The sequence below is a fragment of the Barbatula barbatula genome, assembly GCF_947034865.1.
Source record: "Barbatula barbatula genome assembly, chromosome: 12".
Classification (NCBI taxonomy): domain Eukaryota; kingdom Metazoa; phylum Chordata; class Actinopteri; order Cypriniformes; family Nemacheilidae; genus Barbatula; species Barbatula barbatula.
Window position 1 is genome coordinate 11914586 of NC_136775.1, and position 64640 is coordinate 11979225.

Consider the following 64640-nt stretch of genomic DNA (forward strand, 5'->3'; position numbering starts at 1 on the left):
TGACACATTTCAATAGAAAGGACTGTGAACAGTCAATAGACCCTAGAGCTGGCAACAAAACTCTCACCCAATTTGAAACACACACCAGACTGGTCCAATCTAAAGCTTATCCAGCTCATCATACAGATTAAAAGCACTTATGTGGAACATTGGGAAATTAATACCAAAACACAAAGCAAATTCAAATGCTAACATACGCTAAAAAGAGAATTCTAATAGTCAGCATATCTCGTTGCTGTTAAGAGGTTTTGCCAGCAACAAATCTGGAAAACTAAAGTTAACTAAAAAAAACAGATCTTTTTCTGAAACTTTATCCAGATGATCCAGATAACATATAAACATTTTCAAAAATGGGCACACATACATCTCAGTCTTTTGTGCATAATCATAGACCATACACTATATTTAATTACTACATTTCTTGTCAATCAATTGCTGTGTATGCACTATTTTCAATCATATTTAAATTTTCTCCAGGCCTACTCTCTGGAACTTGTATTAATTACATCAAACACTTGTATAAGCAAGTATTTTATGGCAATCCATCAAAGTCATGACAATAAAGCTTTATTGTCTCTGAGAGAGAGAAAAAGTGTTTGTGTATGAGAGAAAGAGAGTGTAAAAGAAGATCTGCTCCAGGTGGGACGAAGTCAGTCGGGTTATTTTTAAGAGAGCAATGGGAGAGATGGAAAGAGAGGGATAAAACAAGAGAGAAGAGGGAGGAGAAGATGAATGTAGTTAATTAAGATGAGCAGCCAGTGAAGGCAGTGCAGAATTACACAAACACTAATTAGAGTCTTCGTTAGGGGGCACAAAATGAGAGCAGCACATCCATCATCTCCTTCTGCTCCCTCCCTCTCTATATCTCTATTTTTCCTCCCTCATTCTAGTCTTCTTTTTCCTCTGTCTTTCTGTGTATATCTCTCTTTCCTTCCTCAAGTCTCTCTCTTCTTTTCGTTTTAATCTAGCGACTAGCTGCTTCTCCTTTTTTATGTTGGTATCTGGTACTGCAGCAATAATTATAACAATAATAAATCTTAATCAGTTTTTTATTTCCATGTTCTATGTAAGTTTGCACTTGAAGTAAATGTATCTTGTCTTGTTACTGATAAAGAAAATGATTTTATTGCTGTGTTGTCTGTGTTTCTTATTTGTGACCAGCAGTACCCCAGTCATCATCCCGTTTTTAAAAGATATTTTATTGACTATCTCCTCTCTCTCTTTTATTATAGATTTGAAGAATGTGTGTGAGGGCAATCCATGTATTTGTTCGGTGTCAGCACAATTTTTATTGTTTCACTCATTCTCTTTAGTCTATATCAATGTGCCGTGTCCCTCTATATCTGCTCCCTCTCTCTCTCTCTCTCTCTCTCTCTCTCTCTCTATATATATATATATATATATATCTTGCTCTCTCAATCACCCTCACACAGTTGTTGTTTTCAACTCAACATGTTCATACCTCTTTCAAACGGCATTTCTACTGTGTGCTTCTCTCATATTTACAGTATTACAGTGTAGCCTTCCGCATTTTATTTGGTCCGTGTGTTAGGGGAGTGTGAAATAATGGTTTAACTACAACAATTTAGCTATTAAATAGAAAGGTTTTATAAAGTCAAAAAAATACAGTCTATCTTTTCTAGAGTTGTCTAATGTATCTCACCATGAGACAAATGGATATAAACAAGCAAAGCAAAGAAAAAGGGGAATGTTATGACACGAGTCAATGAGCTACATCTGAAACTATAGATCTTATTTACGGCTGATGACGGATATATGGAACAAATGAGAGATATTATAGCTGCACAACCTACAGCATTCACAAGCTGATCAGCACCAGCTGGGTGACAGAATTTACAAATCAAATCTGACTGGCTGCACAGGCTGTCTGAAGAGAGAAATCCAGACAAAAATGTTGTAACCGCATAAGTGGAGTTTTTGCATATCCCTAGAATGTAGAACAGATCATTCAGGTCCTATGGTATATGTTTACTGTAAAAATCTTAACAATTGAATATTTATGTTCACACATGTAATACGGTCTGTCTGGCATAAAATAATTTGATGTATTTGCAGATGTAAAAATAACTAGATGAATAACTTGACGCAAGTTAAACTTCACTGCACATGCATGTAACCAATTCATTCCCATTAGCATAATGGCCATTCTATGTCTGCTCAATTTCCATATTTAATTTTCTTTAATTACAGTATCAGATTTTGCTAATATGTAATTAGAGAAGTGGCTCTTTTGCAGTTGTTGCCATGGTTTTGAGTTTCTCTTCTGCTGGGTCATTAGATGGTTTAATAGTATTCTTCCTGAAATAGAGAAAACCTTTCTCCCCTCTGAGACATTACGCTCAATATGTAATGTCACATCTCTCTTATGACATTGTAGTCTTAATGTTATGCCTGGACACTGTAGGCTTCTCTCTAGGCGCTGCATCCAGAAATGATGGAAAGGTTGATGTAGTCACATTGCAGGTTTCAGAATTTGCCTGTAGTCTATGGCTCTTTTTTTTCCTTCTGTTTCAGCACCAGGAGGCTCTCTGATTTCACAGGTGAGAACACAGGCGATATTTGCAAACGTGGTAGTTTGTGGAAGATGGCGCTCGCTGCGTGGTGGATTGCATGCGTGTGTAGATGTGCAATTGCAGGGAGCGTGAGGTTAAATCGCTTTCATCTGTGCAGTGGAAGCAGAGATAGAATCTTTGCCCGTGTGTGGCACAGAGGTTTTTTAACCTGGGAATGTGTTTTTCTATTGGTAGCTACAGGCAGCTAAATTGAAGCAAAAACAGTATGACAGAAATTGACAGAAATACTGATGGTCAAATAACTAGGAGCTGAAGGGAGGTTTTTGATGGAGATAGATAGGTATGGTGAAAAGACGGAGAGAGACCACGAAAAGGATAACATGGAAAATGGAAGAGGGATAGTTATGGGTAAGAGAAAAAGAGAAATTTTGATAGAAAGTTTATTTACAGTGAGAATTTATTTTAGCATCTTCAAGACACTCGGATTAAAACATATATAAACATACACTGTCCCTGCTGAAAAGACAATAGAAAATGGAATGGATTTAATGGTTATAATGGAAATTGAATTGGTTTTAATGTGAAGTTTAATGGCATTAACTGGTATGTGGTGGATTCTGTCATCGGTCATGACAGTCAAACGTGTTTTGTGTGGAGAGAAACACATTATTGTCAGTCACGTTCTGGTCTCATCTTTGGCCCCGCCCCTCTCGTTACCCTGTTAAGCTTCCCTTCAGTGTAAAGTCTCATTCCAGACAGCTGTCCCTTGTTAATTATCCTTTTTTAGTCTCCCTATTTAATGCCCTTGTGTCTGCTGTCCTGTGCTGGTTCATTTTGTCAGTGCCCCGTGTGCGTCGTTTTGTCAGTGCCCCGTGTGCGTCGTTTTGTCAGTGCCCCGTGTGCGTCGTTTTGTCAGTGCCCCGTGTGCGTCGTTTTGTCAGTGCCCCGTGTGCGTCGTTTTGTCAGTGCCCCGTGTGCGTCGTTTTGTCAGTGCCCCGTGTGCGTCGTTTTGTCAGTGCCCCGTGTGCGTCGTTTTGTCAGTGCCCCGTGTGCGTCGTTTTGTCAGTGCCCCGTGTGCGTCGTTTTGTCAGTGCCCCGTGTGCGTCGTTTTGTCAGTGCCCCGTGTGCGTCGTTTTGTCAGTGCCCCGTGTGCGTCGTTTTGTCAGTGCCCCGTGTGCGTCGTTTTGTCAGTGCCCCGTGTGCGTCGTTTTGTCAGTGCCCCGTGTGCGTCGTTTTGTCAGTGCCCCGTGTGCGTCGTTTTGTCAGTGCCCCGTGTGCGTCGTTTTGTCAGTGCCCCGTGTGCGTCGTTTTGTCAGTGCCCCGTGTGCGTCGTTTTGTCAGTTCCGCTCTGTGGATTATCCGGTCAAGTAAAGTCTCACTACGTGTATAGTTAATGTTAAGTGCGTTCTAGTTTAGTCCAGTCTCAGTTAGTCTATGTTCTGTTGAATTTGAGTTTTTATTGTCCCGTTTTCTGGGGTCTTTGTTTTTGAGTTAAATAAATCTTGTTTTTGTTAATTAACCGCTGCCTGCATTTGGGTTCTCTTGTCCTCACCTCCCACGCCCTGACAGGATTCTATTAGTGGGGTGTTATGGCAGATTAACCTATTGAAACAATGCCCATTATAGAATGGTAACATTAGAATTTCTGTTTCCGGAGTTTCCATTTGTTTTTTTTCTTGAGCGGGGCAGTGGAATCCAAATGTCATAGACCATCTAAAATCTTGCCTTTTAACAGAAGATTTTTGGATTTCTTAACGTTTTGACGTAAAACAAAGGAGCCTACTGTTAAGATTTTTGGCTGACTATGTCAAGTTTTTCTGCTTTGATTAAACCACACAACATGCTCTTTGGAAGACACTCATTTCATGCTGAGATAACATGGATCATCATGCCATCCACACCAGCTTACAAGAAAATCTCATGAAAACAAAAGGAGCATTACTTTACACAAATTATTATGATGAAAATATAATTTATAAGGAAATGTGCATTAAAAAAGATAAATTGATCAAACAGAAGCATTAGACCTTAAGACCTCAGACACTTCAGGATGCTGACTTGGATGTGTCCGTCTGAGTCCACTAGTTTATTTTACAGTGACAAAATTAAACAATATGTGCATGAATATAAACAATTGTGTTCATGATTAACATATGTCAAATATTCTGTTGAGATTAAAATATACACCCATATGTGAACTTAATAACTAACCAGCACAGAATTACACAGCATTTCTGTGGATTCAGAGACATATTAAACTTCAATTGAGTCTTTGACAATGTTGATACCTACAGTCTCTTTTCTCTTTCGCCAATCTATCCATACTCTAAAACCTTCTGCTCCCATCTCTTCCTCATCCTCTCTCTCTCCCAGGATCTTTAGGTTGATTTATTGCTTCTTGTTGGAAAGGTTGGCGTTTTAATAACTCAAGTCCTCCACACCAGAACAAGGGGGAAAAGGGGAAAAAAAACTTCCGTAAGCACAAAATAAAACACATGTAAAACTGGTTCTGTTTTCACTTTTTCCTGTATTTCTTATTTATACCGTACTGTATATTTTTATAACTGTATACTGTATATCTGTGTCCTTGTATGTCTTTTTGTGGACAGTATAACTTCGTTACTGTGCATTTGTGTGTGTACACGTGCGCGCCCGACCATATGTCATGACAATGCATTTTAAGTTGGAGTCATATGGGTGTACAAAAACTGTAAAAAATATGAGTAAATAATGCTAAAATAATAACATAATAGTGACTTTGCTTATTGTATTTTTTACGTTTAGCAAGTTTTAAAAACTTATTAGATACATACATTTACACATTTGACAGACACTTTGATCCAAAGCAACTTAAAATTAAATTGAACCCGTGTGCCAGTAACGCAATGCCCTATCATCTGATCTACAGGAACAGATGCTTTTCTATCACATTATACTCTGAAGTCTAACCAACCAGCAGAGCACGTGAGTTGAATTTCAGGCCATAAAATTATTTTTGTTTTTTGTCACAAGTGTTTATGAGGTTTATAGTATAGGACAACAGGCACTTCTCAACAATTTTACACCATGTAAATAAAGAAACACTTTAATAAAACTCTTTTAAGCGCTTTGAGTTCAATTCAGGTAAGACATCTACCTAAAATAATGACCTAAATGAATAAATGTTTTAAACAAAGATCTAATTTTACTGTGTTGCGAACTTGCTTGTTTTTATTTAATGTTCCTGTAAATCCTCATTCACTATTACACAGCGTGAAAGGCTATGAAGTAAAGAACCATCTTAATAAAAGGCTAATGTATAAAAGGAGAAAATAATGAAAGGACGGAATGGGAGAAAGCGAGAGTGATTTCCAACACTAAAGGAAGCCTTTATATAGAGTCTGATTATTCACACTGATCATTAGAGAGAGATATCAATTTCACTCATTTACTGAAAAGAGCGAGAGAGTGGGGGAGAGAAAAAAAGGTAATCATTAGAATCATATCACTTTCCCTCCGTCTCTAATGAGCAGCAGAGAGAGAGAGAGAGAGAGAGAGAGAGAGAGAGAACGCAATAGGATAAATAAAAAGAAAAACAGGCTGATGGATAGATAGATGGATGCACAACCATTTACATACTAAACTACTGGCTTTGTTTAGTCCATTTGAGTTGATGGATATATATGATTTACATCTTGACAATTTAAACAAATAAGTTGAGTCATATTATTATGTATCAACCCATTATACCAATCAACCGCCTTTATGACAGCATAATAATATCCTGTCTGCCCACACACCTCTGTGTGTTAACCAAATGCAATTGGCTTCCGCACACCCAAACACACATACACATACACACACACACACACACACACACAAATACAGACACAATCAAACGCTGTGATTATGCATTTAAGCCTAAATCAATCCAACTGCCTTCTACAGTTGCATATTTACATATGCGTGAGCAATTAACAAAGCTTGAGGAGACAGACTTAATTACGAAACATAAATTGGGATTAACAGAAACACAGTGCATCACAGTTTAATTAAACAAACGCAGGAAAAAGATGAAATTAAGGACACGAGAGGAGCAAATCTGGAGAAAGATGAAATGAGGGAAGGAGAAATCTGCACCATCATCTCCAACTTATATCTCATCCTCCGGCTCTGCATGTGCCCTCCGGGAACAATTAACTTTTACTTCCCATCAGCATGCGCCGCCCATTCTCCCTCAAACCCTCTTCAATACGCCCGGTCGCGCCCACAAAAGATCTCACTTTAACCATCTAAAATTATAAATATGTCCCTTATTTAAAGCTCACAAGATCGAAAAGTCTGGTCTTTATAATACCGCTTCTAATGTCCCCCCTAAACCCCGCCCCTAATGAACCCCAAAGGACCGCTCCAATTCAGAGAAGACAGAACAAGATGAAAGACTCTAAATTAATTGCCTGAACACTACACTGGACTATGTGCTGACAATGCTTCCCAGCACTGCATGAACAGGATAGGGGCGAGAAAGACATTGAGTAGTTACTTTGTAGGAATCAGACTCGTAGCTAATAAACATTATGCCAGGCCTCTATATAGTCAGGAAGTTAGACTACGACAAAGATGCACAACTAAAGGGCTTTTTAGATATTCTACACTCATGGACCACAAGCACACAAACACACACAGTCTCTCTCTGGTCCTGTACAGTATGCCCAAGCTGCTATGATAGTATATTTGTATTGTCTAAGCACTGTAATATCTGAACAGTCTTGGCAGAAGTCAATCTCTGCCTTAAGTAAATGCCCAAAGAGGGAGCAAGACGGAGGGGAGATGGGATAGATCACCAAGACAGCAAAGAGAAAAAAAAGGAAATGGCCATTGTATACACTGGGTACCACTAATAGGTTGCCAAGAACAAGCGTGTGGGAAAGTGTAACCAAGAAAGATAAAGAGAGAAAGGGAGAGTTGAACAAAACAAGATGTGTTTTAGTAATGGCAAGGTCATGGGTACAATTCCCAGGGAAAGTGTGCATCAAATGTTCATCTTACATCTTACATTGTAAGAAGATTTGGATAGAATAAACATGTACTTTTTTCATCAAGCTTTGAAGGAAACATTTTAGGAACAATGGGCTCCATACGTCTGCCTGTTTAAAATAATGCATGTATAAATACATTATATACAAAAATATACAGCTGCGGAATTAGAAGACCATTTCAAAGACCACTTTCAGTTTTTCTGAATTTATTCTTTGTGTTTTGCAGAAAATGAAAACTGGAGAAACAGGTCAAAATAACATAAAAGTTTATTTTTTAAGTGATAACCTGGATTTTCATTGCTTCATCTTTTCATGCTGTCAGTGTTAAACATTGCTGTTAAACGACTTTGTCACTCCTGAGGTTTGATTTTGTTAAAATTCAACAGACACTCTACTTGAATGGTCACAAATGTCTTGAAATGCTGATTGAAAGGAAAATTTGGAATGGTATCTTATTTTTTTCCGTGGCTGTATGTGGCATGTCACACCAAAAGACACTATTGACTATATTTAACAATTTGATTTGATGTCAATTCCGCAAACAAATAAATGTAACTGTACTAGTCTAAATGAATGTTTTTCATTTTATTTCCCTTCATCTTTATAAAAAAAAACATTCATAATTGACATCAAAAGCAGACAGCTGTTCAATATCACACACAATCGCATTTTCATTTAATCCACGTTTTGTGTGTACGGGGAAAGAGACAGCCGGCAAGAAGCAAAGAAAGAAATAAACGACAAAGATAAAGGCAACAGTCAGTACATAAGAAGACACACTGAGTTTCAAACAGGATAGAGAGAGCAGCAGAAAATTGAAGGGAAAGGGGGCGAGCGAAAGCCGAGGGGGAGGTATGAAAAAGGCAAAAAACACATTTTGTAAACAGGTCTCTATAGTAACCAGTGCATAATTTGTTTGGTGGGAGCGAAAGAGGAAAAGAGAAGCGTTTACCGTCTCGGCTTGAGCCCACCGCTGTAATTACCCCTGAGAGAGAGAGAGAGAGAGAGAGAGAGAAAGAGAGAGAGAGAGAGAGAGAGAGAGAGAGAGAGAGAGAGAGAGAGAGAGAGAGAGAGAGAGAGAGAGAGAGAGAGAAAAGCATAAAAGCTTGTCGCCTGCTTTTATTTGCATGTACGTGCATTTTGTGCGCATGGGGCAGGTCGTTGGCTGTAAAATAAATAAAGGGACAGTCCTGTCCTCGCTTGCCACCCTCGCTTGTCATTTAAATGAACAAAAGCTTAAACACTCTCACCTTCCCACACAAACACACCCTGAGTCAGCACACGTACAAAGACGTAGCTCTCACGCACGTAAATAGGTGCTTTCAGTCACATTGTGTTTGCCGGTTAAGTGCCAACTTGACATACTATTGTACAGGAGGCCAAAAATGAAGCCATGGACCAATCACAGGTTTCTTTTGTCCTTGCTGTCACACTTTGAAAATAACAGGGGAGGTTAAGAGACAAAAAAAGCTTAAAAAAACAGTCTCTCTGAGTTTTCATGTGGGCAGCCTAATGAATTGTGCAGTGCTCGGTTCTGTGTGTGTGTGTGTGTGTGTGTGTGTGTGTGTGTTACATGCTGCTTGAGAGGAAAGTTAATTACAGAGGGGAGAGTGGTGTACAGCCTGCTTGATTACAGTACAGTGCAATGGGAAAATGTGTGTTTGTGTACGTGTGTGTGTAAGGCTGTCAGTCTGTGCCTGTACAGATAACAGGATTAACTTTCCCCTGACAGTTTGAGTACAACCGAGACCAAGAGAGAGAAACAAGAGAGAAATGAGGAGGACATAAGTGACATTGATAGGTTTGAGGGATTTATGGAGAGAGAGAGTAACTCTCGTCGTTTCGGAGAACACTTGTGTGCTGTCCTTGTGTTGGTCTGTCCCCTTTTGCTCTGCTTGCCAACACCGAAAACACAGGAACAGGGTGAGGTGGGTACAACAGCTGATTAGCTACCGAAGCAGGAAACACACTTCCGAGAGGCTCCTGGAGGAGCACAAGGTGACTGTTCTTCATTTAGCCCCGATTCGTAATTACCGCAGCAGTGCTGAGACTAACACACAATAGCCCAGACCTGCTCCGCGTGGACCATCGGCGCCCAGCTCTTCATTTATAAAAATCAGAGCTCCGCTGCGCAGCAGATATGACCTCCACAAGGGCTCAGCTCCGGTACACCACTACAAAAACCTGGATATATCCATTGTAATTTCGAGAGGGGACAAATGTGGTCAAGAGATGACACAGACATATGATTGCACAGCCAAGCTCTGTTATCACACTGTTTTATTCATTAGACAATACCACGTTGGCCAATTTAGGCCTTGGTGGGTGAGACCTTATGTGTAATTACCCCATGTTCTCCAGGGAACCAGGGACTAAGAATCCTCCAGAGTCACGAGTCACACAGGGGAAGACTGCACTGCACAAAAGTATGTGATATTAATGAGCAGAGGACAGGTGAATTAATAGGTAATGCCATAGCCTTGCAAGCGAAGGGAAGACTTGGAAGAATTAACGTAACCAAATATACCCACCGCCGCGTTTCCCTACGTCATTGGCGAACACTCTCCACATGCCGGTAAGAGTGATGGGCCTGCCGCACCGACGGTCTCGGTCGTGCATTGCTCGTCATGCATTGAACCGGTAATTTAACACGCGCAGATAATAACGATGGACCACCGGCTGCTTGCGCACACGGTGGCCGCGGTGATTACTGCCTGAGCACGCGTTCTCCTAGGAATAACATCGTCAGCAAGGTGAATTTATTTCACCTTTCCCTTACCTGTCAACACGATCACACGAACAATACACACGAGAAAACAAAACATGTTAACTCCCACTGAGACCAGCAGGACACCCAAAACTGTTCACACTGTTCACTTGGGAAATGTGAGGAATCGTCCTTGTGCTTTCTAAAAAGAAAGTAAGTGTTAACAAAGTAATTAAACATACAATTCTGAATAATTGTGCAGAGACAAAACTGATAAGGAGTCTGCTGCGGGTGCACACCAAACGTACGCATTCCAGGGCACAAGGATCATCTTTTCGTGAATAACCAGTTTCAGAGGACAATTGCCGTGTAGCGTAATAACCGTGAAGGTTTCTCTGCCAAACGTGTTCTCAGTGATGTTTAAATTAATCTGCGTAAATAACGTGACTGTATTTTAGTTAATCAAACATCATTTGATGATTAAAATTAATTATAAGAATCGAAAGGCAATAAACATTGATATCATTGTCTTGTTTTTTTATTATAATTCACATTATTTCATGCGCCAACGATGCAATGTGATATGCAATAAAATAGCGTTATAAACATATACGCAACACTATTTATTTACGTAGTTTAGATGCTGAGACGCCGCATGGTAGTCCAAAACGCTGCTACATTCAGTACGAAAGTAATTTCCGTGGCTCATAACGATTGACGTCATGTGGATCGGTGTCCAAGAAACTTATTTACGTTATAAACGGCAATCGCACGCCAAAACGCGTCTTCTGCCCTGAAAAGTAACTTAAGTAACTTTACACCACGTTAACTTGTTCTCAGATTAGGGAAAACTTTGTTTTTTTTATTACTACCTTTATTATGTATGATTTAAACGGCTATACTTATTAAAACAGCCAGACCTTCACTTCAAAGGATCTGCCCTTCGTAGGGCACATGAACGCGATTGGTGTTCACACTAAGATGCGATAATAGCCGTATATGTGATATATAATAGCATTTTCTTGCACAGACCAGTTGATTCTTTTTATAATGCGCCAGTTTAACGTCAACGGGCAGGGATAACGTTTGTGCTGAATGTAGGCCTATCGTTTTTGACTTTTATTAATTTGACTTTCATTAATTCAACCATCTTCATAAATATCTTCTTGAAAAAACAACGTCACATCTTGGATGTAGGCTACTGGGGGTTGAGTAAGTTAAATTAACAGCAATTTTATTTTTTGGTAAACTAACGCATTGAGGAATATAAGATACACTTGAAAAGACAATATCCCTTTTAAGTAAATATCATGAAAAGGCACAAATACTGGATAAATAACAATAAATAAATAACACAAATACAAAATACAAAAAACTGGCCCGCATCCTATTTATACTTTTAGGAATCTGTCCCATAAAGAAAAGTAGTTGAAGCTACACAGACTCCCATATTCAACCAACGTATCTGTCAGGGCACCAGCCATCACACCTTTTAAAACTATGGAATGTGGTTTCAGCCCCCGTTGTTCGCTGATTGGTTTAAAGTTTCCTCAGCCACGCCCTTGCGTTCTGCGCCCTACCCAGCAGCGCGCTCAAGTCACTCTTAATCATGTCAACTTTCAACGGACGTGATTGAGAGCGTCCTGCGACCACAAACAAAATCTTTCATTCCCATTGTTAAAAAGGACTGGAGGATTGTCATCGTCGTTTCTCATGAATCAATGTTGGATTTGTATTTCAAGAAGGAGATGCTTTTCTCTGGAGGATCGTAAAGTGGAATACTTTGCTTTACAAGGAAATACTAAACGTCGCCTCAGCGCGTCTCTGGAATTCAAGGAATCGCAAGAATTTTACACGATTAAGAACTTTGATCTTATACTTCTACACATGTGATGTAACTTTACATAAACTATAACATGCAACATCTTCCAACTTGTTGCATTTTGCAGCTAGAAGAACATGTTTCAGTTCTTTATTAAAAACGGCGAAAGCCCCAACGCTTTTCCCACAAGTCCATGAAAGTTTTGCTGTTGTATTTTACTCCGCTTTTTAAACTCTGAGGGCGGCCCATAAGGGCTTGGTCCACTTCAATCATGAACATGCCAAGATGCTCTGGACTGTGCGCTATGAGACTTCTAGCGCTGTTTATGCAACTTTTATCAACTACAGCAAAGAGACACGTTATATACTGGAACTCTACTAATACGAGGTAAGATCGAGATGACAGACAGTCGTGTTTCCACTTGACCTCATTTCGCCCCAACGCTGTTGCGTTCTTGTGCGTAATTCAGCGCTTCGGTGGACACGGCAGGAGCTCATCCCAGTGCTGACATGTTAAATGTGTGTGACTAAGACCAAAAGAGCTCTCACAATTCTGCCTCTTCTTGTCTTGAAACACACCTGTACTCACTTTAGTGACTTGCATTCAACCTATACATTGTTTTTTTTATCAGCGTTTGGGTTCACAAGGGCTTGATCAATGCACCACAAACTGAGACACATGTACACATGTATTCCTATAACATAGGCTTACATACGTTTTGTTTTTTACTGCACACTTAAACTTTAATGTATTTTCCCTTCAGTTGAACCCTAAGATGTACCATTGTTTATACAAATAGCTTGATCTCTGCAGAGCATAAACAAACAAACAACCAGTTTGTAATCTGGTTAATTTAATTAATTGGCAAGTGCTAGATTAAGGGCTTTTATCTGATCAAGGGGGAATTAAGTACATTTTGTACAAATCCTGTGGCCTCCTGAACTGTACAGTCTTTCCAGGTTGAACAGGTTCTCCAGGTTTGATCAGTTAATGTCGAGTCGAGGAATAAATCACTGTTAATGGTGTGTGCCTATCAGCTGTCTTCCTGTAGTGCAACAGAGATCTCCTCTGACTTGCTGTTTTATATTAGTTTTAATTGGTGTCATTTGTAAGACTGATGGTTCGCTCACCTGCCAGCCACTCCAGGTGTTGTTTGAGTCTGGCTTGTCTGTCTGAGTTTAAGCGAGCCTTCAGGGCCAGCTGTGCTCTGCCCCTCCCGGTACAACCCGTACTCACAAGTATGCTACCCTTGTGGTCTTGTGTGTTTAAGAAGCATGCTTTTTTTAGGGATCAAAAATCAGAAATACAAATTCTTTCAGCATTTACTCACTCTCTTCTTTTCTCAAATCTATTCTTTAAGTGTATTTATTTATCCTGTGCATAAACAAATAGTTAAGAATGCAGAAAACTATTTTTTCATTAATTTCTCCTGGGAACGCTAGTGTTTAAATTAAATAATAGATCTTTCTATATATTGTATGTTTTATTGTTTGCTTGCTTTATTTATTAAATATGGTATATTAGTTTTGGTGCACATGCATAAAAGCAACTCTTAAAGTAAAAGTTGCATGATCGTGTTTGGTCATCATGGTAATGTATTAAAACGATTTACGCTGATGCACCCATGCAGGTAAAGACGTCTGCACACTTAACGTCATCTTTTCCAAACACAAACTCGTAGTTTGGTAGTCCTGCAGTGCAACCCTGCAAACAATCAGCACATTACACAAACATCGATTTGCTGTTCACACAAAGTACTGCAATATAACCAGATTAATGAGGCGCAGCCCCGGACACATGAACGCTGCGGGGCTGTCATGTTTAGCTCCCTGTGGTTTATTGCATCAATTCTTTGTAAACCGTAGGGGGAAAGCTCTCCGAATAATGCAAGGTGTATCTCCCAAAGTGTCTTGCGTGTGAATGCGATATGTCATATTTACTCTTTAATCTAGCCTCCTGCCTTTTCAGTTGCAATTGAACTGTGAGCAGCTATGTTACTTTTCATTTATCAGTTGGCGTTTCAGATGGTCTGCCAGGTGGATCAAGCACATAAAATGTTCCTCTTATCTGGCGCGCTTGCTCTCTCGTCTCGCCCCTTTATGTTTCTCACACTCTACCAATATGTTTTAAACTTGATGCAATAGCTGTGTGGACATACAGGAGAGCTTTCAGTTTGACCTGACTGACACAACATGTTTAAAAGGCAGTGAGTTGAACTTTTATATCTCTGTGTAATGTGTGGTTCTCTTTGTGTGACTCACTTAACAAGTTCGGACACATTTCTGATACTGTGGAAATACCACAAGCTTCTTTTTCAACAACTCCCTCTATGCTTTCAGAAGAACAGAGGGTTTTTATTGCTCATTTGGAGATCAAATTAATAAAATGTATTATAATATACACAATTGTGATAGATCACGCATAGAGCATATCACATCCCCACCCGTTAACTCACCCCAAATACGATGTTGTGTTTTCTCCTTGTTTCTTGTTTCATGGGCGGGAACTGACCCCAGCTTGAGGGGGTGAGGGGAGTGGGGCAGACGCACCCATACGCTTGCAGATTTAAATAATAAAGGCTTGACGATCAACTGTAATTTTACTCAATCAGGGCTGCAGTGATTGTACTTGTAAGCATGTCTTCTTCTTCGTGAGGACTTCCATATTTCTCAAATAATCTCCCCACTACTTCTATAAATCATTATCTTCGAGAACCTGTAAACTGTAATCAACAAACCTACTCAGAAATAATCACATTCTGGCTTGTGTTTCGAAGGACGTAAGAAGCGAACTCCCTGCTGCTCTCTGTCTCGCACGCCGGTTATTATGTGGTTGACTGTATGGCTTAATGCATCATACTGGATTGTATAATTATCCATATAAATGGAACTATATTTATGTTGTTTTCGTCCGCCCCTCGCATAGTCTGCCTTTAACGTTTAGAAATCTGCTGTACATTGTCATGAACAGACATTTTCAGATAATGTAGATGACCTAAGAAATAGTTACATAAAGGAAAAGTGTTGCGAAAACAGGAAATATTCCTCAACCTTGTACTCACCAGTTCCCAGCTATGCCTTTATCGCATTTTTTTCCTTCTTGGAAATTATCCAACATGTTCCCAGAAACGTTTTATTAAAACACCTACAGCGAGATCGTGGTTTGACTTTCTAATGGCCCTCTTCTTAAAGGGGCAGTTCACTCTAAAACACAAATTCTGTCATCATTTACTCATCCTTTATATGTTCTCTATACATTTATTTTGTTCTGACAAACACAGAGAAAGATATTTGTAAGGACGCTTGAAACAGTTCTTGGCCACCATTGACTACTATAGTTGAAAAAATTACAATGGTTGTCAAAAGTGCCCAGAATTGTTTGCAGACCTACATTCTTCAAAATCTAAAAAGCAAAATTTCCCACTATGGTAGTCAATGCTGGCCAAGAACTGTTTGGTTTCAAGCGTCCTTACAAATATCTTTCTCTGTGTTTGTCACGAGCATTCTTCTGTGTTCAGCAACACAATGACATTTATACAGATTTGGAACTTAAGGGTGAGTAAATGACGACCAAAATGACTAATAAAAAGTACATTTTCATTTTGGGGTGAACTGTTCCTTTAAATAGTACACATGGAGGTTCTTTTGATAGCATGTTTACGTTTGTGTGTGTCACCATATTCGTCTTGTCTTTTACGTATGTGATTTAAAATGCACCGAAATGAAATTGCTCAATTCATAAGTCTGCATCTCTCCCGAGTCGTTCCTTTGCTCAGTGAGTCTCCTATCAACGTATACTGTAAAGGCCACCTGGCCCACTGGGCACGAAGAGATTTTGGAGGCTCATAGAGGGACTTTACTGAGAGACTGTCGCATGGCTGCTTCCCAAATCGCAGAGACCCAATCAACTCCCACAGTTGATGGGCAAAGCTGATGGATTGAGCATAAAACGGATGTAATCTTCTAAACCGGGTCTTGAGCGCTGGAATTCGGCCGTACCTGGCAGGGGTAACCTTTCAATCCACCTTGGTGAAAGTCGTATTCTGTCACCTGTTTAATATTGTAATTTAGTGATTATGTGAGGTTCAGATTTGTCTGTGTGATTGCCCAGGCGCGGCTTTCCAACTGCGCTGCTTCTCACGGCGAAAAGAGACTTTCTATATTTTCACCTTGCCTGGATATTTTGCTAATATCCCCCGTACAGATGTTATCAGCATGTACACTCTATTATCTCATACCTACACATTGGCCAATAGCCCTTCTCTCAGCGTGACCACATCAATATCACTCGCCAGTTTCCTGTCCTTTGCATGGCTGCTTGTGTGGATGTGTGTGTGTGTGCATGCATGAACTGTTGCATTATTTCAGACCGAGTTTGGGGCTGTTCTGAAAGTGTCTGCTGGTTGAAAACAAAGTTTGTAATTTCTTTGTGTTGAAATACTAGCTTTGCCCAGTTTGAGGCACTAAGAAACTATATGCCAACATAGCAAGATTAGGTCAGCTGTGTGGATTTGGGGAGGGGCTATTTTACCAGTTGCGGGTTTGACTGACCAATAGCAGAAATCTTTTAAAAATGTATTATTTAAAATAATAATTTATCTGTCATGTTTGTATTTATATTAACTCATAAAGACAGACCGTCTGGTAATTTCAAGTCAAGTTTGTGTAGCTGTATTTGAAGGGGTTCGTTCACACCAGGGAGTATTTGATGAGGAAAGCAGCAGTTTAGGTTCGCAAGGAACATGTGACCACGGTTAAAGATTCTTAGTTGAAAATAATGTTTTCTATTAGTTTTTTTGCTGAACCTAACCTCAGGGTGCCCTCCTGAAAACACCTCCAACTCAGTACTAGGTGTCAACTCTTCAATGGTAAAACCGAATTATTGAGGGATATGGGGGTATTACTGTGTTTGTGAAATCATATTAGCCTGGCTGGGAGATATTGCATTTCTAGCACTGCCTGTTACGAGGGATCAAATGCAGACCGGAAATCTTATTGTTTTGGCTTTCAATATTACACATGCACAATTGTGTTTAAAGAAAAAGCTGCTTTCTCTAGGGAAATGCACATGCACACAAATATGTATTGATGTGCACACACACTTAGCTTTCTTTCCTGGTGCAGGATCTCTCTCTCTCTCGCTCTCTCTGTGTCTCTCTCTCTCTCTCTCTCTCTCTCTCTCTCTCTCTCTCTCTCTCTCTCTCTCTCTCTCTCTCTCTCTCTCTCTCTCTCTCTCTCTCTCTCTCTCTCTCTCTCTCTCTCTCTCTGACTTTGATCTCGATTGGTGTCCTGCTTATGCTGCTAATGGCCATGTATTATCTACGAGACAGAGAGAGTAGAAGTATTAAGGCCTTATACATTGTTTCATTTTGGCCTTATATATAGAACTGTGCCTGTCTGTGAAATTCCTACACACTCTTCCTTATCTTCCTGCCCAGGATTCATTAGTATCAGTTACTCATTGCCCTTTCCTGTTTTTTACCTTCATTGTTCTAATGTCTAAGTGGAGCATTTTTATCTGTATCGTTGTATGTTTTGTTTTTGTAATCAGCATTATTCTTTATAAATATGTGTATATCTGGTTTCTTACTGTGTCTGCAGATATTCAATAACAGAATGAAACAGAAGGAACTGTTCACCCAAAAATAAGAATTCTTTGTTCTGATGGACACAGATAAATATATTTGGATTTATTTTGAAGAATGTACAGCAAACAGTTTTGGGGGCATTTTTGACTACCATTCATATTTTTCCTATGGTAGTCAATGGGGTCCAAGAACTGTTTGGTTACAAGCATCCGTCCAAATATCTTTGTGTGTTCAACCAAACAAAGAAATTGATACACATTTGGAACAACTATGACAGAATTAAAAATGTTGGTTGAACCATCCCTTTAATATGACAAACCTACAACACAATAGTTTATTTCCCACATTTATCAAAGTTTTAAAGGTAAAACTGAAAGGGTTGATAATATTGCACTTCTGTGAAATAGTCTGTTAATCTCCAAGCAGATAAAAGTTAATCATATACCGACTACTTCGAATTAGCCTACAGTACCTGGTAGTTACATATTTACCAAAGACCATATCATTGCTTCATTAGCTCCTATTGTTCCAAAAACATTTGTATCTGTAAAGCGGTGAGGAACTGGTATTGAAATGAACTAATGTGTGTGATCTTTGACCTTCCCACAGCATCTCTGTGTACTGTATGTCTTGGTGTCTTACGTTTTTTTGGTTGGCATACACATTGTGTGTGTGTGTGTGTGTGTGTCTAGTGGGCGTGTGTTGATTTGTGGTTCTGTCTTTTATCTTCCTGTCAGACCACTTTGTATTCTTATCTGCAGTGACTGATTTTCACCTCAGTTTATCTTGCAGCTTTGAAAGTAGCCATTTGCTTCTCTGATTCCTGTATCACCCCTTTAAACATTTATTGAAAGGCATTATGGGAACTAAATATTTACAGCAGCTCCATGATATTGCCAGCAAAATGAAATAAGCAACGTCGTGAATATTGCGACTTTAAATCATGATAGTTCAAAACTACAATTTTAAATGTATTTTCCATCTCTAAGCGCTGTACCAACAAATCAGTTTTGTGTCCGCACCTTGACCCGTGACTCACGAGTATGAGAGCATTAAAAGATAGTGTCTGATTTCCACTTCAGCGGCAATAACATTAGAAATGTACGTTTTGATCATTCTTAAGCTTGAGAGGAAGCATTATTTATTTTTAAACAGAAATTGCATCAATCTTAAGAAATACATTGTCAAAATGCCGGACAATATCAAGTTACGATTTTTAAAGCAACATCACCCAGACCAGTACAGATTCAAGTCATGTTTCGTTCTGTAATTCATCCTTCCTTCTTTCCAACTCTCCTGAGAAGGAAAATACATTATGCCCATTCTGAATGGGCAGAAAGAAGGAAAGCACATTATGAAGGGATGGCAGGAAAAGAATCAACAGTGCGCAGCTTCTGAATTGGCAGGGGAGCCCCTCTGGGGAAGAAGGGGTGAGGTGAGAGGAGGAGAGGGAGAGACAGAGGCAGGGAGCAAGAGATGTCAGCGGGTATTACTATCACTGTCACTGTGCAGTAGTGGAGAGAAACACCCTCGTCATGCTTACTTAGCCTAAAGGGAGGACATTTGGGGAATAGTGTGTATCATAAAATTACCATATTGTGAAGTTTGTGTGTTTATATTTTGAGAATGTCGTTTTCTGTAGCAAGCGGGAAGAAGGGTTCAGACAGGGCCTATGGTGTCTTTAATGGAAAATGTCAATTTGTCATTGTTTTTACTTTTTAAATGAATGCTTGTTAGTTTTTTTAGTTCATTTAAATGCACAGTAGTGCATACATGAATTTTTCTAAAAAAGGATTCATGTAGTTACTCAATTAATATGCACTCAAAAAAGCTACGTGCATTATAATTGTGAAATTGCATTATAAAAGTTTCAGCTTGCAGCACATTACACCGCAGGACATGTCAGCTTCCCAAGTTTTTTATGCCAAGTACCCATAAGCGTGTGTGGGTTAGAGTTGAATGCATAGTGAACGCATCTGTGTATGTATATGTGACCTGTTTTAGTTTCGCATTCATTTTTTACAGCATATAGGTGTTTAGATTATTCACATTTTGTGGGAGGTTGAGTGTGCGTGCTTTCTCTGTCTCCGGGTGCTGCTGGGGTTCAACAGATAAGGGTCTTGATCGAAACGCTTTGGTATGATATTAGAATTTTGTACATGACTTGAATACTCAACGTGGCAAGTCCGTTTGTGTGCGTAGGATGCAACTTGTGTGACCGTACAGGTATGGGTGTGTTTGATAAACACCAAACAATAAGCGTTTTAGTTGCTTAAACCGGCAGCTCACGATTCTCTGGTTATTAAACTGATTTGTCCTGCCTGAGTGAAAACAGGGCACAATCAAAACATGCAAGGCTGATGATGACTGGGTCTCATTCATCGAGCAGGTTGGGCGGTTAGTATCTAGAACACACAGAACAGATTTCTCGCAGAGCGTCCTGTATCGTTTCTCATCTGAAAAGCAGACTTGTCATCATTACTGTGGAGACTGCGGAAACAAAATGTATTCTAAAAATAATGAAATTATAATACAGACATCTGTCTGAGACCGAGCAGAAACGTATATCTTCCCAATGTTGTACTATACATTTATTTAGATTCATATGAGCAGGACGTCGTTTTTGCCATCATTTTGATGAATCATTCTGATTCATTTTTTAAACATGTACATTGCCTTTCCAAAGTTTAGGATAATTTGATCAAAATGTTTCCCACAATCTTAAAAACCTCAAGGTTTATGTTTCAATATTTGAAATGACTTAAGGAGACAATAATATTATTGTGCCAACATATTCATTTCTTTAATTTTTATTACAAAAAGTTACCACGAATTTTGATAATTACAAATATTGAATTAAAAGCATCCAGCATAGATTGAAATTCCTTACATACTGTTTAAAAAGCTTCGCAGGTTGTGACCTCGAGAAGCTGGATGATAAAATGCCAAGTTAACGATATTGCAAAGGCTGACTATTTTAAAAATGCTCAAATATAACACCGAGTTCATTTATTTTCATCTCAATATTACTATTATTTCATATAAAATAATCCTCAACTTTTGACTGGTAATGTGTATACTCTACTAACTGGCTACAAAGTGAGAAATAAATCTGCTAATTCTTGTTTATAATAATCGTTATCTATTTTTGTCCCCGCCCAATTCTCGGGGGGATAATCAATACCCATGTATGAATGTGTCCTCTACTTCTCGAATCCTTTTCACGTCCTTCCCTGTAAGTATAAGGGTGACAGCTGCACTTGCATAGAAGATGCGCCTCCTGATGCTTTTTGTAACGTTATCTAAAAGGACAACACTGGACTGTCCCATTGTTCTTGCAGTGGCTGCTTGTCTGTAATCCTAAATTAAGTGGATAATTCGCTCACTGCATGTGGCATGAGAGAAGCCATAGCTACACAACATGTGTTCTTCTTGAACCAAGCCTGGTCCCGCCTCCCCCACGGCTCTTCTGCTGTTCAGTATTGTGTGGAGCGTTTAAAAGAGTTTTGTACTTGATGTGCATCCTCCTGTTTACAGACAGCTACCCGTGGCTTTGCTGCTTCGATTCGGACAGGTCGTTCTAACTGATACTGACTCAGTTAGAGACCTTCTAGTGTCTGTTTTAATTCATGATCATATTTGAGTTACATTACAGTATTAAAGTAGTAATACATTAGATTTAGTTCCTAACTAAGTTAATCGCAATATTATCAGTATACATCAATATATCACTTTCTGTACAGTGTTTTTTCTATTTCCTGAGAAACAGGGAATTTGGACATCCAGGGTTTTGGAAGGATAGCGGCAATATCATCCTTATAACATGTATTAATATATATCAGTTATCTTACTAAAGATCATATAATTATTTTATACTTAAATAAATTTGTCTAGATTTTTATGACATATGTAAAAATGCAGTACATTGCTTATACTCTTTATGTCCAGAGATTAAATTTAAGTTTTCTGTAAATTTTTTTACATATATTCAACAACTGTTTTCTTACAGATTTGTCATACATTATTTTAAAAATATGGTCAAAAACATAAAATTACAGGACAATACCGCAAACTTAATTTTACAGGATTTTTTTATTTACGGTTTATTTCAGAAAATAGCATTTTTGCTATGGGATTTTTTTACAGTGTTTTTCAGTAAATATACATTTTTGTAAATTATTTCTTTAAAGCTTTTAGATTCTAAAGAAGATTAATCTTCTTTTATATATATATTTTTCTGCCAAGATAAATTACAGAGTCGTTTAATTTTTTTAGTTGAATGGCAAGGTCTGCATGCTTCCTTTTTATTATCTGATAACTTTTCTTTTTTCTTTTGTTTCACAGAAGTCCAGTGTGTTGTATGGGGTTCTCAGGTTTTGTACGTGCCGTTTTTGAGTCTTTTGTTATATTTGTGCCTAATCGTGCCTGTGGATGATGCTTTTTTATGGAACGGCTTCTTCTCCTTTGTGAGACCGGGGCCTTTGTGACCTGAACATGTTCAGAGGTGCTTGGCTCTCCTCCGGCTCTGCGCCTGGCCACCGCACCACAAAGCTCAGGGCTGCCAAGCACCAGCACTCTTTCATGCCCTTTCAGCTGAGGAAAAACCAGTCTGAATTTGAATTTGAAACGTTTTGACAGAGAAAGATGGAGAGGAGGGGCTGCGGGAGAGATGGACAAGGTTACCAAGATAGAAGGGGATGAGAGGGAAGGAGCGAGAGAAAGAGAGAGAGATTGAAAGAGAAAGGGCAGTTTTGTCCCATGAGATTACAATGCAGTGACCGTGAAAGTGCTTAAATAAACAGTGTGTGAGAGAGTTAGAACGAGCGGAGGAGAGACCGGCACTGAGAAATGGAGATGAGCGAGAGGAAGCGAGCAACAGAAAATTGTTGACTATGAAATGTGTGGTAGGGGATGACAGAACTTTATTAAAAAGCTTCAGATTCCTCATGTTTTCTATGCCACAATCTCAGTGTTTGAGAGAAAGAGAGAAGGAAGATTGAGGGGACTTGTAATGCTGAGCCCTACATAGACATGAAAGATAAAGCAACCCATTAAAGGGATAATTCTCCCCAAAAAAATACAAATTCTGTCCTCCTTTATAGACCCTCGTGTGGTTTCAAAGCCTGTATTTGATTGTTTCCTCCATGGAACACAAAAGAAGATATTTTGAGAAATGTCTCTTTGCGTCCGTACAAAAGAAGTCAATGGGGTCCAAAGTTACACTATGGCTTAGGTTCTTCGTCCCAAATATGACCAACAGTAATAGTGACACTTACATTGATATAATGAAAGTCCTGTGAGGAGGAAATGTAAAAAAAGGGGTAAGGACAAAGAGATGGAAGAGTCAGGAACAAGCAGGCCGTCACATCACGGGTAGGGCGGAAACGGACTGGACGAGAAGGGAAAGATACGGAAACAGAACGTGCAAAGTTTAAAATCAAGTATGTAGCATGTGAAAGGGACATGTGCGGGGAAAAGAGGCAAGAAAGAGGCAGGAGTTCTTAGCCTATCAAATCTGTGACCCACTTTTGCAATGATTGATGTCCAAAGCCAGCTCAGATTTATCGTTATTGCTTATTTGCTTAGCAGGCGCCCTTTTCAGAGCCGAGCAGGGTTGAACATGAGAGCATGCAACTCCAGTGACTGGTCGTTCTAACCCACTTACTGTCGACAGCTGGGCCTGCAGACCCAGAGAGATGGGTTCATCCCGGCGTAGACGCAGACTTACCCCGTAGACCGCCACAACAGGGATTCTACAGGCCAACACTTGTCTCTGAATGCGCTTTTATTATGTTTTTCCTTCCTTCTGCTTTTCTTTCTGGACCTTTCAAAGATCTCCCCTGGAAGCACTGGCGGCTGTGTCATACAGCTAAAAAAGGAAGTTGTATTCAAAGTTAAGGCAACAAGGTTTATAAATGGGCAGCACCATCATTAGTCTGAGGTTTGGAAGTGGCGGGGATGGAGGAGAAAGGGTGGGGCGGACTCGGAGAGGGTCTGGCGCAACTGCCAGCTCCGGATTGGCAGACTCCCAGACCTCAGCACCTCTGGCCTCACATACCCCTGGACACCCACATGCAAGTTGGTGTGGCCGTGTGCTATAATGAATACACTTGAAGGTTCTATAGGAAAGATCCTAAATTACAAATGAGACCTCCAGCTACAATGAAAGACCACAAAATGATTGTGTCTTTTAATATTACAGAACAGACCTCAGAACAGTTGTAACAGTTTAAAAGGTAAATATTTCAGTATGAACTCACATTTTGTATTAAATTTCCAAATTAACTTTAAATAATATTGAATCTGTTCATTGTATGTTGACCATTGTCTGGAATGTTTCTGACACAATTGTTTAAAATAAATAGAAATAAAAACAATCATGGTGGTGGCATATTAGAAGTTTCATTTATATCTCCAATAAATCTGGTGAGCTATAAAACGCTACCCTCAGAGCAACATCATTGTTTATTGCAAAGATGCTTTGTCAGTTCATTGGATTATACACTTTCTGAAATTGTACCCTGCACGTCTTTGTACCCAAATTGCCTTTAATTGCAGTTCCGTTGCTGTTTTATTTATTTTTCATGAGATTAAAAAAAATCCTGTACACGGTTCTTTTGCGCTTGAGGGTTTCTTATACTCTACATGGTTTCTTTCACAGCCTGAAGTAGGTGGCGAGTTTCTTTCATGGTATTAAATGGGTGAAAAAGCCCAGTAAAGAGCCTTAAATGCTCAGAGATATTCACAGAAAAGCTATTATTTTATGTAGGTATTAGCTTTATCTGTATTCAGCAAAAAAAGCAGCCACTGTCCGCGTTTATAGTAGAGCATCAGCACCAAGGTTCGTATCGGGCTGAGAAGGCCATTTGCTAATCTTCCCCTTTCAGGTCCTGACTTGCGCACACACACACCCGCGCACGGCGCAAAAGTCATCCCCTCCTGCTCTTTGTAGTGCTGTGGGTCGTGCTGACTCGCGGTGAAAGGGCGCTGCGCTAACAGGCAGAAAATAGACCCTGCTCTCCGTTTGAGCGCTGGCCTCAAGAGGCTTTGGGCCGCACCGTTGCCCAGTGATAAACGCATTTAAATACGGGGGGCACACAAAGTCTTCCAGCGCCTTGCTAAATGTTAAACGCCATCCAAACACACTACATCCCTTTTCAGAGGGCTTTACAAGCGTATCTCCTGCAGCTCTGCTGAGAAGTAGCCAGCCTCGGCAGCCCGAGCAAACCTGAGCTTTTCGGCATGCAGAAACGACTTTTCACACGTTATGATCGCAGTAGCATGTAGGTCATTGCATTTGCATGAAATGCAACGACTTGATATTATAAATGAACATAATGAAATAGAGATGCACTGATATATCGGCCACTAATCGGTATTGGTTAATTAAAGCCATTTTCCATCGGCTATCGGATGACAGTTTAAAAACAGCCGAAGATCGGAAAAATTCAATGAATTTGTCCTCTGTAGAGATACAATGTTATGAACAGAGAGTTCAGAAATATTAATTCTTCAAGATCAGTATCTGCAATTATCGGCTATCGGGACTCTCCAGAATTAATTGAATCTAAGAACAAGATTTATATGGTGCTTTTTATACAGCTTTTATTTAATTTATGTATTAAGTTTGCCATGGCATGCATGCATATTTACAAATGCATTAGTTACGAACCAGAACTATGGAACTTTCTGACTAAAGAAAATTCCCATGCGTTGTTTTTTATTAAATGCCACTGACAAGCGAATACAGCTTGGCTCAGTCACAAGCGTTTATCTTTGTCAACTTGTTCTCAGCGTTACAATAGAAATTAATTTCATCTCTCGAGCTGCAGTGTAGTTACAGCTTACTACGGCACGAAAGTCTTGTTTTGAAGAATGTTAAAATCGATATCTGAATCTCCGCAGCTGCAGCACAACCTTGTTCTGTCCCAGCAAAGGTAACTATGGGTTTTTTGGTGCTGTTCTCTCATCTGGAACGCAAGTGGTTCGTAGCTCTGAATGAGATTGCCTCGGCCAAAATCCCTGAAGTAGTTGAGGCTTTCAACCCTGTCCGTACCCAGGGTTCAGAATGAACAAATTACTCGGCCATTTTCATCAAAAGCAGCCTTTTCCTCTCAAACACACACAGAATGTACAATTGGAACATGTAACCTTATTACAAACATCGATTGTAAACTACCGTCACTGTTCAGTATAAACCTTACTACAGAAGTTTAAAAAAGGCCTATGTGGACAACGTATAATGCATGAATTATAGACTCAAATATGTGCGGAAACCCAGTTCCTCAACAGGAAACGCACCACAGACAAACTAAGCCCCTAACCACACGTGGCCCCACACCTGGCACCTTAGGAGAGATAGAAAGCGACATGCTAAATGTTGGCACCAGCAAGGAAGCATAGGGTCAGGAGTCCTGTTTGTTTTTGTGTGCGTTTCCTTGTTTCCTCCACTACGGGTTCAACACGCATAGAATTACATCCCATAAAAAAGGGCTGAGATTCTGCTTGCCTATGCTTATAGGAAAGAGAGGAAACCTGAAGGATATTGAGATATTTTTTATGTTTTCTTTTTTCAAAAATCATTGCCGTTGGTCACCTTTTAATCCATGTGTTAACCAAATATTTAATGCATAAAAAAGGAGCTTGTCAACAGCAACCATTATTTTTAAGTGGCAATTTTGGAGAGACATGGTTTCAGTCTGACAATAATAATATTATACACATTTTAAAAGTAACTGAAATAATGAGATTCATTTCTCCTTGTTATTAGTATTCGTTGTGTTTGTGCATGCGCATGTGTGTGTCTGTGTGAGTGCGTGTGTGCGTTTATGATTGTGTATGAGAGTCAACAAAGGAAAAATCTCTAATCTTTTCCAGTAACCTGCTTAAGTGCTGCTGCTTAGAAATCACATAAAGACGCATGGAGAGCAGTGGAAAGGAAAGGCTTGTAGAATGAATGTCATTGTTCAGTGGAACGAGATGGAAAAAGGGGAAAATATAGGGTACCATATGGCCAAAGTGGGAGGCCAAGTAGGTGTTTGTCTGAACTGCTGTAAGGGTCAGTTTAGACACAACATGGCTCAATGAGCAAACACACACATGCAGCCTAAAACGGTTGACCACATCAGATCTGCGTGAGAAGCTAAACCCCTGTTGGGCCAGCTTTTGGCCTAACCTGGGATTGGGGATGCGCCACAAGCTGGAGCTTAGGCTGGTTTATCACAGGAGGGAATGGAGGGGGGGAATATTTGTGACAGCGAGCTGGGGGGTTTGCCAGGCGGTTAGTGTGTGTTTTTGTGATTTGTTATGGAGGCTGTGCATGCCTGCCTTCATCTCACTGGGAATCCCTCAAGTCTGCCTTCCTTCCTTTTTCTGCATAATTACTTATTATTTATTGTTTACCATATAATCAAAGACAAAGTTCACTACAAATTCATTGCTTTATGATCACAAGAGGGCATATTTCAAATGCAGATCTGTTTACAAATATTTAACACATTTTAATTTTTCTGTTGAATCGGATTACAGAAAACGCTACTTGATGTACTTCTGTTCTGTTAGCTGAAAGGCATGTATAGTGGATTTTGGGAATTGCTGCAGTGTTGTCATTTAGACAAGTTTCTGTGTCTCATACTGTAACTACTCTGACGTTATTTGTTGGTGCGGTCTCATACAGTATAGACAGTTTTTTTAAAATAAAAGACTGTTGTAAATATTGTAATGCAATGCTATGTAATCCAGGAATGTCAAACTATGGGTCCATGATGAATGGCTTCTGTGTTAAAGTCTTCTGTGTTATGTACGAGTGTTATCTGCTTATTCTTAAAAGGGTATTTCACAGAAACATTTTAATAATAAGAAATTTGGTTAACCAAACATCGGCGGTACCCATTCATTTGCATTGGTTTTGTGTCCATACAAAAGAAATGAATAGGTACCGCCAAAGTTCGGTTGCCAGCATTCTTCAAAATATCATCTTTGGTGAAGATAAAAGAGGTTTGAAATGACAGAATTGTTATTTTTCACTGAACTATACCTTTATATTCACAAAAACTCCATTTATTTAGCATTTTGGTTTTCCCTTTAATGTTATCTTGTAAAGACTGAAGCCTAATTATGTTTTTCCACAGTGCTTCTAATAGGCCCAAAACACAAATGTAAAATGTTGTCTGTGACAAACAAGCTTGTGTACTTGTGTTTATCAAAGAGAAAGTTTGGCTGTGTGCGTCTTCACCAAACAAAACTAGATCACTCCCATTATAATTAATGGAGCTATCACTGGGAGCGCCCATGGCGGCGACGCACCTTCAGATGGCAAGATGCCCCACTTCTATATTTGACATACAGCACAGCTACACCAGACATGTTTTTCCCAATCAACTTAATTATAATGTTTTTATTTTTAAATATTTTCAAAAAAGACACACATACTGTACATACTGTACAAACTGTACACTGGGTAATGACAATTCATTGTTGTATGTGACTGTAATGTATTTAACTGAAAGAACGCCACCTGGCTAATGGTAATGTTCCAGTTATAACTTTGCATAGTTAAAATTAGTGGTTGTAAAAACCTTGGTATTTGTTGTGACTCGTCTACGCTCCCCACCACCTGTTTAGTGGCCCCTGATAATTTGACCCCTGGTGTAAACCCCTTTGTACTGCATTCCAGAGTTGCGTGATTTGACCGAGATCTTCATTGATGGTTTGGAAGTCTTACAGGGCGACATCTGCAGCATGCCTGTCACACCCTCGTGTCTAACATGAACTGATGAGAGCAAAAGGGAGAGGGAACAGCACTGAGGGTTAATAGCGAATATGAGGACGACTTTGAAACAGGTCATATGAGCATCACATAAAATATTTGTGAGTGAAAAGAATCAGTGGCAATGATGGAGCGACTGGATGAAAGACAAAGATCAGTATTGATATTCAACACAGACACAAGACATGTTCCCTTTTTAGTCCGTGAAATGTGACTATCATGGGTTTGGTTCCCAGGGAGCAGTTTTGGATTTTTTGGATAAAAGTGTCTGCCAAATGCATAAATGTACATTTGCTTAAGAATTTATTTTCAGATTTTGCTCATTTATCTTCCTCTATTGAGTCTTTCACCGTGTTTGATTCTGATGGATGAGCCATTGACTGAAAATCAGTAGGTTGTTCAAATCCTTTTGGGAGAAAGAATATTTTCTCTCTTTCTTTTGTTCTCTCGCAGTTCTTCTCTTTCTTACCCCTCTAGATGCCTCTTTTGATGCCAGGGTCTCTCACATTTTTTCCCTTTTGTTGCTTCTCTCTTCGTTTTCTCTGCATCCCTCCTTCTCATGCTGGCACATCTCCACTGTGCAGTTCGGCTTGGCAGAGCGTGCTAGCTCACCTTCTGTCCTCAAAGCCCTAACCCTTCAACCAAAACCTCCATCTTTCCTAAAACACTTCAGCTTTCTTTCTCTCACCTGTCTCATGGAGCTTTGCTCTACATATTGTCTTCTCCCAACATTCTAACACCTTGTCTCTATGTATTCTTTTCCGTTTCCCCTATCAAAGATGTTCAGGTAACCCCTCTGTTACTCGCCTCAAGGCAGCTCCATATCACTATGCCCTTTCTTCCCCTTTCACTTGTTGGTCTGTTCCAAAGTTCTCCTCGAGTTCCTTGACCACTGAGCTCGGCCCTAAAGCCCGAATAACCCATGAGCTCATTCATCACAGACCTTCCACTTTTGTTTTCCAGCATGTTTTCGTGTTTTGCTGTGGATAGTTTAGCATTGTTGATCAATTATCAGGTCAATTTAGCAATTATGTTGCTGCGTACTGTAAAACTACAGCTAGATAGCGTAGCCCTTTTGGTATGCACGCTTCGTCTGGGCTGCTCTGTATTCCTCCACTGTGGTTGTGAAATTGTTCGTGTTTTAATTATTCTCTTTTATAAAGGGATCAAAGGTGCTGCTGGCACAGTCGGCCCTATTTTCATTCACGCTTGCGCTCAAGCGTATACACCCACGCACGTTTTTTGAGTTTTACTATGAATATGTTCTATTATTAAAACCGTGAAGCGCATGCTGTAATGGTATAATGACTCCAGTTTGACTCTTGTCTCCTCCAAGATGTAATCACACACTATATATGTTATAGACGTTAAATAGATCTTGTAAGATTATCTATTGTGTATGTATTTAATCACTTAAGGTCTTTGATTGTGTAGAACTGGTGGAAAACAATGCTAAAATGGGTCATAGTACAGCAATTTTTTTATTCAAACACGATTGAATCATGTTAAACTGATTTGAAATGGGAGCTCGTGCGTACGTTTTGGTCAAGTAGCTTAAATGCAAATAAAATTACATCCGACATACATTATGGGTTATTATGAAAGGGAAAGTTCACCCAAAAATGAAAATTCTGTCATCATTACTCAACTTCAAGTCTGCATAAATGTACAACACAAAAACATTTATTTGGAAGAATGTGAAAATCTAAACAATTCCGGGGCATCGTTCACTACCATAGTAGCTGTTATCCTACCATAGTAGTTAATAGTGCCCCAGAACTGTCTGCTTACAAACATTCTTCCAAATTTCTTCCTTTGTGTTCAGCAGAACAACAACATTAATAAAGACTTGGAACAACTTGAGGGCGAGTAAATGATGACAGAATTTTCCTTTTTGGGTGATTTATCCCTTTAAGTTTTTCACAGTAAAATTGTGGCAGCCACCATGACAAGCCGTCTTGTGTTCACACTCCCGAAACAAAGTCCTGAAGCAAAAGCCACATCTCATGGCTCTTTACCACTAGTTCATGCATACATCAGACTGTGAAGTATATATTAATCTTCAGTAAACCAAGAATTATTCTCCTTCATTACAATTCATTGCGTCTGTTGCAGAAATGTGTCAAGCCGCAAGTGCACGGCAGATCTATTCTTGAAGGCGAATGCATTATCAGGGCTGAATATGACCGTGATTACCACATAGCTTACAGGACCCTTTCTCTATGACGCAGAGCATTTTTCATCCTGCCTGACATTTTAACCCCTCTCTGCTGATTGCTTTATGTCTCCTGTCTCTTATAGGCACTTTCTCTTCTTCTCCCTCACCTTTTAACTCACAATAACCTTACGTAAAATGATATGTAAATGTATGAGTCCATTTGCTGGCTTTTAGTAATGTGCACTGTCTGTGTGTGTGTGCTGGTTTCATTGTTCTGCATGCTTAATTTTAGCTGTCAGTTGATTAAAGTGGCTTTGTTTGCGTGTGTGTAGATAGGGCACTAATGAGGGCCAAATTATTCTTAATATATAAATAAATGTTTCACTACATTTGCTTGGAAGTGTGCGTTTGGACGGCGAAGGACATTTAAGGCAATTCTCAATGGAAATAAACTAAAGCTGTCCTCACTAATATAGTGAAACAAATGTCTGTGGGTTAATAGAGAGATGTTATGCAGCATGAGGGTGTCGAACACAGGAGCGCAATTGATCAGAAGGTCTCGTCTGAGTAACGTTTGAATGACTCCTGATCGATTCAGCCTGTCGAGGAGATTGATCACCAATACTGTGTCACAAGTATCGATCACGTCGCTGGTTCATCACTCTGGTGGCGGTGAGGAGCGGGGAGAGAACAGCAAACATAATTCCTCTCCCCTTTTTATGGCTCTTTCATCTCCACCATCCTTTAAAAAGAGACTCCTGCCCAGACTGGAACATGCTTCTAACTTCAGCGAAATGTAATTACTGGTCTCTAAGAATTATAGCAGTTTATTATAACTATATATTTTGACTGCAGTTTAATGACTGTCAGTGACACTGGTAAAGTTCAGATAGGGTGCTCACGTTTCCATAATGCCATAATTACATAGGACTGCTGCTAACCTTCTGCCCAGGAGGGTTAACTAGATTAAATACGGTCAAATACTTATTGCAGACTGTGGTTTTACAGAGGATTCAATGTAATAACCTGTATCAATGGAGGATTTGCTGTGCATTACAGCTTTTGGTGGCGTTTGGTTACACTTCATATTGAAATAATATTGCACACTTATATCTGATTTTATTTTTTGAAATTAAGTAATTGAAATATCAATGTTGGCTAATGTTACACAATTTCACAATGTTTAGCTCATAAGAATGAATGATCTTAGATGTTGGGTGCGATTTTGTCGAAAATCTAATCAGTTTGACATCATTTGACTTCAATCCACGTTCATGTAACAGAGATGGTGATATAGAGGTAAAAGTTAGAATATTTTTTTATTCTTTATATAGCCAATTAAAATGTTGTTAAGCTTTTATCTTAATTATTTGTAAAATACATTTTGTTATGAAAATAATTTGACATGTTTTATGCATAATAACAACAAGTGATAGAGGCAAAAGTTGTTCATTATAATTACTATAAGTGATTATAATTTATTTTGGGAATCTTCAAAGCCATTTTAATTTTTTTCAAGCTTTGTCTTAATTATTTGCAAAAGCTTTCATGAAAAATATAAAATAATGAAAAAATACATGTTCTGTACTTAATTAAACATGCACATGTTTTTCATGTGTACAGTGCGCTCGGGTATATTTGATTCTGATTGGCCAATCTTGACATTCCAAGATCTGATATTCCCAGATAACAACCGCACAAAAAATTATAACACATGGTGACCAGGATGCTGCGAATCATTTACAGTTTAATATTACACAAAAATTTAATATAAATATCTTTTAATAACATACATGAGATTATATTTACAAATATTGCCTGTTTCTGGCATTTGAGTGCATGAACTAATAAATAGCAAATGGCTATGATACAATTAAACATGAAACCCGATTTTCAGATTGGTCTACAAATGCATTAACCTGTGAAAAACAAAGCAAAATGTCAAACTTAATTTATTCTGGTCATGAAAGAACAGTGTTCAGTTATTCAACATAAAGAATCATTATATGGGGAGAACCCTTCATATGCGACTGATCGATGACTATGTCTCTTTCTTGACAGCTAATTATCAACTTATGGATGTCTCATCACTGGTCAAGCATACAGTTATTTGTTAATATGACATTTGCTGTCATATCCAGTTGTGTGGATGATGACATGATAGTTTTGATGAGGAGATTCTCTTTTTTTGGCAGGGTTTATTCTTGATTCGGTGAGAGAAGTTAAGTGTATGTCATGAACATTTTATGAGCTCATGCAAAGATGACATCAGCTGGACCACATACTGCATTTTCTGTGATTTAAGAGTACACTTGATCTAACCTATTAAAATGTAGGTTAACTGATTGTTATATTAAACAATTGTTTGAATTCAACTGGTTTTATTCTAGATAAAACGACAAAGGATTTTTATAGTGTATACAGTAGTTTACACTGGGGATATTCAGATGCTTTTTTTAACTAGGTCACAGATCATGTGGGTTAGGTATAGTTCCACTCGAACTTTTCATTTCTTTTCTCCATCTGTGTCTCTCTACCTCTTATGCTCCTTCTCTCTCTCTCTCTCTCTCTCTCTCTCTCTGGTCTGATATCCTTCATTAGCCTTTTTTCGTCTTCTCTCTGTCCACCCACTTAACTCAGGATGACCCCCCTCTTCGCTTTTACTGCTTGCGCACCTTCTCATTTTCCCTTTTTTCCATTCCAGACTTCCTCTGACTCCATCGCTCTGTCGCTTCTTTACAAAAGACTTCTGGTGACAGACCCGGACCGGCCGTCTTGCTCCCCACATCCTGTCTTTTCTTCTCCTCCGTGGCCTCTTCTCATCCCTTGGCCGTTTTCCTTCTTTGGCACACACGCACGTTTGCAGTGAAGAAAGACCAATTAAAATCCATCTTGTCTTCTCGCTGTCTCCCACCAAACTCTCTCTAGGGCCACTAATTAAAATAGAAGCCCTCCTCTCTCAGCCGTTCTTACCTCCCTCTTGTGTGTCTTTCTCTCTCCTCTCGTCTGCCTCTCCATCCTCACCTCCCTTTCTGTCTCGCTTCATGTCCGTTGCTCCAGACGTTTTACCCTACTCTGCTTTTTTACCTCATGCGCACAGCACCTTTACAACACTTTAGAAATATGAACTTCTTCTTTTGATCCTCAATTTTGACCCCTTCCTTCTTTTCTTCTTCCTTTCTTCATTCATTTTGACTCACTTTCTTCCTTTTATTGATGTTCACTTATTCACGCTTCTTTTAAAAGGCAACCATGTGTAAACAAATACATGCGTGATTTTATTTACCAACTCACTAAGGGCCATTCTATGCTAATACTTACCCCATTAGTGCAACTTGACTTTTGACTTTGTGTGTGTTTTGTGTGCGCGAACGTGTGTGTGTATGGGATGAAACAGTTTCTAATTAATATGACGCTGTTATTTAGAGCCAGGGTCCGTATCTTGTGGTCTGTGAGTCTTTGACCTTAGTGAAATCGGACTCCGCATGCGGTGTAGTTCACAACTTTCAAATCATTAATCTTGTTTCATTCAGGCCCATTAATGTGTAAATACGCATCAATACATTGAAACGTGACATTTTCTGTGAAAGTTTTCAAGATCTTTTATTGTGAGTGGGTAGTGCTTGGAAAACGCTTGAAAATGTTCCAGATAGCACAGATATGTCTGTAAGATGTCTGCTAAAGAGCTTAAGATCTGATAAATGGCAAATTTACATACATTCTAAATCATAAACGTCTTGCAGACATCTGACCAAAAACATCTCAGAAACGTAAATGCAGACATCAAGTAGACGTCTCCGAAATATATGTGTGCTGTCAGGGGCTAGTGTGGACAAAGAGGGTCTTTAAAAATCAAAAACTGCATATTCAAACATAAACGTATTCATGTGGTCTTATTTTACCATCACGCTGTTTTGCTACCATCCTCCGTCTACAGCATCAGGTTGTAAAGATGTCTGTGTCACGTTAAAGCATTTGTTTTCCAGCTCCAAGCTCGTGAATGATGGCGACTCTTAATAATATTCCACCGTGCAGCCAAGCAAACAGATGAAAGTGTGATTCAGTGCAGGTCCTGCTGACACATCTGAATCTGAATCTGCTCTGTCGACTTGGAAAAATGCCATTTTAATGATTGTGGCAATGAATTTTTCTGGTGATAGAAATATAACCTCTAACACACTCCTCTCTCTCTCAGGTTAACTGGGGATGATTACTCTGTCCAGGTCAATCTGAGTGATTATCTGGATATACTGTGTCCCCACTACCCTGCCAGCCACCCGTCGACCGGCCCCGTCGAGACTCTGGCTCTCTACCTGGTGGCTGAGGGCCAGTTCAGAGGCTGCGTGGAGACTAAAGAGGCCATTAGGAGATGGGAGTGTAACCAGCCGTACGCTCCCTACGGCCCTGTCAGATTCTCAGAGAAGATCCAGCGCTTCACACCCTTCTCCCTGGGCTTCGAATTCCTGCCTGGACATCACTACTACTATAGCTGTAAGTGAACAGTAGCATTTGGGAAAGTACATTGAAAGTTTTGCTTGCCAAATTGATACTGTACTTTGAAACTATTTTAGCTGTGACCAAGATACTTGATTTTGTTAGCTATAAGTAGTTAGCTAAACTATACGCCTAATTACAAAAAATTATTTCAAGTTTTTTTCTTTTCACATATATGCAGTTGTTTCATACTCCGATCATGGAACAATATATTTCCATCCACTTATTTTTTTATGTGCATTTGGTGATATTGCATAAAAAGAAAACTACAATATCAGCATAATCTAAAACCAGTAAAAAGTATGCCCTCAATTGAGAGTGTATATGTGCAGATGCATATAGAGACCAATAATCGGTATCGGATGATAAAAGCAATTTTTCACACTATCGGTTAACTGCTGATAGTTTAAAAACCGTTAATGATGACCACATCTTGTCAATCAAAAGAGGAAGGGAAAATGCAATGAATTTTAGCTCTGTATATAGAAAATGGTAAGAAACATCACCAGTTTGATATTCAATATAGTCATTATATGAATTAATAACATTCAGAAAATTAAGAAATATACATTTTCAGAATCTGTATTCCATCGGCAGATATCACTGTGATTTATTGGCTATCAGTGAAGAAATATATTAAGAAATTTTGTATCGGTGCATCTTTACTATATACAGTTTATATATTATTTATCAAAAAAGACAACCTACCATTCTTCTTTTAGATCAACTAAAAGTATATATTATATATTTTTACGATATTTAGGATTTTGTTCTGTTTGAGCCACTGGTTGGAAATGTATTACATTATTCTTAAGTTAAATTCGTAACTGTTAATTCGAACATATTGTAGCTTATCAAAACTGTTTAAAACTATCAAAACTGTTTATTCGATTTTTTTATTTAAATGCTAAATATTAAAGTATTTTATATTTATTAAATATTTATCAATATGAAAGGATCTACTTTTACTATTGGTGGAGCATGTCAGTAGAACAAATATCCATTCAGTATCAAGGGAACAAATGTAGGCCTTTGGTGGATTACACAAATGCATAAAAGCGTCTGTCAAATGTATACATTTAAATGTGTTCGGCTGTAAAATAAATGATTGAAGGTTAGGTACTAGGAAGTTAGGAAAGAAGCGCGTAAGTGAAAATACTCTTTACTTTTTTCTTGCTATTGACCCCACCCTCCTGCTCTCTCCTGCTCCTCTCAACATGATCCTAAAGAGGAAGGAAAGATGGTCCGTGGCCATAAAATTACATGACATTTTTCCTGTTTTTTACAGCTTTGGTTTAGTGCCAAAGCTCTTCATATCCCTCATCGCTCTCTCTCATTCTCCTGCCCTCTCTTTATGTATCATAAGAGGGTTTAGAAACGCATACAAGCTTTGAGAGAGTTGTGATAGAATCCAGACTGTAATGTGCTGAATAGCGTGATAGATTAAAGAAAAGGAATGAAAGACAATCAATACAATGACATAAAGTAAACGGATAATATTAAATGGTGAGTGCTGCATGGGGGGTGTACAGACGGAGGGGTCATACAGGGTGAGGAGTGGTGGTCAAAAGCAAGAGAAGAGAAGCGGAGCACGAACGGGACAACAAGAGCCAAAAAGAGGGTGGGAAAAGTTAGAGGAGACAGGAATGAGGGGAAAGTATCTTTACATAAATTACGGCAGTGATGACAGGGACAATAGGGCATTGTTCAAGTATGAGAGAGTATACACAGCACTCAGCCTTTGTGGCAAACTTCACAAACCCACCCATGCCCATTTGTTGTGTGTCTATGTTATGAGTGTCTATTGTTCACTTAAAAGATAGTAACAATGTGTCTGTCTTTATAATTGTTTAGCTCGATCCTGAATCTAAAAACAAGGGATCAGTGTGTCTAAACTAAATTTGTATTTTGGGTCAGTTTTTCATTACTAAACCCAAGTGAGTTTCTTTCTTCTGTGAAGCATTAATTCATTTATTTTGTATAGAAAGACCCACAAACAGATTCTTCAATGACAGTTTATAGTCAACATTTTAAGCCCCATGAAAGTATGTCATATGACATGTGCCCAACGCTCTAAACCATTTTCAAGCTATACGCTATAACTCAAGAAATGCTGTGACCGAATTACATCTACTGTGAGTTGAATGAATTTCATGAATGAATTAGTCCGATTTTTCAAGTTCAATCAGTCTGATCTGTGACTGAATCATTTAGTTGGATTTGTGGGTTGGTTCATTTGGGGGCACTAATGACTTAAAAGAGCGATTCGATCTGATCCGGACTCACTGGGAGAGAATATTATCTTTAAAAATAGTCTGATTCTGTGCACAGAACTGTAATATGACTTAAAGAAATGTGTAAAATTACAAGAGATGTGGACTTCTTTTATTACATTATATTATATTATATTATTATATATTTTTTTTTTTGTTTTTAAACAGATGACAATTCTTGATAAATTCTCGACAAAGAATAGACATGTTGATAACACATGGGTGAGTAAATAATAACTGAATTGTCTTTTTTGTCAGTGGGGACTCTTCTACTACATTGATTTCTTTTTAGCCCGTCAAACAGAAGCTAAGACACAATTTCGGTCTCCTCTATGTCTGCCGTATTTTAATGGTCTTATTGGTCTGCTCATAAAATGTAGAGTTTACTTTTGCTTTTGAGGGGTCACTCAAATGTTATGAATTGTACCCGTAAGTTATAGCACACATGTACAGTATATGGGTTTCAATAAACCCAAACACACCCAGCTGGAGTCGGCCGTTCTCATTATCGTCAATGTGAAATTACGGCGTATGCTAAATGGACGTATCTGTGGTTGTTAGACGTCGGGTTAAAAGCCTCTCTGCCAGATGAAAATGGCCACTGCTGTGGTGTGCGTTACTGAAATGGCTGTTATGGATTTATGGTTATGATTAAACATGGAGCCAGCTCTGCTCTTTAAAACGGCAGACTCACTCAGGCCTGATTTTAAGAGTCTCTACATCAGACCTGCTGCTCAGATTCTGGGAAGAGAACTTGAGTCGCAGTGGTGATAGCGTTGGCCGGCTGCTAATGAGGTCTGTACATGTGTAAAGCTCTTCATTGTGAAGCAATGTTGTGTTTTGGAGATTTGCCCAAATTTTACTGAAGAACAAACAAAAAAAAGTGAATATATTGGTCTCAGAAATGAGTCTAAATCAAATAATGTTCACAGGTTTGTGTGTGGGTTAGGTGTGGAATTATAGGTATTTCGAACCCATAGCTTTGGCCTGGTATGAAGCCTATGAGATGTCCTTACTGATATACTGTAGTATCACAGATTAATACCTAAGGGCATTCCATGCAAATGACCTTAAAATGAAAAATAATTCACCATACTGATAGCTCAGAATTCAATGTTTGGTGATTTAATGAGTCAAAGTTTTTAAAACATTGTTTGTGAGCATTGTTTTCCATAGTCAGGTAAGTGAATTGTCACATCCATTACGGTACATATAGCTCATAAATAAGCACATGCAATTAAAATACATTACTATTTTGTGGTCAATAAAGAGCCATTCCTTCTCCATTTGTTAAGCATTATTGCTTCTGGTTTGTACGTTTTAATTCACAGAAATCCTACAAAGCATCTCTCAAAAACATGCTTTTGTCATATCTGTGTCTTTTAAAAAGGAAAACTTATACGTTTCTAATGTCCGGACTGTCTCTAGGGTTTAGCAAAATATAAACAGAAGGTTCAAAAGATTGGTACAAAATTAATTTAATAAAAAAACATTTATTATATATTTTTTGTGAAAATGTCACATCCATAACGTTGAAAATTCCCATAAAGAGCAATTTATTTCACGAAGTCGAATTGTAACGTAACATTTTGTAGAGTTTCAAGTAAGTTGATAAAATAGGAAAAAATCATATTAATAAAATTACTTTAATTGTGAACCCACTCTGATTTCAGATGGTGGAATTTGAATATAACCTCAGAATATAGTTTTTTTCATACATTGAATATGCATAATTAGTAAAAATATCTTTGTTTAGATTACTTTTACACTGGTTTTTAGAAATTGTTTACGCATGTTATTTTTGCCATATTTAATGCATTAAACATTTAACAAACATTTTGACTTGACATTTATTCTTCACAAGCGTGTCACTTTGATTAGAATATTAAATAGGTGTAAATGAATGGGCTAGACATTTATTTGATAAAAAAATGCACACAGTAGCAGTATCTTTTGCGAAAGATACACAAAAACTATCATAAAATACAAATATTTTTCTAGTAAGGCCACAGGTTTACTTCTCAGGATTTGAAGTGTTAGCCCTTGTCTGAGCGGTTTGAAGCAACTATGTTATGAATTTTTTTGTGGAATAAATATGCAGTCATGCTTAAATGAAACCTGTTAGGCGTAGATGGGCTGAAAGAAAATATGACCCGCAGGTGTGTAAATAATGCTGTAATGGTGTAATCATGTACAGTTATGAAGTGTGAATGTTTGCGCACAGCCCATCTGACTGCATCAGAATGTCCATCATTTCTGCAACGGCTCTCATTCCGTCCTGCCGAGCTCAGCATTAACAAGAGCGTTACGGCTCCTGCTCGCGCTAATGGATTAGCCATTCCATCGAAGTCAAGCAGTCTTTTTATGGCCTTGAGTTATATGTGTATTTGTGTTTTGTGTGAGCAGTCATAAGCATCGATTTGTTGGCAGCAAATTTAGATTCCTCTTTCTCTGTTCCAAAGACATCAACCTACCATTTTCCTGTCTTTCTTTTTCTAGCTCTATCGACGGATGATGGTCCCCCCCTCCCTTGTATGAAGCTACGAGTCACTGTGTGTTGTCAGACCAGTAAGTACATACCTCACTTTATCTTTTTTCTTTTTTATCCTTGGGAAAGAAGTCCCCCCCCACTCACTTTGTCACGCACAAAGATATCCCCCTCTCTCTGCACGCAATCTCTCCCGCCCCTCCCTCTGTAGCCTACCTTCCACACATTGGTCTTCATCATCCCATTCCTCTTCTACAAATGTATTCGTTTGTCGTTCTGTCTTCCATCTTTTCTTTCTCTATTCTGATCCTAACATGCTTGTTTTGCTGTAAACCTGCATTATAGGGCGTGCTATTATTGTAAAACTGATTTAAAACAAATGTAATCAATACATTTTTCATTTTATTATTTCTTTGTAGGCTATGTGATTTGTAATATAATGTTTTTATTTGACTGGATTATAACCCTTGGGGTTTGTAAGAGAATTGTAGGCACTTTATCCCCTGAATAAAAGTACCTTCAATGCAAAGAAATAGCTGATTAGAAACTAAATAACATTTTGATAAAAAATGAAACATTTGATTAGAAAAAATATATAATTTAAAATAAATTGCTAATAAAAATAGCAATAAAAATCGAAGATTACATGGTATGTTATTTAAATTGTATTTTTACTACCAGAGGTAGGCCTACTGTAAGTACAAATGTATGGTAATAACCGTTTGGGAATAATTTGGAAGCTCTATTTTTAGACTCATACCCAGTTTTTCAACTGCAAAGAGAATTAAAACAAAGTATATTAAAATGGAGACCCTACGTCTAAATGCACAATTTTAAGTTTCCAATTTTGGGACGAATATATGATCAGCAAGCTGTGATGTCAATTTAGATCAATTAGATTTCCATTATAATATTTTTTTCAGCTTTTTTATTTTATTATATTTGTAGCTTTCTATTATAACATAGAATAAAAGCTTGCGTGTGTGTGCATCGAGCAAGGCTGGCTCTCAGCCCCCTGCAGTTATGTTGACCTTCCGCTCGGCTTGGCTGATGCGGGATCAGCAGGGAATGCCGCCCATGCAGTAAAAGTGGGAATGGCAGTCCAGTCCGTAAGCCGTCCGACCCAATTCCACCTCACGCTTCACACATGTACATACACGCACACCAGCTAAGGAGCTGTCTAGCCCAATATCCAGCTGCCGACCTGGCCCCAAACCTGCCTCTTGGCCTCTCATAGTCTCCCTAACTTTCTGTGGCACCTTTTGTAATAATTCAGTCAACCTAATTACGCTGTTAAATTGTTTAAGATGTGTAGTGAGGCGTCCGCTGAGCTTATTTAAAAGATTTAGCCATTCAGACTCGAGCGCCAAGCATGTACATATGAATTACTTTATCTCTCAGCTGGAAAATTGGGTAATCATTGTTTTTATTCCACATAAAGGAAATCAAATAGAAACTCTGTGTCGTGAAATCTAAATCTTTAAGCATTTGTGTGTAGGGCAATGCTTTGCTGCATTTTGAGTGTTGTGCAACATTTTTGTGGTCAGCGTGAAAAATATCTTATACAATTGTTTTGAAATGTTTGTGTTTGAAATGCCTGTTGCTGAAAATGATCTGAGGTGGATGATGTTTATTTTATATTATGTTTGATAAGGTTTTTTGTAGGAAAAGCGTTATTCATTGATTCTGCATTCTGAGTGACAGTGACTTTGTTATCCGTGCTGGATGCTTTATTGAATCCCATGGAATGACCGCTTTTCTTCCTCATCTTTGCACATTTTCCTCCTCTTATGCTAACGCTTCAGATGACCCATCTCTTTTATCCTCCTCTCTTTGCCTTTTTCACTCTCTTTTCCCTCTTTTTCTGTTCTCTGACTGAAACTAATCCAGGCTAAACTGTAGCATCCCAGCCCTTCCCTCCTGCTCTTCTCTCTCTTTCTAGTGTTCAGTAGCTCCTGGAGTGGCACTAATCTCCCCCACTCTGTTTCCTTTAGTCTTTTCCTCCCCTCCTTCACTTTTATGATCTGTCGCAAAACTAATCACACAGTCTCATCCACTAGATTTTACTTGTGCCCTCTATCTCTTTCAGCTGCGCCCATTTCCTGATTTCTGCTCTTATTTCATCGTGACCACGTCTTATATTGGCTTTCTGACTAGTAATTCACTGAGCCCATACTAATATTGGGCACATTGAAATGCATGCTGGATGGTTTCACAGATTTTAAAATGTCTAATACGTTGCTCTACAATAGACAGTTTCATTGGACGCACATGCTGATCCAAAATTATTTTCCGGTCTGTGTTTAGTTTTAATACGAAATATAAAATAAATGGTTATAATAATTTTGTAATTCTTTTATTTTATTTTATATTTTCAATTGTAGATTATTTGCAAAGGTCCACCGGAAGTTAAGGCAACATAATGTTTTCATATATTTAACAAGTGTACAGTTTGACACACATAATAACATGAATTCATAAGAATGGATTTTGATATTAAATATAATGTCTAAGTGAAAAATCATGTTTTCCACTTTACTGCAAAGTAAAAAAACAATATTAAACTAACTTTAAAAAATCGAATTGTAAAAGAAACAGATTTTTTTTAACTTAAAAATATAAGGCAGTTTAAATTTGTGAACTCACGCAAATGGTGCAATTATAGTATATTTATGCAATATATTTAACAGAAATAATTTGTTTTGGTTCCAACATCTAATCTTGGTGGTGTTATTAGTGCACTTATTAAATTGTAACAGTAATTGTGTATTTGCAATTCCATATATAATTATTCAAAATCAATTAATAATAATTATTATTATTTATGTATATCATTTTATATGTATATAATAATGTAAAACACAATCGCCCTACACAGAATAATATATAAATACGGCTTTAAAAAGTTGTACATTTCTAACATTTTTAAAAAGAGAAAATGTGTAAAGAACAAATAATATAAATATGCACACATTGTGTTGGCAATGGCCCCCTTGCTATCTCACCAGAAACTATCCAATACATTTTTTTAATGTCTATAAAATCTACCATTCTGTATATCTTCAATTTATTAATTGTGCTGACACTTTAATAAAATGTCATTTTAAATGAATATCTGCTTTTATTTCGCTCCCTTGAATTTGCTCGGCTCTAAATATTTCAGCTGTCACATTATAAAATCGCCCCTCCATCTTGTCTGCATGCCGTCTTCCACACCTTCACGACCGTTTCCCTCTGATCATTTCTGTGTTAAGATGAATGAAAGCAGAGGTGTGTGATAGGAGTTTGTTATCAGGGCATGTTTTGTGCAGCTGTTGTTTGTCCCTCCTGGTAATGCTGCAGACTGACTTTGGTTCCTTCCTGTGGCAGGTCTTTTATCTTCGCGTCTGTGTTCTGGGTACTGTCAGACCCAGAAGCGTTAGCCTTCAAACCGTTAGCCATAGCAACAAATGCTGCAGTCGGAGCTGAACCCCAGTCACGTTGCACTTGCAGTAAGCTCCTGTTTAAAGTTTAATCTTTTAGAGGGCTTTTCTGTTGGATGATTTGAGCTGTAAGGACCAGCCTCGTGTGGTCCAGAATGAACTAAGGTCAAAACTGAGATCAGGAATTGTGTCATCACAACAGATAGCATCATATTGTCTTTTCTGGGATGCTGTTTAATGCTGAGAGAAGCTTTTTTACCATCTCGAGTAAGTGTTTGAAGCTTGTCTGCTGAAGGTCTTGTGGAAAATAAAGCAAATGTGTCTTTATGTAGAGAGGCATTGATTCTGCCGTCTGAGTGTAACAGTAAAATTGTTCCCCTCATGCTCGAAGGCTCCCTTAAAGCTCACATCACAAAACTGTGTTGCAGTTTAATCCGTCCCCTTTCTTTGCTGTATATATGGTATATAATGCTTCACATGTGCTTGTAAGAAAAAGCTTTTCATTGTATATAATCTTGTGTTAGTGGGATGCCGTGGTGAAATAAGCTCCCCAATATTTTGTCGTAATAAGAGTCTTGACACAAAAGAGCTCCTTTCATCCTTTTTTACTCGCTCCTCAACCTCCACTTACTCGGGGCAACTTGTCAAAACATTAATTCTGCTGTTGTTGTTTTTTTCTCTCTTTAAGTCAGACGCTTAGTTTCTCCTTCTACCCCCTGCGGTGAGAAACCATTTCAGTCACTTCTACGTTCTCACTAATTGATCTCTCTCTTTTTCTCCTCTTTTTAACTCACTCAATCCCGCTGTGAGCACATTTCCTTTCACAATTTCAGTCTATTTCTCTGTCTTACTGGCTCTTCAGCCAATCCATCCATATTACTGCCCACCTCCGTGGATACCTATCGCTATCCTCTTATCCACCTTTCTCGCCTTGTTAGTTTCTTTTCGCCCAAAGCGCAAAAGAAATCAAATTGGCTAATTTAGAAAATAGGTGTAGTTTTACTCCACAGTGAACGACTCTTTGGAAGATGTAAACAAAAGGAAAATAGAAATGCACGTTTTTTGGAACGTGTGATGTGTTTTTGGTTTGGCTATAGTAAGCAGCGAGGAGTTGGGTTCTTGTTTCCCTCCCTCTCTTCAGCTCTTCATCTCTCGTATTTCTTTGCCAGTCGTTCGCTGCGTCAGACCATGGCAGCCATGTTTGATACAAGAGAACAGCAACTGCAGCCATTTTGTTCATGAATTTAAAACGCTGCCATTTTGTTGTACGAACATTTTTACATTTTAAATGAACTCTTTTTATACAAATAATATTTTTCCTTGAAAAAGGTCTTTCTATTTGGGCAGTGTTGGTTTCCCCTCCTATTTCTAGCAGTGAACATACTAGAATAAGCACTGTTTTGTTACATTTGTTATGTTAATTGTAAAGGCAATTTAAAAGATTAGAAAATACATAGATAGGCTACTCCTAATTAGCTTGTACTTTCTGATTTGGTTTGATTCCATGCCTAAATGTAAATAATATATACTTTTCTTATAAAAATATGATATTATGTTGTCATCATTTTAATTAAGCCAGCCTTTAAAAAAGAAATCCTCATCAGTGTTCATAAAGTGCTCTTTAAGAATTTAAATTGGTTTGATATTTATATATATTTTTAAACCATATTACATTTTTGTTCTTGTAAATTGTATTTAATTTGTTTTAGGAATAAAAATATATGCCTCCTGATTTTCATAGATTTTATTCATTTTTGAAAAGATTATACACAATTTTATCAAACACGCCTTTACGTGAGTGTAAATCTATGCATTATAAATCTATGGCTTTTAAAAATATTTTAACAATACATTTACAAATTCATAGTAATAAGCCTACTTCAATTATTAAATTAGTTTAATTTGTTGTAATCATCTCACTGTTCTTACACCACATTTGCCTTTTTATTTTTTATGATGAAATGTTTATGATATATTTTCCACGTAAAATGCATTTGTTACACCTCACTATTTAAAATATAGAAAAAAAATTTAAATAGTCAAAGCACAATAAATAATCTTGACAACTGATGTATGTTTGTAGTTTTGTTCTCTTACATTATGGCTTGTTTAGCCATTTTTGACCCACTGTGATTTACTTACCAGCACCACATCTAAAATCTCACTCCTTCTGTATCTCTGTACCTTTCTGTGTCTCTCTCTCCATTCATCTCTTCTCCATTATGTTGCTCACTCTGACCCCCTGCAGAGAAAGTGACACTCAGACACAAACACCCCCCTCTCCACTTTCGTCTCTTGCCGTCTGACCTTCTTACAGGCTGTCGTCTTCCCCTGCGTTTCTCCCTCTGCTTTTTCTCACACCTCTTCCCCTCATCTTTTCTTCTCTCTGTCTTCTCCTGTGTTTCGCTCCATCACTCTCTCTTTGTTGCTTTTGTGGCTCCTCTCTGTTCACTCTTGTATCTGCTTGCTCCTTCGTTCCTCTTCCCCTCTAAATCTTTCCTTTTTTCGTTCTCCTTTCATTCTTCATCCTCTGCCAGTCCATTTTTTTGTTGTTGCGGAATCTTTCATCTTCCTCCACCTTCATATTTTTGCTGTTTTTCTGTGTGCGACCTTTAAAGGAATTTGCATTAGGGATGTATTTTGGGGTTGCGCAGCCGGCAGTAATTTTTCAGTTTGTTTCTGTGTGAGTAATGCTAAATGTGTCTGTATGTGCATTTTTCTCCTCATTTTTTCTCAAGAATGATGTTCCAAGTTTGTAGTTCTTTAAAAAAAGAAAAATTGAGAGGCTGTACACCTCACATGTCTCTTTGTTTCTCTCCCCTCCCTCACATTTTTCTGTAGCAACAGCTGGATCATCACGACAAGAAGGTAAAAGTTTAGTGGCATACAAAAAGTTAATATACATAGTAATACATGTACTTGTTAAATGTGTAAATGATGTAAATAATCAGATTTGTTTTTTAATTTCTTTAGCTACAGAGAGACCATCGGACAGTGGTGCTCTTCATCCTAGGACAGGGGGACTTTCTCTACTCCTCATTTACCATTTATTTTTCCTCTGATTTCGGCTGTAAAGTAACGGAAAAACGGACAAGCAATATATTCCAGCAGATATTTCGACATAATCATTACACTAAATGCTGTTCAGCCCTTTCGGCGGTGCTCTGAAGTGCACGCACAGATGGACTCCGACTTCTATGTTAGGTTATATTTTGTCACACTATTAATCTCTATCCCTCAATTTCCTGTCTAGCACTCTCATCGTCCAATCACAGCCTCTTACAGGCCTCCGCCTCCATCCTACTGTACACCAAACTGAGCCAAAGAGTCCTGTTCTATGTACTACTGAGAGAAAAATCAGGGACAAAGTGAGCACTTGATCCTGTGATCACAGACATATTCAATCCCGTTTTTTTAGTAGGGGAGGGGTTCAGTGACTTGAAAGAAAACATAATATAAATACTCATAAGATAATTGTACACTTTTTTCATCTTTGTAAAGAAAAAACGACTACAACCAAAGCTAGAACAAAGGACATTAAATGATCATTCAATTATGAGCTTTTATATGTTTTGAAATGATTTTTTTTACATGAATATGCTGATTTGAGTATCTGCAACCTGGAAAAACTGAAATTGTGTTTTAAGTCTTCGGAAATTTCAAAACCTGATTAATTTACCACTTTCTGTTTTTAATTAACATTAAGGTTTTTTATTTAGTTTTGATGTTTATTGACTTTATAAGGGAATATGTGATTATTTTAGGTTTAATGTGTTTCCCAGTGTAAAGTAGTTTGTTGATGATGGCAGTAAAAACATTAAGTTGAGTATTGTTTCAAACTAAATTAGGTAACACTTCACAATAAGGTTGTATCTGTTAGCACATGTTAGTTCATGTATGCTTTAGCTCACGTGAACTAACAATGATCAATATAGTTTTCAGCATTTATTAATCTTTGTTAATGTTAGTTAATGTAAATTTTATTTTGTTAATTCACTGTGCATTAAAGCAACACAAGCTCACAGCTCCCCATGTGGTTGATAAGCGCAATTGTCTATATTCCCCGTGGGCAGTGCAATAGACCTGAATTTATTTACTTATCTGATGAAACCAGCGAATGCAGAAACATTGTTTGGAAACTCTTCCACATGCAGGGGATGGGCAGAGCTGTGTGTACCGAACCGAGTGTGGTTGTAGTCGATATGAGGCTGCTCAGGTAGCAAGAGAAGTAGAATTTGTCTGGTTAAGAGTTGTTCACTGAAATAGTTTTAGAGACATTATTTTAAAGTCGAAAAACTACAATGTGTTGCTTTAATGTTAAAAGTGACATGATTTGAATTTAAAAATGTATTAGTAAATTCTGAAGTTAACATAAATTAAGATTAATAAATGCTTTTAGTTGCATTCTTTATTGTTAGTTTATGTTATGTAATGCATTAACTAATGTTAACAAAAATATTATTGTTTTTTGTTACCCTAAATTATTAGTATTAGTGAAAATTATTTTATTGTAAATACAAACAATCCTTATTTTCATGATATTTTAAGTTTTAAATTATGAGAAATTGGGTAGTTTAGGTAAAGAAATTAAGTAATTAATACTTAAAACTTAAGGCTTTTATTTTCATAATTTTATATGATGATGTTACTTTGGTCTTTTGAATTCTAGTTTCTAAAACATGTTTTGGTTTTTCTATTAATTTCAGAACTGCAAATAATAGGTGCCAAAAGTAAACCGTTTACAACGTTTTGTCCATGATATGTTTTCTTTTTTTGTAATTTGGGTGTTTCACATTTTTGTGAAGTTGTCAAGCATCTTCTGTGAAGATCTCCTTTCTTGGCCTTTTGAGCTAAAGAAATAAAATACGTTGTGTCTTAAAATTGTTGATTGTTTTTTTTAAACTGCAATCCTTGTTAACAGTTAATTTAATATGGAACTAGTCATGTTAAAAACCATTTCAAAATCATTTAGGAAACTTAGTCCAAGTACCAACTGTGTGATGTGCATGTAACTGTGGAGCCTGTTATATGTGTCCAATGATTCTCATCATTGTCCTTCCCTTTGTTGTTCTTGTTCAAAATATATAAAGATAACCCAATAATTCACATTTTAAGTCGATGTTAATATTTGTATCGCATACACACAAACAAAACGTTTGTATAGAGCTGAATTTAGCCCAAATTAACCAGAGGGAATATATGAAGATATTAAGTTAATTACATTATCAGACTTACCTTGTTCAAAATTGTAGGAATGTGGAAGTTTTTATTTACAGAGTTCCACTAAATAATTACACTTATACATGGAATAGTGTTATGCTTTTTTTCAAACATATAGCCTGTAATCTGTTGTTCAAAGCACATTTTTATTTTGACGTAAATCCTTATGTAGAGGGAGGGTTGTGTAAGTGGATCTTGATCCATTTATTTCTTCTCATGATGACATTCTTAAGTCATGAGGACACTGTTTGGGTATGAAGAATGCAGATTTAATCATTGTACAATGCTTTATTTTAAGAAAGCGTATTTTGAAGATAATAGAGATGCCAAACAAGTTTGCATAACTGAAACTGAGAACCTGTAGTCCAAAAACAACCCAGAACTTTTAAGAGTGTGTACAAATAATATTTGTACCTACTGTACACCTAAGATTTGCTCTCACAGAAGCTAGATGTGAGTCGGCACAATGATCGTCTGGTGTGAAAATGATTTGATTTGATGTGGTTTGATGTTAATAAGCATATACAGTATATGCTAGAAGTTGTAAAAAAATAATGCAAGCTCAATACAGTGACATATGATTTGAGTTAGTAAACTTCAGTAATTTCAGACAAAACATTTGAATTGACCCTGTTATTGTCACATTCTTTAAATCCAGGAGGGGCAAAATTATATACAATATAGAATTCACACAGTGGAGCATAATACATGTCTATTGTGCATAAATGTTATGTTGTCCAGTACAACATAACAATTTTTTCGAATTAAGTTTTAACAAAGAAAACAATTAGACGGTTTATTACAAAATAGAATACTCCCTGTGCATTTAAAATGTACAATCGTTTACACAAATGTGTGTCATTACGTGCTCATTTCAGTGGAGCTGTACAGAGACCTTTCAACTGTATGATGTCAAAATAGTCAGGATAATTTGATAAATAAATACATGTACGTATACAGTAGTGTTCAAAAGTGATCTGTGGAACTTTGGAAAATGTGTGGCTTCACTTTTGGTTTAATATATTGATAAAAAACGCATTAAAAAGTTGCATGTTAGTTGTGCTTGAAAAATTGTACTTTGACATCCAGCAAAGAGAATCGATTTTACATCTTATCCACTCTTTTCATGGTGCCTCAAAAAAAAGCAATAATGGACCATGAATCGAAGTGTGTTGTGGTAAAATAAATTGGTTAAATAGAGGTAGTTAGCTCTGAAATTGTCAGATTTAATCCATTTTCATGGAACTCGCTGCAAAGGCCTTGATCTAGATATCCTTGAGTATTATGTATCACTACAAGTTTCCTGAAGTGGCAGATATGACAGTCATAGCCTTTCTGGTTAATGCTAACTTCCAGGTATTTCAGGACTAAACTGTGAATGGACCTTGTAAGTGGACAGCCCTCATGTAACTCTCTGTAATCTTCTGACGTGCTGCTGTCTTTAGGGAGAATACTGTCTAAAGTCCAGAAATTATCTGCAAATCCTAAAGCCTCAAGAATCCTGAAATCAGCTAGTGGTTGAGATTTCTCCCTTTTCATTTCCTTCCAGTTTTCACATAGGTTTGTCAGGATCTTTTTTAAAAAGAGCCATTTAATTCTTACTGGATTTTCTGAAAAGGTCACAATGTAACAGTCAGTGTTTGGTTGGCTCTTCTTCTCAGGATAAACCTGAAGAAGCATTCCGAGACGTTTAGCCAATATCATAGTAAATATTAAATAATCCACATTGAATGTTTTTCTATTACCTGCTGCACGGGTGTATGTTTCAAAATAGTCAGGTACCTGTTTACAATAGAGTAAATGATTGAAAGATATTTTTAAAAGTTCTGTAATGGGACAGCGGTACATCTTGTACGCTTGCAGACTTATGCTGTCAGGGTATAGCTGACCAGAGTTAATCATAGAGTTGATCACACTCAGGATTTCTTCCCCACTAATCTTTCCGGCTATACATTTTTTTTCTTCATTTTCATCTGTTTCATTTGTACTTGATAGATGTTTCTCTATCCATGAGGCAATTTTTGGCATTAGATTTCTGGAATATTTACGAAGAGTGAAACTTAGAACTACAGGCTTATGATCGTACATGCTCACCATATCTGAATCACTCGCACTGTCGTAGATTTCTACACTGTTCACCCGTTCCATGATGTCTTCGGGCACAAGGAACATGTCTAATCTAGAGGAACTGTCGTTCTGTGATCGTGTGAAACCCTTGTCTGCGGGGTGTAAGTGTACCCATGTGTCCAAAAGATTAAGAGAGGCAGTGAATTTCTCAAACATGTCTCTCTGTGGTGTATGGGTATGTTTGAGTGATTTTGATTTTCGATCAAAGGTAAGGTCCACAACTGTGTTGAAATCCCCTCCAACCACAAGCACCCCCTCAGCTGTTTCCCTCAAGTAATCCTGCAGTCGGTTCAGGATTTTTGTGTCATGTTTGTGATTGTACACATTTACAATAGTAAACAGCTCATCATATAGGTAACAGAAGAGCACCAGGTATCCTCCACTATAATCTTCATCATGACATATGTACTCAAATTCCACACCATCTTTGATCAGGATGGCCACTCCTTTGCTTTGAGTGTCATAGACTGTGAAGAAACATTTCCAACCTTCAACTCTGTGTAATGTCTCATAATTTTCAGATCCAATGTGTGTCTCTTGTAAAAAAACAATTTCAGCATCTTGGTTGGTGAGCTCCTCAATAGTAAAGAAAAGCCTAGGGTTTGAACCTATTTTGGAAGTAATACCGTTAACATTCCATGAGACAAAGCGTAGTATTTGTTCTTCAGATGAGGCCATGATCAGATGTATTTAGATGAGGAGACTCTGTGGAGCAACACACATAAAAATACACTTTACTAGAACTTAAACTAATGTAACCGATAGTTTATCATCCTAATAAATAAAAAGTTTGATTGATTTCAATGTATGGAAAGCCAAGAAAACATGTATAAAAAAATAATAAAATAATATAATAAAAAAACATGCGATTGTAATTTTGGTATGCTAAAGTTGTTTGCTTAAAGTCTGCTAAATTGAAACAATGTGGAGTGTGTTTGACTGTGCTAAAGTGGAACTATTGGAAGTATACTTCAGGTACACTTTAAATATCTCGCATTGAAAGATATTATAAAAAACATACAATTCTTATCCAAAGTGACGTTAAAACCCATTTTAGGATTAATATTAAGAATATTACAGTTATCGGTAAGCGATATGTCAGTAAATAGATAGTAATACATTTATATATGTATTATGAAAGAGATGTTTACTACGGTGGCCACATTTTGGGAACAAAATACCCCGTTTGTGTTTTATAACAAACTGCTGTACCTGTATACATTATTGACATGTTGTAATTTTATAAGAAATTGCTTACCATTTTATTAATAAATAGAAAAAAATGTATTACCTTGTGAAATGCTGAAATTCAATTTGTTCTCCTACACCTCTAGGGCTTGTAATGAAGTATGTGTGTGCCTGTGGTTTCTTTACTGGTATTTTTATGTAAACAGACTATATAGAAGCACGTCACTGTTAGGTGGAGACGTTCTTCAGGGATTTACTGTTCATTAGTGCTCCATTTAGGGTGTGTTTTTCAAAGGGGCATCTGTATTTGTTTGTGCATTTGCATGTGACTTTACTTTCCCTTTTACTTTAAAAAAGGTAAAAAGTATATAGATTTGGGATGTTACCCTGTTGTGTCATGCTTCTGATTCTCATCTTTCATTTCTATTCAGATAAAAGGCAGAATCTAGTTTATCTGATGAACACATACTGTACTCTACTGTAGTAAAGCTGTTATACTGCCACACATTTTCTTTGAAGATCTAATATGCTGGATAGACTTGCAACTTCTGCTGGAGACACATTTCACCACATGGCTCAGACCTGAACTCACCCTAGAAAATAAATTTAAATTTCATGTGTGAAAACATTTCTTAAAACATGTGATGTGTCAAATTGTGAGCCATCACTCATCACAATACATGCAGGCATGTTATTTACACTAACACCCTTTATTTTCTGGTCATGCAACATTTTTTCTGTCATGTTTACAAAGAAACTTGTTATTTTCTGATGTAACAGGCAGGTGGCCATAATTTGTTATTTGGCCCGGGCAGTTTTTTGTATTTCTCTTTGTGTCCATCCTGTGACTTTTTTAGTTGTTTTGTTTAGTGTGTTCCTTTTGTTTTGATTACTGTAATCTGTCTCTATTTTTCTTTTGTGTTTCTTCCTGTGTATATGTATGTTGTGTCTTACTATGGATCTGGTATTTGTTACAGCCTTTTTGGCAATGTAGATGCAAATGGTATGATAGACAATCCCTCTTTTTTCTCTATACTATATCTCTCATACAATGTAATAAATCGCACAGTATGAACAGTCTCATACTCCAACCAATTTGTTGCAAAACTGCAAAATCTAGCAGATTATCTACTTTCTCTAAAAATATGTACAAATATATTTAAATAAAATTCAAAGTTTTCATTCATTTCTAATAATTGTTTTTAAATAAGAGAGCGAGAGAGAGAGAACAGAAACAACAGGTATACATCCTGTGATGTAAAAATTGTACATTTATAAAATCAAGTACAATTATAAAAACGAGTAATCCTTTGAGGTTGGGTTGACCAAGTCCATAGTTGAGTGAACTCAAAAATGTGAGCGTTGCTTGAGTTGGTTCAACAATTTTTTCAGTTGAGAGTCATGTGACATTACTCAATTCATTGAGTTAGTTGAACTACATGGCCAAAATTTTGTTTTCATGATTCAGCGAGTTGCCTTGAAAATTTAAGTTAAAGGGGTGATTTAACGCTGTTTCAAGCATTCAGACAATCTTTACGATGTTAAATATGCAGGTTTCTTATGCTTAATATGGTCAACTTGTCAAATGCATTATGCATTATTGCACTACCCCAAGGTTCGTATAGGTTTCAGAAAGTTTTTTTTGAACATGAAAAACCGTTATGTAACAACAAGTACCTTATTGGGAAATTCCCCCGGGAAAGCAGACCCATGGCACACGTCAAACGATGAGCAATAGGAAGATCCACTTTCCATCACGATTGGCTTCTCTGCGTCAAGATTGGCTGTGCTGTGGGCCTGCATATGCAGCTTGTTACACTTGCAAGAGTGAGAGAAGTTGATGTGTGTTTGTTTGTTCACGTCATTATAGTGATGGATGTTATATACAGTAAATGGTGGATATAATGCTGGATTTGCAGATCGTTTGAAACTGAAAGATGGAGCAATCCCAGCGCTAAAAGATGCCAGACATGAACCGCACGTGGTAAGTAAAACTAAGTCATGTGTCTGTGTTTTGTTGGTTATTGGTGCTTACGAGAATTAAAAGTAAATCAACAGTTAAACTCCACAAGTGTACCATGTGACAAGTTTCAAAGATGTGGTCATGGTCTCTATTTTGACCCATACATTTTGGGGGGAAGAAACTCATGTAATATATAAATATGTTTACCCATTTTATCATTTGTAATCTAGTTAAGTAAGAATGTGTTTCTATCTTCCTTCACTTAAAATTTTGAAGTTGAAAAAAGAATGATTAAGAGTCAATCATAGGAAATTGCAAGGAAATTGCAAACAATAAGGTAAAATTATTTTAAATTTTCTTGATTTTCTTCATTTTCAAATGCTCTATGTTTATCTACTGATCACCTGACATGTATGGTGAGCATTGAGTATATTATTTTGCTTTATTTTACAGAGCTTTGACACTGACAATAAACAGTTGTGATCATGTTAAATGTTTTCTTGATCTTTCTTAAACTTGCATTTACTGTGAACTATGCTTGATACATCAACAAAACTTTTCGTCAAAAGCTTTTAACACTAAACACTGTCCATAAGCATTATATGTTAACTGATCTGATTGCTATTGTACGCTAATAGCTTATCTCTGCCAAGTTCTTTCTAAAAAAACATCTTTACATTGCTAATACCTTTAGTGCACTGATGCTCATATAATGCTCATGTGTTTCACCCTCTCTTGTGTCAGTTTTCTATGACTAACCCCTGATGTAAGTTATTGTGTGAGACGAAAGCAGTGTTGTGCTGGTTGGTATAGCGTTGATAATGTACAATATGCGTATAGTAGGTCGCTATTTAGTGTGAATAGAAATAGCATAGAACATATTTTGCATATTTTCCATTTTTATTTGAATACGCATTTTGCTCCGTTTTGTCCCACAATCTGCTGTTGTCATTTTCAACCTGATGTTCTGGTTTTACTATTACCACTCATTGTTCAGATGTTGGGCAAGAGTCACAAGTTTTCCATTGTAAATCTGTAAATGTACTTGTTACATCAGTGTGTTACGCCATGTTTTGTTATGCAGATTGCTGTCAATTTTGTGAACAAAACAAACAAACAACCAGAAATCAAAATGTCAATTTTATTTTAACAAATATTTTTTTATTAATATTTAGAATATCCCTAAAAAGCACACGTTTATCCACTATCATGTTATGCCTCTTTTAAACCATTTTCTCTCATTTAGACACATATAGTTTCATCGATATAGTAGTCATCTGCACTGCTGTTGTCATCTGAAGTGACTTTAGGGAGAATATTGTCTAAAATAACCAAATCCTCTGCCAATCCTTACCGTCCATTTTTCCCACAGGTATGACAGGATCTTTTTTAGGAAGGTCCTTCTAATTCTTTCCAGGTTTGCTAAAGTTACAAATGAACAGTCAGTGTTTAATTGCTTCCTATTAGGTGGATCCAGCAGTAGCATAGTGAGACGTTTGGCCAAGATCATAGTAAACATCAAATACTTCACTGTAAAGATTTTTCTAGCACCTGTTGTAGAAGTGTTCTGTTTATCTGCGTCAGGTATCTTTCCATTATATAGCCATGTATTAAATATTTTTTTAACGAATTTTGTTCATTCACAGCACTTGAACGTTTGTATACTGTTGCCACAAGGGAATGTTTGCCTAGAGTCAGTCAAGGAGTTGATAACACAAGTATTTCTGCCCCATTAATCTTTCCTGGTTTTTCATCTCTACTGTATGCATGATCCTCTAACAATGCAAATTTTTTGAAAGATTGACCAGGAGTGGGATGTAAAACTACAAGGTTATTGTCTGAGATCTCAGCCAATGTGCACTACTGCTCACCCGTTCCATGATGTCTTCGGGCACAAGGAACATGTCTAATCTAAAGGAAGAATCTTTAGTAGGAGATCGTCTGTAGGGTGTAAATGTACCCATGTGTCCATAAGATAAAGAGCGACAGTGAAATTCGGAAGTGATGTATGGGTATGTTTGGGTGATTATGATTTTTGATCAAAGGTAAGGTCCACAACGGTGTTGAAATCACCTCCAACCACAAGCACCCCCTCAGCTGTTTCCCTCAAGTAATCCTGCAGTCGGTTCAGAATGTCTTTGTCATGTTTGTAATGGTACACATTAACAATTGTAAACAGCTCATCATATAGGTAACAGAAGAGCACCAAGTATCCTCCACTATAATCCTCATCGTGACATATGTACACAAATTCCACACCATATTTGATCAGGGTGGCCACTCCTTTGCTTCGAGTGTTATAGACTGTGAAGAAACATTTCCACCCACTAAAGTTATTTAATGTCTCGTAATTTTAAGATCTAATGTGTGTCTCTTGCAAAAAAAACAATTTCAGCATTTTGTTCTATGAGAATACCATCTAATTTGGTCACAAGCCCACGAGTGTTCCATGTGATAAAGCAAAGTGTTTTAGGTGATGCCATCACTGTTGAGATGTATTTAGATCTGGATGATCTGTGGAGCAGAGAACATGGAAAAGCCTTAATAAATGACAAGGTTGAGTGGCAACATATCAATATTTTTAGAGTGAATGTCTATATGATATCAACATATTTGTTAATAGAAAAATAGATTACCTTGAAAAATATAGAAATTTTATTTGTTCTCAGACACCACTGCAACTGGAACGTTAAGTATGAAGTATGCGTATTCCTTCAGTCTATCAAATATATTCAGATAAACAGGTTATAGAACCACGTCACTGTTAGTTGGAGCCTTTCTTTAGTTATGAGTAGATGTGTTCTCAGGGTAGTAAGTGAGAAAGTAAGTCTGCTTGGTCCTTTAAAAAGCTGGTTAGTGCTTCATTTAGTGTGTTTTTCAAAGGGACATCTTGCACAGCATTGCTATATTGTTATATGCATGTCACTGTACTTCACTTTTACTTCAAATGCAGAGGAGGGTTCTTTTTCTTTTGAGGGTTCAACTTCATTAGCAGCAACAGTACTGCTTGAAGACATTGAACAAACAAAACATTAAAGAATTGTTTATGCAGGTCACAAGTTGGCAGCTCAATCTATCAGTTTAAACAAACCTCAAATAGCTCCAAGATACACATCTTCTTTTTTGTAAAATGCATTACTTCCACCCCTTCGAAATAGAATTGTAATATTGCTGTAAAATTATAATATTATATGTGATATGTGCTTCCATGCCCACTTGATGGTCATCAGAAGCGCACATATGTGCACACAACCCCTGAAGCTTAGTAACGTTTCCTTGAAATGAACGAACCTGCTCCGGAGCATGTTATCTTCAGAGTATAAGTTACTATGGTTACTAACATACCCTGAAAGTTATCTCCGTTTTTGAAACCGAAAGTTAAGGTTATCAGCTAACTTACCTTTAAACTTAACCGGGTTACCAGCTTCCTGGAATTCCTGGTAATGTAGCATATTCTTATTGTTATGTTTACAAAGAAACAGCTCAGTCACTGCTTGTCTCAAAAATGTCAGTACCAATGGAAAGTTCCATTACACAAAAAATATAATTTTTTACTTTCATCATCATTGATGAAACAGGGTGGGTTAGATTGTTCTGTAAATGTTCATGGCCCATCGTATGATCATTAGACAGAGCTTTCAGGAAGTATTAACTTAATTCTAATGATGTCTTAAGTCAAAATAAATCTTTAACATAGTATTTTGGGGTTCCTTACAGGTGGTCATAATTTGTTATTTGTCCTGGCCATGTTCTTTGTGTTTGTATTCCTTGTGTCCAGCCTGTGACTTCTCCCTTTGTTGTGTTCTTGTTGATCATATGACTGCATGTAGTTGGCTGCCTGTGGTTAATTCTATGTATTTCTGTTGTGTTACTCTTATTGGTTTAGGTTAATGTAGATGCCCTCTCTGGATCTAACATTTGTATCTGCCTTTTTGGCAAGTATATTCAAATGTTGGATGCTATCTTGTTTTTTATAATATGATGTCCGTTTAATCCTACTGGTTGATCTCCCAACACGTGACCTCATATACAGTATTATGTTTAATTTATTTAATTTGTCCTTTTATTTCTTAAGAAGTTCTGTCTAATGTCTAAATGTTATTTTCCTAATATTAGTTAAAAATTCTGTTTTATTTGGACAGATCTATTTAACATTTATTATTTTACATACAGAAGGTTTAATTAAATCTTTAATAATCTCAATTCTATGTTGTATATACAACAAACAATATTACTAAACAAATTTTGTAAATACTTTTGTTGTTTGAAAATGGTTTGTTTTAACTTTTTTATTTTGCTTAAAATATTGTCAGAATATTTCTCAGGCAATGGAATAATTTGATAAACGTATTTATTATTTGTATTGCATTTTGTAAGGCAAGAGGTAGAAAATAATTGTGTTACATGAGTACATTGAAGTGGAATTTACAGTAAAGACCTGTTGACCAATGATGATAAATGAATGCAAGGAGTCATGAATGAAGTTAATTGTAGAAAAATTTACTGAAGAAAATGTTTACTTTTGCCAGCAGAAATCAGGTTCAGCACACATAAGAAGTTCAACAGGCCGACCTACTTTACATTCAACACAATAGTTATTATAGTCTAACAGAGTTTAGTAAACTATGTCTTTTCTTGAGGTTTTATGATTTTGATTGGTTAAGCCAAAGATAATTTTGATAATATCTAGTCATCCAGTTAACAGAATATCTCCATTGCTTATAATGACAGAAAAAGATTTAGGCACAACATGGTTAGCCATCTCTACATCTGGTCTGATATGGTCATTCCGCCACCAATAACTAACTTCTGTAACTGGGAATCACGCACACTGCTTCCTCAAAGCTCAGAACTAAACCAAAACCTTTTCTAAAAAATAATGATAAGATGTATATTCTCACAGATGCACAGTATTATTCTCATATTGGAGACAAAGAGTCAATGTCTAAACTGAAAGCTAAAACACAAGACTGATGCTAAAACCATTGTTAATCTCATATATAATAATTTACTCAGATCACAATAATTTTTGTACAGAAAAATATGATTTGGATCTCCATAATATTACAATTATTATTATTTTGGGAAACTATTGCTGATTAATTATTGATTAATTATATTGTAAGATGCCGCACAAAAGGATATGTCCGAAGCTATGTGGAGCCATGGCACCCACCCCATACACAAAAAATAAGGCTTAAAAAAGAAGGTTAACACATCTTTCGAATTAACCCCTATTAATGTACAGGAGAAACTTGACCCCTACATGTTTTTACAACTGTAAACAAATCCCTAGAAAAGCATTGTCATAATTTGTGACGGATTATTTGCGATGGAAGAATAGCTGCAGAATTGGTAAACATTGACATTGAGGTGTACAGGTGTATTTAGCATTTATTTGTTCACTTGGTAGACAGAAGACTGTGCCATCAAGCTGAGCCTGACCACAGGAAACTTGTCCAACTAATCCAACCAGTCGCATTTTTTTTCTAGTATGTGTATTTTCAGATTCGGTTGCGTGGGGTTGCTTCAGGGTGCTAAGAATTCTCCAAGAATGTAAATGCACCTTTAGATAAAGCTATTAACAGTTAGAAAATATTTACAGCACAAACATTTCAGTGAGCACCATCACTATTTTTACCCTCAGTGATTTAGATGTGGAAGCTTTTTTTGTCGCCGAACACGATCAACTTTAGGATGAAGAGAAATCCCAGATGCTGACCGAAATTTGCGAATGTTTTGTTTTAAGATGAGATATTGATGAGCTTGCATGTAGACAGTAATGCATTTCCTATGATGACACACATCAACAACAGATTTCTTCAAAACAGCCTTTAAGGTCATGGCTAGGTGTTTCAGAGACAATGTAAGGAGAGTTGGTGTGAGAGGACAACCCTCTCTAAGCAGTTTATATCCGTCAGTGCTTGGAAGCATGTTTTCCACAAAACACAAGTCATGTGGGGGTGAAGGATGGATCCGCTTCACTTTTGAGAAAGCCTGTTTTAAAAAGTTTCCTTTGATTTTTTGCGTTTTTTCACAAAAGCTAATAACGACAAAGAGTTCATAATCAATTTCCATAGTTTCATATTCTACAAGAGACATTAAAGCTTTCAAAACTTCTGCCTCACAAATTTCACCTGCTTTTCGTTCAAAAGGCCTTTTCATCTTAGAACTTGTTGCTTGATCTCTTGAAAAAAAACTTTGGTTTAGTCCAGTGTGGTTTTGGTAAACGAATACTCAAAACTACAGGGAGGTGATCTGAAATATAACCAGTTTTACATTTGTAGATTTCACAAATCTCAACAAGCTGCACAGTAGTACGTGGCATAAGGACCATGTCTAGCCTTGATGCACTTTTTTTAGTTCTTTTCTTTCTTGGATGATCTTTTGACTGTTTTTCTGGGTTGGTCTTTTCGTTTTGTTGGATGATTTACATGGATAACGAGTAAATGAATCCTGTATGTAAGGATGTAAACATTCACAGACGTCTGTAAGCATTAAAGAAGATATGAATTCTTCGAGATAAGGTCTGAGTGGTTCTGTATGTCCAGTTTGGTACCCTCTGTCAAGATCTGTGTCTACAATTGTTTTGAAATACCCTGCAACTATCAATATACCTTGGGCAATCTGACAAAGATATTCAGATAGACGCTGTAGGACATTGTGTTCTTTCACATGATTGTAAACGTTAACCAGAGTGAAGCACTTCCCAAATAATTTGCAGATAAGTACAATGTAGCTACCAGTGGTGTCCATGTCATCATTTATGTGCTGAAATGGTAATCATCCTTTATCAGTATTGCAACACCTTTACTACATGGATGGTGAACACTGAAAAATGATTTCCAACCCAAATTTTTTGTCAACACATTCAACATTATTGACACCGATATGTGTCTCCTGATGAAATGTAACAGATGATTGAAGTTTCTTTGTTGTTTCTAGAATCTTTTAAGTTCTCAGGAACATCAGCCGTTTCTCTAACTCCACAAGATGCATGCTGTATATAAGATGATCTTTGCAAAATGTCTGATGATTTAGATATTGAGGCAGACTTGCACTTTTTTGCACAACCGAACAAACCAAAAGCGCATGCGTCGAAGTGCTCTCGTGAATGCACGCCACACACTAACAAAACAGAGGAGAATTTATACACCGACTAAAATTATAAACCAAAAACTTTTGTTTAAATGTCTAAAAAGTAGAAGTGCTCACTAACGCAGATTTAGACAGATTTGTGAACAATATTTGAGAGAAATTGTCCTTTTGTGTACATAGAAAAAGTCTTAGATCTTTGAGTTCAGCTCATGAAAAATGGGGGCAAAAACAAAAGTGTTGCGTTTATAATTTTATTCAGTGTAGATTAAAGTCGTTAAAAAAAGTCTATAGAGACACTATGAGCGGATGGACCAATTTAACCTTGTCTTTAGTTCTTTTCTGGACCTTGACAACAACTATAACCGTAATGTCTATCAGCAGACTGGGAATCTCTCGGAAAAGATATTTAATCAGCTAAATATCTTTACAGCTGCTGGTCATATAATTAGAATATCATCAAAAAGTTGATTTATTTCCCGAATTCCATTAAAAAAGTAACACTTGTATATTAAATTCATTAATTACACACAGACTGATATATTTCAGATGTTTATTTCTTTTAATTTTGATAATTATAACTGACAACTAAGAAAAAAATAACTAATTCAGTATCTCAGAAAATTGGAATATTGTGAAAAGGTTAAATATTGAAGTCACCTGGTGCCACGCACTTGTCAGCTAATGAACTCAAAATACCGGCATGGGCCTTTAAATGGTCTCTCAGTCTAGTTCTGTAGGCTACACAATCATGGGGAAGACTGCTGACTTGACGGTTGGCCAAAAGACGACCACTGGCTGTTCACAGAGCTCTGTGTCCAAGCACATTAATAGAGAGGCGAAGGAAAAGATGTGGTAGAAAGAAAATTGTATAAGCAATAGGGATAACCGCAACCTGAAGAGGATTGTGAAACAAAACCCATTCAAAGATGTGGGGGAGATTCCCAAAGAGTGGACTGCAGCTGGAATCAGAGCTTCAAGAACCACGCACAGACGTATGCAAGACCTGGGTTTCAGCTGTCGCATTCCCTGTGTCAAGCCACTCTTTAACAACAGACAGCATTAGAAGCGTCTCACCTTGGCTAAAGACAAAAAGGACTGGACTGCTGCTCTCTGATGAAAGCAAATTTTGCAGGGTCCCAGAGTCTGGAGGAAGAGAAGAAAGGCACACAATCCATGTTGCTTGAGGACCAGTGTTTCCACAGTCAGTCATGGTTTGGGGTGCCATGTCATCTCCTGGTGTTTGTCCACTGTGTTTTCTGAGGTCCAAGGTCACACAGCCGTATACCAGGAAGTTTAAGAGCACTTCGTGCTTCCTGCTGCTGACCAACTTTATGGAGATGCAGATTTCATTTTCCAACAGGACTTGGCACCTGCACACAGTGCCAAAGCAACCAGTACCTGGTTTAAGGACCACGGTGTCCCTTTTCTTAATTGGTCAGCGAACTCGCCTGACCTTAACCCCATAGAAAATATATGGGGTATTGTGAAGAGGAAGATGCGATATGCCAGACCCAACAATGCAGAAGAGCTGAAGGCCACTGTGAGGGTTCTTCCAAAAATAAAAATGTATAAAGAAACAGAAACCAAATAGTAACTTAATAAATTTTTCCTAAAGAAATAATATAAGGAGGAAACTTAGACCAATTGAACTAGATAAGTGTGGCCTTAGCCATCACAGCCACTATCACCTGAGCAGTGCCACAGACTGATGGACTCCATGCCACGCCTCATTGTTGCAGTAATTCAGGCAAAAGGAGCCTAAACTAAGTGTTGAGTGCTGTACATGCTCATACTTTTCATGTTCATACTTTTCAGTTGGCCAAGATTTTTTTAAAATCCTGTCTTTGTATAGGTCTTAAGTAATATAAAAAATTTCTGAGATACTGAATTTGGGATTTTCCTTGGTTGTCAGATATAATTATCAAAATAAAAGAAATAAACATTTGAAATATATCAGTCTGTGTGTAATGAATGAATATAATATACAAGTTTCACTTTTTGAATGGAATTAGTGAAATAAATAAACTGATATTTTAATTATAAGACCAGCAGCATCTGTATTTGTGTTCCGAATATGGTGGGAGGTTTTAAAACATTTTGAATGCCATGTGGGTAAAAATTAACACAATTTTGATTTTGAGATTTACTTTACCTTAAATATTTGTTCAGACGTGTTTCAAGCCCTTACAAACCTGAAGGAATATATGAAGATTTTACCTTGATTTATTTGTTCAATTTATGACCCTGCAATTATGTTAAAATTATGATACAAATGTTGATACAAAAAATCATCCATATAATAATGTTGTGCTTTATCAAAGCACAAATAATCACACATATAACCTTGATTGTAAAGTCCTGATGAAAGAAAGTGTCTTTGAAGAGAGACACATCATGTAAATCCAGTTGTCTACTCTAGAGGCCATGTTCTTAACAAAGTCTCTAAGAAAATGCAGTACACTAAACTCTGAAATGTGGAGGTCAATTGTTGACTATATATACAGTATATTGTTTTATGTAAGAAATAATCATCTGGTGGGAAGAGAGTGTGATTAATAATCATGCAAATGTGATCACCTGTCTGCACTTTACTCGCTGAAATCTTGGTGTTTGCAACATTGATGGAACAAAACTCTCCACCTGTCCATGCAGCATATAAGACCTGATACCTGCAGTCAGATGTGTAGTGTAGTGTGGCACAATTGAGCATTCTATTAGGATCTAAGAATGGCATCTGAAATTGGTTGTCTTCTGTGTTGTCTCCCTATTGATGAGTTGCACCTGATGTAAGTAGCTGAGAACTGCCAGAACTAACGCTATGGTAATTTATACCAATTTAATACTAGAACAAAAATATCATTTTATGAATAAAATTTTATTTTTGAAAAATGTTTTTATAACAAGCACATTAGAACTCATTCAGACCTATAATTTATATGTTTTTGAGGTTATGGCAATCAAAATCCTTAAGAGCAAGACGGGCATATATGCCAAATATTAATATTAAATATAACATAGAATACAGTGAATAATATATGGTGGCCAGTACAATATTACAATTTTACTAGCAACAAAGAAAAACAGTATAAAACATAGGATAATTAATATACCGAAAAAGAATGTAGATAGTTAACACAAAATATGTTTATATGAACTACACAGAGACTTTTCAACCATGTAATAAGACAGCAGGATATTTTTACATTTATATATTTCTTTGTTTTTAGCTAACATTAACTTTATTTGCTTTCCCATGGTTCCACATGAGAGTGTCTTACCATTTAATCACACTGTGCTTACTTTTTTATTGTGCTTTACAAAGCCTTGCACATTGTACTAAGCAAAATACAAGCAATTTACAAGCTTTTGTCTATCTTTGAAATTCCCAGATAATTTCCGTTTCTTTTTAAATTCTTTACTGCTTCCAAACCAGCTAGTTCTTCTGCACTGATGTTATGAATTATTACAATTTGCCTTAACTGACAGGTATGAGTAATAAATCTCTTCTCTTTGATTTTAATCTCAAGGTATTTCATGAACAAACTGCGAATGGACCTAGTCAGTGGACAGCCCTCATGTAAATCTCTGTAGTCATCTGTACTACTGTTGTCATCTGTACTGCTGTTGTCATCTGTACTGCTGTTGTCATCTGAAGTGACTTTAGGAAGAATGTTGTCTAAAATATCAAAATCCTCTGGCAATCCTAAAGCCTCGAGAATTCTGATATCACACTGTGGTCGTTGTTTCTTTTCTTGGGTTACTCTCCATTCTTG

General features: G+C 37.4%; 1 protein-coding gene across 1 annotated transcript; it reads left to right on the plus strand.

Annotated features, from left to right (window-relative positions):
- The first annotated feature begins 11858 nt into the window (after window positions 1–11858).
- efna4 (ephrin A4) lies at window positions 11859–48376 on the plus strand. The gene is made up of 5 exons (XM_079470584.1): window positions 11859–12468; window positions 34790–35085; window positions 39861–39929; window positions 46113–46139; window positions 46245–48376. Exons 1-5 carry the CDS (start codon window positions 12353–12355, stop codon window positions 46331–46333), a joined length of 597 nt encoding a protein of 198 aa, XP_079326710.1. The 5' UTR covers window positions 11859–12352; the 3' UTR covers window positions 46334–48376.
- The last annotated feature ends 16264 nt before the right edge of the window (window positions 48377–64640 follow it).

Coding starts and splice junctions, on each gene's coding strand:
- efna4 (XM_079470584.1), top strand. CDS start 12,353: ATGAACATGCCAAGATGCTCTGGACTGTGCGCTATGAGACTTCTAGCG. Junction 35,086..39,860: donor ACATCACTACTACTATAGCT/GTAAGTGAACAG, acceptor TTCTTTTTCTAG/CTCTATCGACGGATGATGGT. Junction 46,140..46,244: donor TGGATCATCACGACAAGAAG/GTAAAAGTTTAG, acceptor TAATTTCTTTAG/CTACAGAGAGACCATCGGAC.